Below are 72,089 nucleotides of genomic sequence, written 5' to 3' on the forward strand. Positions count from 1 at the left end.
GAACTTCACGACGATGAACTTCTGCAATACGGTGGCCTGGAGTTCCCTCAGATCAACTACGAGCAATACAACGGACGACCTTACCGCTACTTCTATTCATGTGGTTTTGGACATGTCTTCAGTGACTCGCTGCTCAAGATGGACGTGCACACCAAGGAGCTCAAGGTCTCCACCAATCACACTGGCACAAATCACAAATAATGTCATTTCATTTCAAGGGAACGTTTGTTTGGAGTAAGACCAGCATCGTAATTGCATGAGTGCTACTGTATTTGTTGTTACAAGAAAGTTGGACTGGAATTAGTTGAGTTTTATTTTTGGTGCCTTATTTCCTGTTTAGGTGTGGCGCTATCCCGGCTTGTTCCCGTCCGAGCCTGTCTTTGTTGCTTCGCCCGAAGCGACCGAGGAAGATGACGGAGTTGTTTTGTCAGTCATTATCACACCGCGGGAAGTGAGTTCACATCTGCAGAAATAATATAAACTTAGATTTCCCCCCCCCCCCAAGCTTGATTGTTTAATACCAAGTCTGACTATCTATAACACTAGAATGTTGCCTTGATTTAAGAGTTCCATTCATTCCACGACCGCACTCCTAATCCAAAACGTTCATATCTCAAAGCATCCCTCATTGAAAATAGATGGAAATACGATTGTTGGGCAAACACTGACGTGTTCCGTTTTTTTTTTTCTCAGGACAAAAGTACGTTCCTTCTCGTTCTGGATGCCAAGTCGTTCAGGGAACTGGGCAGAGCCGAGGTGCCCGTCAATATCCCATATGGGACGCACGGTGTCTTCAATCACATGGCCTAAACGTTCCACAAACAACATTGATGAAGAGATGCTTGAATGCTGTTGAAGAGGTCCAGGAAGCAAACTTGTCCTAAAGTGCTCTTAACTAAAACCCAAATGGAAGGATTTGAAGGACAAATCCCTTTTCGGAAATGCATAACCAAATGGCAGCAGAAGACAATAAAATGAAATCAATTTCCATCTCTTTTGTTGAAATCTGAAGTGTTTTCGCATCATCGCGCCACTTGAAACACGACACTTCCAGCGCGTGCACTTAGGAGACATCAAAATGCATCAGAGCAAATTCAATTTCTGTCAAAGTAATGTGATAGAAATGGACGGCGCGAAGAAACGGCTGCAAAACAAATGGATCCGACTGGTCGATAGCCTCCCGAGAGTCTGACAGAGGTCGCGTCACAAATTCGCTGCTGTTGAAATGAGCAAAACAACGTTGACATTCACTTAAACGCCGCCGCCGACATGTCAGAGCTGATGTGGGAACAAGAGCACTTTGATGTCGCAATAACAACAGCAACAAAAACAACCGTAATAAGGAATGTCCAAGGCTGCTGCTTGCGGCCTGGATTGAATATGAAGTAGCCTGTGGCAGTGGCTGTCACTCCATCCATCCATCCATCCTGATTTCAGACTCTGCACCTCACACAGGCATCAACGACTGCTTCTAAATGTTACATGATTTCTGAGAAATTCTGCAACTGGAGTTGCTTTGTCTTATGATTCCTCTTAAAAACGATTTTCCACTCCACGCCATTGTTGTGAGTCACAAAGGCCCCATTCAGCCCGAGACAGAATGCAAATGGTCACATCTCAGAAATCCAATACTAATGTCGTATGTTATTGTCCGTGAACCCCGAAGTGGCTTCGCTTTCCTTCATTAGCGCTCACATTTTCAAATGATCACTTCTACGGTATCCAAGGAAATCTCTATGCCTCATCCACTACGTTGGTGAACCTTGACTGAAAACCTCTTGACAGGGAGGGTGTCTAAATGAATTGATTAATCGACTATTAATCATTTAGCCTCTAAATATTACTGCTACAGTTTGACTTAAAATGGTCCAAATCTGTTGTCAGCTTCGCAACAGTAAACATTCTCGAATGAAAACAGGTTTCAGGTTCAATCAAATTGACACATTTGCAAATATCTGCTTTTACTTTGGAAAGTAATGACCGAACAAATAACTGAATCATTTCTCATATGATATTGACTAATTGTCATTTTCCCCCCACTAAAGAAACAACAATAATTGGTTAATAAAGAGTAATTGGGAAAAAAAAATTATAATACAATTTAAAGCAAACTAAAACTCGATTAATCGATGAAATGATCGATTTCAAAAATATACTCCCATACTAGCAAATGAACACAAAATATATTTTCGGTTTGCAGATTACTAACAATCATTGTGGGATACTGAACAAAATTAAAAAGCCCATTTTCCTCAAATATTCTTTACTAATCTATCAAAATGTGATTGTGAGCACTTCTTTATCAAAATTCTATCTGTGACGCTCTGATCCAAGTTTGGATTGTTTGGCCTCCGTCTGCTCTCACCCGAATGCCATTCCACTTCACGACTGAATCCGCACATGGCCAAGCAGATTTTTCATCTCCATATGCTTTTTATGTGTAACACAGGAAGGTCTGAGCGGCGGCGGCGGCGGCGGCGGCATATTGTTCCAATTCATGTAAGGCCACATCTAATATAGTGGGAATTAACAACAGTTCCCTGCTGCCGACCACGGCTGTGTCTCCTAATAAGCATGCTGCACTAGTCTCCCAAGATACGCATTAATTAGCTCATAATTTCTAATCTAATCAGTCATGCTTAACCTCTCTCTGACAGTCTGCATCTGTGAGCGAGTGAGTGTGTGTGTGTGTGCTTAACGTTCATTTTATTAGTACATTGTGATGTGCGTGACAGGCACATCCAGGAGACCTTTGCCCTGGGTTAACCCCAAGTTTAATTTGACTTTAACAAAGCAAAACCTTATCAAGTGAGACATGCACACGACCTTTAAATTGAGAATGGTCGATTCAATGTGTCCTTGATGAGAATGATGCATGGACTAATAAATGCTAGGCTGTTTTCCTAACCAGCTACTTGTGTCGCTGTGACTTTTGAGCAAATTGGGTCATGTTTATCTAAGGTTGGCAAAATGATTTGGATGATTGGGTTGGAGATTGGATGTTAGTAGCTAATAGCTAGTTTGGACAGTTTGGACCTGAAATTGAGCTCCCTAAAGAATTTCAGAAAATGCTGATAAAGATTTATTATATGGAGGAAATGTGTGGAAATGTCCTGGGAAAAAAATGGAAAATTCAATTAGCTGGCTCGGCACCTGTTTCAGGGGTGGGTGGGCTCCCCCGCGCCCCCTTTTAGCTCCGCCAGTGGCCAGCAAGCGTATACACTCTCACCCTGGACACTGGATAAGCATGCAAGCGTGTCTCTCCTGATTTGAAGCTGACACTCATCTCATCTGACCCACAAGAGGTCTTTACTGTTGTCTCCATCATTATTTGTTTGCAAAGGCATCATGACATGTTCCATATTCAGCATATTAGCCACACTTGTCAGAAGCATCATGAGGAGGATCCTTTGGATGCTGACGCTGATGTGTTCTTTGTTCACACACACATACGTTTGCGCCTGCACACACACACACGCACACACAATCTATCTTCACCGTCTCCAGCATCTGCTGACATGCTGATTAGATGCAATTCTGCGTGTGCTTATTCTTACAATGGGGTGATCCCCCGCCCGCCCCCCACAATAGGATCTATGAGAACGAAGGCATGCATGCAAATGGGTGCGTTAGCACCTCTCTGTGATGTCCATGTAAAGTAAAAGGCTTTATTAACCATACATTTATCAGCCGCAATATTAGCTACACTACCTTATAAGATCCTGGATCAAAAGTCTGCCTTTACAATGAACCCCCCCCCCCTACGGACTAATTTGAATCAGCAACTTTTTGCATGCATGTTTGAAAATCAAAATTGATAAATACATAAAATAAAACTAAATGCAATAATAAAAATATAATTACAAATAAATGAATAAATAAATAAATAAATAAATGAAGAAATAAATAAATAAATAAAACTCAGCTGTAGGAAATAAAGCTTCCTGCTGAAAAAAAACAAAAAAAAAACAGTGTAGCTCCAGTGGAAGTTGCTTAAAGAAAGCCATTTTGTGATGGAATAGAGACTCTATTCAAAAGCGGAGTAGATGATCCGAGCCAACACAGTGCCAGGAGATAGCGTAATGTCGTCATCAGCATGACAGACCCCCAAACTCTCGGGGGAGATGATGACAAGAAGCTCAGTCCACCACGGGCAGGATGAAGAATTCACTATTTGCCCTGACAGTCAGGCATCATTATATGAGTCAGCCGCCCGGCACTTTGTCACTGTCGCTGTCTTTAAATAGAGACTTTTGTTTTCAAGAATCGTAAAAGATTTATGACATTCTTGCCACCGTTTGAGCGATGATGTACAACAAAGTCATTTTGTTTAATGTGAAACCACTTTGAAAAATGGCACATTCCGTGGGCTTGACCATTCTCGGAGAGCAAATGCAGTATAATACCATGCGTTGTGCCGTGGCTTTAATCTCTCTTTCAGTCAAAGGAAACACGGATGCCATTGCCAGGATATTGCTGAAATGAGTGATGTCATTTGGCCGAGCCAACTTGGAATCGGCCGTAACAAATCTCCTCGGATTCACTTTGATTTCTTTCTGTCAATCCAAAATGAATTGAATGTGGAAGAAGTCGAAAGTGAACTATAGTCTTGGTGGACACAGCGATATGCTTCATTGACACTGTCAGAGAGGTATTCACTCAACACTAAGTTTATTATTGGGGTGTAGCATTGCACTGCATCATACTGACAGTTGTTTCACTGCATGAGGGGGGCAAGGATATCGCAGGGTGTCCGCAAACAAAAAAACATTAAAAAGTTCTTTAGTAAACGCTAATAAACATGTTCCCAACAGGGGACTGGGGTAAATGTGGAAAAAAAAAAAATCCCAGATAAATCAGAAAACCCCCAAAAGTCAATTATCTGGCCTGCAACCTGGGGGAGGCAGTGCCCCCATGGCCACCCTTCTAGCTACGGCAGTGGCTCAAACTGAGAACAATTCTTGGGCAAGATTTTACTGCAAGCTAAATTGTGAAAAGATCATCGGAATTGAAATGACAACAGGAACTTCTTTACGTCCCAAATAAACCCCAGCTGACCCAGGTCCCCATGATAAGGACTTGTGGAAATATGGATAGACTGCGTGTGTGTACTTAATAAAGTGTGTAGCATAACAAATGCTATCGTGACGTCATGATGTCATCTCCTCCGGGTGCATTCATTCAAGCCTCCTGCAGGCAAAGGAAGAAACAAGTCTCTCATGCATTCCACATGTTCTCCAATGAGGTCAGCCCCCCTCCTCGCGGCGCCCTCTAGCGCCCGCCCCCCTTTTACGCCCCCTCCAATAAAACGCATGCGATGCCTCCACACGCGCGCAGTCAGTGCTGCGTTCCCTGAGAGACGCACACTTCTTTTGCGGAGCTCGGACTTTTCTTTCCACGCGAGATACTAATTGCGTTGATGACTGACGCACAATTCCACGAGGGAGCAAAATAGTGTTGAGTTAGAATGCTGACAGATGAAGAAGTCTCACTAGTTGGTTGCTGTGAGCGCGCACGGACCTTGACAAGCTGCGTTCATGGATTGACCCAATGACTGCACTTTTTTTTCTTTAATTTTTTTTTCTTCAACAATCGTGGTCATTATAGATCTAAAATTAAAACAGAGGATTATTATGGGATCTTTGGGCCAGTAATTTGGAGTTGAAAGAGGATGCTGTTTCCCCCCTCTTAAAACACGGATTAACCTTTGGAATAATATTTAAAAAAAAAACAGATTTAAAAGACCCCAATTGGAAACAACATCTGCGCTCCAACATGAGGTCCCTCACTGCGTGGATTTGCGTGTGCAGCTTTCTTCTGCTTTTAGGTGAGAGGTGAAATGTGCAGATCCATAATACCATCATTGTGTTCAGTGCGAGATGTACGCTTTTGATCATCTGAGATTTGTCCTGCAATGTGTAAAGGTGAATTCGGAAAAAATAGTTTCAATAATGTCATGTGAGAAAATTGATCATTTTGATATGTGGTCAGCTGCCAATTGTTTCACAAAGATGTGATTTTATTTTGATTGAGGCAAATACTAATTAAATTCAGTGCTATCAACACAAACATAAAAATCGGAGTGATCACGCTCCAACTTCATGTCCCTGTCGTACTGGATATTGTCTCTTTCAATGACAGTTGACTTTTCAAGATCACCACAAGGGGTCGCTCTTGCCCTTCTACCTGTCCCCGCTGCACGCAGGTGTTAGTGGGCCTGGGTCTCGAATCTTGTGTCATGCGGACACACCTGAGTGTCTGCCCCCGTGATCTTATTCCCCGCAAGAGACAGAACAACATTCTGCTGTGATGTGTGCTTGCTTCAGCAAACTTCTAACGAGATGTTGGGAGCAGTTGGTGGTATCAAATAACGTACAGGTCAAACAAGAAACGGTTCCATGCTCTTGCATAACATGACTAATAGGCCTGTGTGGCACAAAAACTCCAATGGCCCATGAAATGTTTTTACAGTCTCGCTTGAGCACGCACAGATGTCTTGTCACAATGCGTTTGATGGATGATCAACCTGTTGCCAGAATAAAATCTCTGAACTTGTCTTCTCATAGATGAAACCACGAGCTCCTGGGACGGCTCCTCGGCTCTGTCCGTGCTCTTGGCCGACGGGCACGCCGGGTCCGACGTGGCCGGAACGCCATCGGAATGGGTGGACTGCATCCAGGCGAGCGACATGTGTAACCAGAACCCACACTGCAGCTCTCGGTACCGCGTGATGCGCCAGTGCCTGGTGGGCAAGGAGAAGGAAGCCATGCTGGACAACAACAGGGAGTGCCAAGCGGCTTTGGAAGTGCTGCTGGTCAGTCCGCTCTTCGAGTGCCGCTGCAAGAGGGGCATGAAGAAGGAGCTGCAGTGTCTTCAGAACTACTGGACCATCCACATGGGACTCACTGAAGGTAGGAGCCATATGGTTTTGCTCAAAATGCAGCAGGATTCTCTGTGTGGATTAAAGCAATATTTCCTAACCTTGATTGAGCCAAAAAATGTCCCAGAGGAGACATAATGAACGTGAAATTTGGATCTGTTGATTGGAACACAAAGGTTCTGTTAGATGAATGGCAACAGGTGGATACACAGATTTACTGGAGCTCACATCGCCGGCACGATTCGATCAACAAAGATACATTATGTGTCGTCGTCTAAATCAATTCATCCATCCATCTTCATTAGTGAGTAGCCCGAGTTGGACTCATTCCCACTTGACTCGTGTTTCTTGTCCATTGTACAATTACGACACACTTTTTTTGTTTCATTGAGCGCACGAGCTAAAACATTTGGAACAGACACGTATCCGATTCCTATTCCATGAATCTGTTCACATCTGATGTGTCACAAAAAAAAATCTAATCGGCTTGGCGTACGAACATAACAAAAGAAGCAACAATTCAGAAGACTTTTTTTTTTTTTTTTCCCGTGAGAAGACTGAAGGCATCAAGAAAACCGGCTGCTATTCGGTTCAGATGCGGAAGGAAGATTTTTTTTCTTTTTTCACTTGTTGATATATAGTAGCTGCCATCTGTTGGGCTGTGTGCCTCCTTCTGTAATGCGGATCGTCCTTGAAATGCTTTTGTTGAGTGGAGCCCATTCTAGTCCCTTTACATACATATCTGCAGTATGTTATGCATTTTTATTTTACATTGGACCGACTGGACAATTTGCCGGTTCAAAACAAGGCAATTGAACGACTTCAAGAATTAAATGCAAACTGTACACGGCAAAAGTTAAATACAACTGAACTGCATACCACACCGTAGGTTGGATGCTAGAAGACTTTTAAAAGCTCGGAAGATGTACACCACCACACCCTGCTGATGCTCTCTACCCTGGTGTCCTCTTAAGGAGATGCTTTGAGCCCCGGGATAAAAAATACATGCTTTTCCTGCTCGCTCCATCCTCTCCAAGGTAATGGAGGCATAATGGGATTACATTAGGAGGTCCTGTTATGGTAGACTTATTGTTTTTCACCTAAAGTGTTCCATATTACCATGTAATTAGGTTACGCTTGTATAGCCCGATGGCCCTTATGCGTCCACTTAGGCGGCACATAAAACAGCACTCTTGTTGTAACTGGATTTTAACACCAAAACACTTTCAGAGGGTGAAAAAGTTCCCTCACTTGGACCGCCGTCAGCAAACGTGTCCTATCGATGAGTCCGAAGGAGGTTTGGCCTTAAGATGACTCGGTTCCCCACTGGTGGAGAGTCAACAGTGGCGGCGTTGCCACGGAAGGAACACCATGCACTCAGCATTTGTGACACGCAGGCTAATGGCGGGCATGTCTTTGAGGATTGTGGACTTTTGCCCGCCGATCCGTGAAGTGATTGCCCCGGCTCGACGGCTCACGGCACCAGCTTCACTTCATCACGCTGATGGCGCGAGAAGGTCCCCGTCGTGAGTTCAAGGCAAAGAGGCAGAAGCTCCCCGGGCATCGACTTGACGATGTCCGCTTTGCTCTGTGGTTTCGTTCTTCCAATATATATATATATTTTTGTTATTTGAATGCAGCACACAAGTCGTCCGGCTGTCTCGGCGTGTCCTTTGCAGAGGTTGCGTTCTATTTCCGAATCTGCTCTTCAGCAGTGGCCTGTTTTTTTGGTGCTGTCGCCCTTAGAGAGGAAGCTTTAGCACAAACCAAGCTCAGTTTTAATTGAATCACCATCCGGCATGCGCTCGATGATGCTTTTATTAACAATCCGTGTACTACAACACTCTTATCTGGACACTTGTTTAAAATATACTCTCACAAAATCACTCGAGGATTTTACAGTGATTGATAAGACTAGGAAAATAAGATGGAAGATTGTTGATGACATTTTTTTCCATTATCATTATTATTATTATTATTATTTCTATCTATTGCAAAGTGGTCAAAAGTCAGCTTGGCTTCAGGTCACCCATGAATGAAACAGAATAGGCAAGAGAAAATAGACGAGAGGACGCTACAAGGGCATAATGTAGCTTCGGTTTCACAAAATGACATTTTTTTGAAGAAAAGATGTAAACATTTCTATCATGAAGCTATGCGCTCTTTAAAACAAAAAGACAGTTGGAACTGAAAGCTTTGAGTGGCAAGTGGCGTTAAAGACAGGATCTAATTCACAGCACGGATGATTTGTTCTCACAGCCTAAAAGATGAGATTTCAAACAAGCAAGTAACCTCATCATGAACATCTTTATTCTCAAGAACAAAGCGACTTTACCATCTAAAGGACCGGAAAACTTGAAAGCATCTTACAGATCAGTTCACAGCTAGACAGATAATGTAAATGACCTTGATAACGTCTGCATCCTCAAAGGCTACAATTTTCCACAGCTCCTTCTGGATTGGAAATGACCTTAAGATAACCTTAAGACTCGATTGGAGCGTGACAGGAGAAAGCGCCACCATCATCATTTCACGTTGTCAAACAAAACTTGCTTTGGCACCTTTGGAGTGGTCTTGCTCATAAAGTCAAGGCTTGACACCTGCAGTGGGATCCATCAATTGGCTTACATAAGCAAAATACACTGAACCATTGTTTGAGCGAATATATTCAGTGCCAGACGCGCGTCGGGAAAGTTTCAAGACTGCAGCGTTTGCTTTGTTCAGTACGTGAGATGATGTGCATCCATTTAAATATCATATTATATTATTATAGCCATTTTTACAGTGATATCATTTTCATTTCAACTCAAGTTGAACAAACATGTTTCCTCAACCTATAAAGGGACACACATAAAAAAAAAAAAGAGCACGACTTCTAATTATCAGCATCTCTTTGTTTCCCCGAACATTGTGACGTGAAATGTTTCCCACGCTCGGCCTTTAAACTGCGATGGTAGCTGTGTGATATACGTTGGCCACGGCTAACTGTAAAAAAGTTGAGCAATCTTTCTAAGATAATAACCTGCACTTATTAAAACAAACGATCAGGCTCTCAAAAAGCCCTAAAGTTGCAAGATGCGCTCATAACGTGCGCTAGTAATAACACGCAACAGCGTACAGTCAGTAAATAAGAAGGCACTTGCAAATACAACGTTTTATAATCGGGACTTGCTAATAAGATGAAAGGACATAATAACTAGCCAATAATGCTAAACACGCTATCCGCTCGTAAATTAGCAAGCGCTGCGCAGTACATTAAAGTATGCTCTCTAAAATGTGCCGGATACTTTTTCATGAGTACTGACTATTCGTACATCAACAGTGAACTTCCTATTTCACAGTTCACCGACATTTTGAAGCTTAAAATAATGACAGGCGTTAGAATGTGTGCATAGACGCAGGAGGTGCTAATGGCAACCTATTAATGTGTTCAAACAGGAAATGGCTGCAAACGTAACACATTGGTACAATAGTCATCAAAAAATAATGAGTGGTTCTTGCTCGGAATGTACCACAGAAGTCATTAAAAAAAAAAAAAAAATGATACATGGACTCAAGCACCTATAGAGTCGGCCATGGTTCTCTTTCATTAGTGCCCGGGGCCTGGTGTGCATGTGGCCTTGCGTCAGTGCAGCAGAATAGAACATTCAAACGATCCCTCGCACACCTCCGACATGCATTATTTCCCCGGCTTAGCCGTGAAAAAGCTTTCATGAGGACCTTTCAGGGAGCTTTAATTAGCTGAGCCAGGTTCCTCTGCAGTGAGAGAGAGAACACGCACACACTAACCACCGCCCACATCCACCAACCCCAATCATCTACATGACAATTTAGCTGGAAATTGTTCAAAAGCAAATTAGCATCCAGGCGCCGGTGACGGAACTTCACAAACAAAAACTAGATGCGAGAGTTTGATTTTCTAATCATTGATGTTATAGTATTTTTTTTTTTTTTGCACTTGTGGACACACAAAAGTCTTGTTGACTTCTCGGTTTTATTTTTTGCTTTTTTCTCAAATGTCAACAGTGCAAAGTCACCCTCCGAGTAGGTCATTACATCACGTTAATATCACAAGTTGCTTATGACGTGCGATATCACGTTCATATCACACGCGGCTGCCGCCAGTTCACCGGGATGCGAAGAGGCGCCGGCAAATATAATGAGGGAGGAGAACCCAAAAGAAAGCAAGGAGAAGGATGAGGAGGGGGGCGGAGAAGGAGGTGCAAGGGGGTACAAAGGTACATAGTATTCCTGGGTGAAACCTTCATTACTATGAGCAATGGTAGCAGTCACCGGCCATTACCTTGGCCATCCACTGTCATAAGCAGAACATTTTTCCAGGCTGCCCCTCATGTCAGGCGGATCAGGAAGGGAAGCAGCCTCTTGCATGCTGAATACGTCCTCCCTCCCACCTGCAGCTCAAGCCCCCCCCCGCCATACACCCCGTGGCCGACACAGCTAGCTACTTCATCATCATAAGAAAGAACCTGCCGATAGCTTTTTGGACACAATCAATACATTCTTTCACAGCGTTTCTCTCTCGTCATGCCAACTTTTCCACTCTCGTTTCTAAATGCGAGGAGCGTAATATAAACTCCCCCCCCCACGTCCGCCTCCCCCCTAAAGGTGAAGTGGCTGGAGGGGGGGAATTGAGTGACAGGCCATCCCGCACTGTGAATGCCGTCATGAAGGGAGTATTTAGACTCAGTGCTCTCACTGCACCGCTAAATGAATGTGCAGTTCGCAAGTCAACTTCCAGAGCCGCAGGCTATCATCACAGCACGGCTCTGTGTGTGTGTGTGTGCGTGTGTGTGTTTTGGCGGCAAGCTGCAGCCACTCACTCAGCATCGTTAATTGAAATTGCCGCTTGTTGTCAGCGGAGGCCCTCCCCTCTCTGCACGGAGGGGTTAAATTATTTTGTAAATACTTTTTTCAGACGCATTAATTATTTGGCTGCTTTACCCGGGGCTAAGCGACGCAGCCATAAAGAAGCACTAATCATGTTTTACATGAAATATTGAAGTGCTTGATAGCAACATTTAAGCCCTTTTGGTTTTTATAACAAGCCAAATTTAGTTTTGCTATAAAATGTAAATTGGGAAACTGATATTTTGAGGCTGCAGCGCCGTTTTTAATGATCTGTTTGACCCGCGGCGGTGCACTGAAAGGATTTCTCCGTTTTGTTTTGTGTCTTAACTTAAGGTTTCAGAAGGAAAACAGTTTTCAATCACCAAGCGCTGGGTATAAATAAAGATGGTGGTATCAGCTAAGTGAGTGTGTAACTATTCGCATTACCATTATACGTCGCCCAAGGAAATGTGAGGGGGGGCGGGGGGGGAGCACATCGCCGCATTCGGATATGTGACTTGAAATATTATCACGGGATAATCCAATATTCTATTTGTCGGGTTTGAAATTGAGTTTAAAATGTCAATATCACTTCAAAAGCAGCGCTGCAAACGGAATTTATGCATTCGGGGGAGGGAAGTGGAATTCAAAGAAAGACGCACGTACGCCACTAGTTTGACTCCATGTTTGCACCTCGCGCTAATGTAATGAAGGTGCCGTATTGCAGCGGCGCTTCTTCAAAAGCAATTTGACGCTGACAGCTCATTTCGCAAGTTTTTGGGAGCTCTGACAGCAAACTTTTTTGTTGTTGTTGTTTTCTCTAAGCGTGCGCCACCAGCAGCGAGTCTTTTTGTATCACACGGGGCGGTTTTCATTATGCTGTAGTTGAACACTAGTGTCATTTTTAAGATTGGCCAATGTTGTGACTCCCCCGCATCCCCCCCCAACATTAGCCTGCAGAAAAACAGAGAATGCAAAATCAATCAAACGAGAGCTGTGAATGACAGTTATTAAAATTGACTTTGCTCGCAGCCATTAGGAGGTTGCCAAGAATGCCAGGGAAAATCAAAAGGACAATCTCCATCACCTCGGGAGTTGAGCTTCATTGATAATGCATGCACGAGGATGAGTGATGTCGCGGTTCCGCACAGGCCTGATGGTCTGTCATGCTCTGCGCTGGCAGAGAAAATGAAGGCAAATGGCGGCTTAATTACAGCAATAAATTGTCGCCCCGCGGCTAAAAACATCATATCACAAAACAGCTGGGAAGACTTCTATTACTTGATGATGATGACGCATGATTGGCTGTGGGTCAAAGAGCAGTGATATTTGAGCACAAGTGACTCATTTTAGCACACGTGGTAGACTTGGTAGAATTTTTGAATCCGTTTCTGAAGGACTGTGTTGGGCTTAATGTGATCAAACCGCATTTTTCTTTTAATAAGAATCCTGTCAGCAAAGATGCTGTCATTAGTCAAAAATTTACATCGTTTTGGGTTACTTGAAAAAGCTTTTCAAGTGAAATAAACATGTGGCTAACGCTTGGAGATGATTGCTAAATTAAGTGAGTAGCATCACTCCAAACTATTTTTTCCCTGCTCTCTGCAGTGTGTGCCCATGCTAAGTGCAAAAAACACTCAACAATGAGACCACTACAATGCAACGGATGAGCAATTGCACTTTGTAAGTCACAAAGGGGAGCAGGGGAAGGTTGTAACTAGCTATTTGCTACATCGCTACATTTAGTAACTTCTTGGATATATTGTACTTGTCAGGGTAGTTGTAATGCAACGTTTTACGTTTCCTTGAGTGATTTAGGAGAAATACTACTAATACATCATTAGTGAGATAAGCTCCACTCACTAGTTAGTGCTTGTGTGATCTATTTGTTTTGGTCTGTCAGCAAGACCTTTCCCATGACTTCAGTGGCGGAGCTAGAAGGGTGGGCAGTAGGAGCACTCCCCCCCCTTCTGAAATATGCATGGACCCCCAAGACACAATATATTAACTTTCCAGTTTTTCCAGGAATGTTTTTTCTGACATTTCCACCTGTACCCCGTAGGGAACCCAATCTTTTTTTCCTCATTTTTTAGAAGAATTAAAAAGTAGTAAGCAATGAAAGTAATAAAAAAAAACATTTTTTTCTTCGCCAAAGCAATGTAACCAAAGGTCCTTTGACTCATTTCACCAATCAAACGGAGTTTGGCAGTTACATGACCCCACACGTAAGTCTCAGCAGCCTCGTAGCAAAGTTTTCAAAGACACTAAATGACTTGACGTATGGAAAAATCCATGTAGTACTTAAGTACAGTTTTACGCGACTCCACCTACCTCTGGTGATGACCTTCAATTTCAGCATGAGCGAGCGTTAGAGACAGAGGCGTAGCCAGGAATTTTTCCAGTAGGGGCGCACGCCCACAGGAAAAAAAATCGAACATCACCCACGCCGTTCGCTGATCGCTAAAACAACATCCGGGTCCGGGAGGCAAACGGTGAATGGATAACATCGCGCACATAGAATAGCGCAAGCACATTCGCGCAAGACCGAAAGAAAAAAACGCCATGAAAATGAAGAATCGAAAAAGCTCGATTTTTTTCAACCGGGGCGCAGGGAGTCCTAACCGGGGCGCCGCCCCGGCTCGGCTACGCCTCTGGTTAGCGATATAAGACATAAGGCCTTTGTTCCAGGTTGTTCAGAGCAGTACAGCGTGTTCTGGATGTAATACAAGAAGCAGATTGCGGCGCGCACACACAGCATCATTTCTGCTTTTATGGAACGTTCAATAGCTGCGTCCATTGCTGAGACTCTTGACATGGAATAATGGTAAACCTTGTTGCCGCGTGAGTGCCGGTTGTGAAACTCCTGAAGAGCTTCTGAAGTAGCACAACTTGAGAATGCAAGTGTAATTAAACACACTGTGGGCTGTCGCCATGTTTTCCACAAGCAGGCTGGCAGGCAGCAAGGCAGAAAGCTTCCAAACACGCTCAGATGTATAATTTGATCAACAGCTACAAACAAAAAAGGCAAAAACAAGAAAAGTGCATAGACTCCAAACTTTGAGGATTAGGGGATTACATTTTCAGTTCCATTTCTTCCCCGCTACACTCACGCGCACACCCGCGTGCACGCTTCGTGTTGGCACACTGTGCTCGGCTGCCACTGGCTCCATGAGAGCTTCTCTATCTTGTTATGATTGTCAATATTGATGGAAAGGGGGCAGAGAGCCTCACATAAAGCAATGACTTTACAGATGTACACATGCCAAAGATTTGTTTTCTTTCCCCTCTGGAAACCCGTTTGAAAAATGTCTTTTAAAGCACGCCAGTCTTTTCATTTGCTTTTCATCAGCCTTTACTAATGGTTGGATTCCAATTTTACAACCCCTTTTTTGTGAAAATAGCAACACGTGGTTGATGCCTTCAATTCTGTTTACTGATTTGTTGATTAGGTATTTTCACAGGAGACACACAAATGCTGAAAAATAAAATTCTAATATGTCGTACCAACTGATTGCTTCTCTGATTGGGCAGGCAGCATAGCTTTTAGTCTCCAAACTCAAAACTACAGAACAGAAAGTTATCAAATTACATTGAGCGAGCTATTTTCAAACTCACTATGTCTGGAAAATGAAAACAAACACAGTTGCAACTAGTTATAATAATCATATTATTACCGTATTTTCCGGACTATAAGGCGCACCGGACTATAAGGCGCACCTTCAATGAATGGCCCATTTTAAAACTTTATCCTTATATAAGGCGCACCGGACTATAAGGCGCACCATTAATGCATCATGTCAGATTTTTAATCCAAATCAAATCATTCTCCATTTTATCTTTTTTATTTCAACTTCAGACGCAACAAATTACGTTATAATCACAAAATAATGATCCATAGTCTTTTTGATTCATGATTCATAGTCTTCAGCGGGCCACTTATGATTGATTTCATGTCACAATGCTTCGGGCCAGTTTAAATTTAGGAATTTGGTCCATATATAAGGCGCACCGGACTATAAGGCGCACTGTCGGCTTTTGAGAACATTTTAGGTTTTTAGGTGCGCCTTATAGTCCGGAAAATACGGTATATTAATAAGTGATTAATCCCTCGATGATTGTTTTGATTAATCGGGGCGACTGGCATAACATGTGACTCAACAAATCGATAATTAAATTTTCTGCGTGTTGCGAAGACCGGTGCTAGCAGTCAGCTAGCTCCTAAGCTAACCAGGGTGCCTCTTGAGTGACAGATAGACAGCAGGTTTGTCCGCAGCTTGGTTTTGTGACAATACGCACGTGGTTCCACATCACCTCAACCATTTGTTGGTTAATTTGCACAGCTTTAATAGTTCTATCAGTATTCCAATGCAAAGCTATTGCTCGCTGGTGGGTGACAGGTACTCACGCACACCGAATGGTTGTGAATGTAAATGCGGGGATTAAGAACCACACATAGGACACAGGAGGCTCTTCGCTGTGCTAATTAGATTCTTTGAATTTATTTTCTAAGCAAAGATGTGCTGCCACTTATGTTGCACACCAACATTAAACCACAAGGTCCAAAAGAAAGTTATATGACCGTGAATTTATATACATATAGTATTCAACAGAAACGTATGTATTTCATGCAATAACCTTTGGTTCAGACTTGCTGAATGTGTGTGGAATCAAAGAGAAATGTCCTTCTATGAAGATTTATAAAGGATTATAAGTGGCTTTAATGAAGTGCTTAAAAGTTTCATTCTGTCCTTTCAGACGGAGATATGGACGACTCATCCCCATATGAACCTGTCGCACCCGGCAGACACCAGGATGCATTCCGCTTGGCCTCCATCTCCTCAGGTAACTGGCCTTGGATGCTCACTAACCCCTGATAGGAATATTTAACATATTTATAGAGTATCCTACGCGTATTTTGTGGTGCAAGGGCTCCCTCTAGTGGTATGCAAACTTATTACTTAATTAAATGTTAATCGCATAATGTTTGAGGGTTAAGGTTTTATTTTTTTCATTAATTCAGCACTGTACGTTTGTTACAGTTACCGAGCTAGTGGTTGCAGCCACGCTTCTAATTGGCTCGTTTTGAATTTACATGCAATTCCTATCGGACGAAAGTGTGGGCTTAAAGGGTTCTGTGAGGTCAGCCGTTTTATTGTTTGCTGCTGTGTCATGTGGGACGTGAGGTAAACAAGAGAGCAAGCCCACATTGTATTGATTCTATTTTCAGTTTGATTTCCTCTTTACTAATTAAACAGCTTGGGCTCAACAGGCGCCATAGAGCTAATGATTTAATTTACCGGTTATTATGGTGGCGGTGCCACTAATCAACGTAGATCTTGCTTTCAGACAAAGCCGCGTGTGTTGCCATTGCTGTTCTATAGGTTGACCGCTGTCTGCCCAGTGCAGGCCCACAAGCTACACACAGTAGCACATCCAGTGGTTCGCTTTCATCCTCCTCTGTCAAAACATCAGCAGACGATGTTCTTTTAGTTTTATGCCCCTGTTGTTTTTCGCCAAAAGCAATCTAGAAACACTAAAGACAGCATATTTTCTCCTTGCTTGTTTCCCGCTTTGTAGGGATGTACCACAAAGGCACGCTTTTTGCATAATCCCCTTAGCTTGGAATCAGCGGTGCATCACTTCTCGCATTGAATGTTTACATGGTAAAATGAAAGATGATTGGAAGAGCTATAGGAATGTGGGCATTGATTATTTGGGAATTAGGGGAATGAAAGGGAAGATACAGAGTCCATCGTCCCTTGAATTTGTGCAATTTGGCGTATAGCCCAAATCTTAATCATTGAATGTTTCAGCGGCTTCAACTTTTTTTTTTTTTTTATCGAGTTCAGTCGATTTGTAAATTATATTCAGTTGTATTTAACTTGAAATATGCAAAATTTGCATTGAATCATGTCAAACTGTTTTCAAGCAATTATTTACTTATATTTTTTATTTGACTTCTATGTGGAGCACATTTTCATTGAGTCCTTATTTAGGTACAGCGGGGATTCATCATTCATTTCGGAATGAAAAATCAAAGTCTACAAAGGTGTCATGTCAACTCCCCTGATGACAATAATCAAAGCAGAAGTTTCAATATGTCAATGGCAGCCAAATGTACGATAATTGCCTGGCGATTTCCAGCCCTGCCAGTTGAAAACAAAGCAAATTCTACAGCGTACTTTGTTGATTAAGATGTAACAGGGGAGTCATTAACCCAGCCATTTTTGATTCCGCTGTTTTCCTTCATTCTCCCCAAGGTGAAATATCGGATTTGCTCACAGGGATGTGTTACGCTGCCAGTTTAGCTCATTATTTATCATTTCTGAGCTCGCACAGTAATTGATTGGGGGCCTGTAAAAAATCCACGGGTAATTATTCCTTCGATATTGTTCTTCAGAATCAGGTTGATAAATGTCGCACTTGTATGCAAAGCCCATACGTGAGGTGTTGATATTTTAACCATCCATCCATTGATTTTGGGTGGTGCTTAACCTTACTAGGGTCACGAGTAAGCTGATACCCACCCGAGCTGATTTGGAGCGAGAGTTGGGGTGCGCCCTGGATGAGTCAGTGGCCAATTATAATGATTTATTTTTTACCTTCTGTAGTTATATCATAAAAGAAAACTAATTTGGAAAAATTGCACGAAATAACCTATAAAACTCTGTTTGCCTCAAATGTGTGTTTTATTTTATTCTGCAAGACTTTTCAAGGCAAGCCTTTTAAAGCGATGCCTCAGGTAGAACTTCAATCTGCTCTACTTAGACCTGTCCTTCTCTTCTATTGTCACCACTTATTTTCACATGCACTCAGACAATGAGGCAAATGAGTCACTCGATGCTGCGGGGTTTGTCTCGCCAACAAGAACACTAGTCGACCTCAATGACTTCATCTGCATTAGCTGCAACATGCCGACGGATGACTTCATCACAAACCCGGAATGATTGCAACTGACCCTTTACTAGATGTGTGGACTGACAAACGCATCCTTGTTGAGACCTTGGCTGTGTTCTGCAATGTGTTTGCTCCCAATCGACGGCACTATATCGCGCTCCATTTACTGTTGCCAACCTCGGAGCCAGCCGAGGAGCCTCGTTTTACATTACAAAAACCTCATGGCAAACAAATAAGAACTGAAGTAGTGATCTTGTCTGGGTGTCATCGTTTATTCGGCTGTGTGAGTATTTTAACAGTATCACAACACTTGCAAACGGTCCAAGAATAGTGAGATTCCCTTTTTGCAGGGGTAAAAGACAAATCATGGAAATTTGTGACAAATAAAATTACAATTTACTAATGCATAGTAATAATTAAAACCAGGGATGGGCAACAGGCAGCTCTCCAATTTGCCCCTAAATGCTTATTCGAATGAATCTGCTTTGACTTAAGAGCAGACATTTGAGATGAGAGTACTGTGTGTTTGCAGCAATTTGGCAGATAGGTTTGCCAAAATTCTTCTACAGCGACTTCGAGTTGTTTATCGCCATTTCTAGTTGAAGTTTACTTTCAAATGAAACATCAAAAACAATTAGAACTTTGTCTTTAAAGTTGTACATTTTAATATCGTGTTAATCGCCACCATGTTCTGCCAACTTTGCATCCATAAACATGGAATAGAATTTGCTATTTGAATATAAAAATGATAACATCATTAAGAAAGGAGCCGCTCATTTTTTTATTGTAATGAACCAATGCGGAAAACCTTGAATCATAAACATAATGAAGTCAGTGGCACAAAAGTTGAAATCAAGTGAGTTTGTTATTAATCTTTGGATTATGATGATAAAAATATCCAATTTGAAAGCAAGACGAACAGCATGATTGTCGTTTTAATTTGATATCCTAGCTGAGGTACAAAGAAGATACCTGCGGCGCCTGTTATGTACATTTAAGTCTGCTTGCAGTGATTTCGAAACATGAAATGTACCACATACAGCGATAACTACAAATTTATTGCTCATGTTCTTTTATAAAATCTATTTTTACACAAACATACAGCGTATAATTGCTCGGCCAAATATGACTTTACTGTTGCACGACTTGTTGGCATAAAACAAAAGTGTTTGCAGAGCTCTCGATTTTTTTTTTTCCAGAGCTGCATTCTTTATCATGTCACTTTCTCATTACACCGAGGAGCCATTGGGGTTAGCCGACTGACAAAAGGATGAGCAAATTGTTGTTTACCGCCTCCAAAACATTGCAAAAATGTCCATGTTGTCGACACATTCTGCCATCGCCGCTCTTTTAGAATTTAAACAAGAAAGCAGCCCTTTCATCTTCATATTCTTTCGACGTAATTGAAGCGACTTGTCTGCTCGGAGACTGCAGGGTGGTTTTCGCTATGCCATGCACACATTAACGCACAGATTATTTGTCGAGTGAAAAACATTTTAGGGCAGCGTTACGGGCATCACAATCAGTTGGAATGAAGTCGTTATATGTTAATTCATCAGTGCCTCATCATTTCAACCACAAGCTGAGTGTGAAGCATTCCCGTTACTTACACTCTATTTGATGTTTGGCTAAGTACATTTAATTGCCAATTACGCCAAGTTGCTATGTTGACATAACGACTTCACAAAATATTCATTAATGAACACAAAATTCTATTCAGTGCCAGTATAGTTCTCTCATCATTTGTTATGTTTTTTTTTTTTCCAACCTAAATAAATGAGTGTTCTTTTTTGAGCACCGTTTGATTTGATGTTGCCGGACACCAGCGTGCGCTAGTTTGCATGCGCGTGACATGTAGCACGGCAACTCCTCCGACTGCCTAATTAATTTTTAAAAAAAAGGAATGTGCATAAGAGCAAGCCTAAAAAAAGAAAATATGACATGTTGCATGCAATTGAGAAGGAGTTGTTCATTTAATTTTTTTGCATTGACCATTGAGATCACCAGCAGTTCATGTTGTTTCATCCCGATTCAAAATCAATTGAGGGTTTATGTAATTCACCAAAACATTTTGTTGGCTCCAGCTGAGGGCTCAATATGAATGAATATTTACAAATCTGTGCATCCGTGTTCAAAGCGTGCTTAGCTTCATTAGGGTCACAGGTGAGTTGGAGCTGGAGTGCATCTTGGACTGGTTGCCAGCCAAGAACCATGGCAACCAGTTGTGTGAGAGATGCAATTAAGCAAGGCCTCATCCAGCTCGCATCCTTTACAAGTGTGTGATCTTGTGCAACACAAATATACCGCAGAATGACAGTTGAATTTATCTTCAGGGAATATAATGAGCGTAATGATAATAATAATAAAAAATAATAATAACACTAACAATAATAACAATGACAATAATAATCATCATCATCATCATCATAATAAACACACATCTGTGAACAATTTGGAGTCTTCAATTAACCGAGCTGAAAAAAGAGGTCGGAACAAATGACTTTTGTCCTAATGACTTTACACTGGTCTCCAGTCAGTTGTGGAATCGATTTTAAGATTCCGCCACTGGTCTATAAATCACTAAATGATTTGGGGCATGAATACATTAAGGAAATGCCAATTGAATATAAACCCAGGAGGGCTCTGCGGATTTGGGTCAATTAGTGCAGCAGAGTTCAAAGTAAACATGGTGAAGCGGCATGTAGCCGTGATGCTGCACGCAAATGTTTCTGGAAAGAAAGAAACAAACTTGTGTGCAGTATGGTGTTCGTCACAGCTTATAGGATAGTCCAAATGAATATACAAGAATGTAATATGTTCTCCTATCTCCGTCCATTTCAAATACCACCTTGGGGTCTCGCACGATTCAAAGCCAGAGCGATCAACCTGACAGGTCTTTCATCAACAGTTTCATAAGCGTTTTGTGCAGCGCCTTGAAAACTGCTGCCATTCAAAACACTAAAAGCACAGCATAGAATTTTACAGCCAAAAGTAAAACATGCACTAAAAGCTTAATGTGTCTCTATTCAGCGACCGGCAGCGGAGCAAGTGTGAGCCAGTGATTGAGAGAAAGAGATGTGACAACTTAATCTCACCATCATTATTTTACAGGCGCGAGTATCACCCCATTGATGACCGCTCCAATGACGGATGCCAAGGAGGTTGGAACAAATTAGGGAGGTGTAGGAAATGTCTTTGACAGCAGTACAATACACAGAAGCATCAATTTTTTAGTCTTTCCTATGGTGGCCAATAAACCGGCGTTATTCTATATATCCAACGTCGTTACCGTCATTAAAGTGTCGTCGAGGAATCAGATTGTATTTACAGTAAACATCTGTTTATTTTCTAGACTGCATCCCGCAGACCCCAAGCAGGGTACCCAAGGGGCTGGTCGCTAATCAATAGCAAAAACAAGCAAAGAAACGATTATTTGCACTCGAATTCACAATGATGTACAACTTAAGAGCTTTCAATGAAGATAGAATGTTTGGGGAATGTTGGAGGAAGCCTGACAGAAAATCAATGCAAGGCTGGGGGGAAAACATGCAAACTCCACACAAGGCCAAAGTTGTGAAATGTCTTGGGTTCAAACTTTATATTAATATTATTTTCAATTTAATATTATATTCATATTAATTTAGTTTTATTATTAATAAAAGTTGAATAATACAACTACCGTAATTTTCGGACTATAAGTCGCACCGGAGTATAAGTCGCACCAGCCATAAAATGCCCAAAAAAGTGAAAAAAAACATATATATGTATATAAGTCGCTCCTGAGTATAAGTCGCCCCCCCACCCAAACTATGAAAAAAAACCGCGACTTATAGTCCGAAAATTACGGTATTAATATTATCTTTAACGTAATATATTAATATTAATTAAATTCAATATTAATAAAACTTTTTCAAACAATCAGAATGTGACTCCATCCCTCCCTCCCTCCCTCCCTCCCTCCCTCCCTCCCTCCAAATAATACTATATCTTGATCTATAAATATAAATACTTCCTGAAATCCTTCTCTCACAGCTAATCAAATTCCGAGCCATGAAAGAGGAAACACACTCGTGCAATTTTCTGTACATATTTCCCTCATTTCTCCTCTGACTGCCATCAAGTCCGCATGCAGACAAAATCAAAAAGATGAAGTACAATGGGAAGGAACATTTGTCTTATTTACAGTCCCACATGTGGAATTGGCAGACAGCGTCTCGCCCCACTGAGTTTAGTTACCACTAAAGATGAATCGTCTACGCTTTGGACTGCAGCTCCGTTGCTTCTTTGATACGTTCATATTATTTTGTGCTTTTGCAATAAAGGCCGTATATAGCTTCGATAAGTTTGGTTGGTTAGCTTGCACCCTGCTGGAATTGCACTGCAGCTGAGGACTACAGATGCATCCCGACGCAAAGTACCAGAGATCCTTCAACGGAAAATAAACAAAGCATAAGAAAAATGGCCCTCTCCACAAACCAGGATTCTGCAGTACCTCCCAAAATAGAGCCTTCATACTCTTACCAACCAAAGATCTATTTTTAGAACCGTAATGGAACCTCCCAATTTTGCCCAATCTGTCATTTTACATTTGATGTTTTCCCACACAGATTCAAATATTGTAAATATACAAGCAAATTCAAATGTCGTTCCTTCCTATTGCCCCTTTAAAATCAATGCATGACTTTGCTGTTGCAGCAGAACCTCACCAGATGTCATTCAGCCATCAGTAAGTGCAATTGTTAATATGCCGCCCAAGAAATTACATTGTGGTCTTTTGACCCAATGCTGAGCTAATGAACTTATTAGGACCAAAGGATAGCTTAGAATGATGACTAGCCAGGTCGCTGCGGGAATTAAGTTGAACATCTTTGAGTGCGAGTCGCTAACCCTGGCCACTAAGCTTCTCATCTCAGCTCAGTGTGCCTCCTATCCAATTAAATACTCACAGCCATCCGCAGCTGTTGGGATGCAAAAAAAAAGAAAAACGGGACAACGGCCGTGTGCGGCATGCTGTTGAGAATGTTGCCATTTTCACATTGTCCTCCTTACAATTACCATGACTTAGGCAAACACGGAGGTCCTTTTAGACATGCGGCAAAGGTGGCTTTCTTGTCATTAGCGCTCTGAGGGTATCTGTGTTAGACTATGCGTGATTGGCTTTGCATATTGTCAAGCTTGTGTTTATTAATAGCCTAGGCTTCATTTTTGTGAGGATTTTGGAATCTCTTCCACAGCCTTTGCTTTTGAACCAATAAAGTTGAACATTTCAAAATTGTCGCGAGGTAAGACGACCATCTTTTAGCGCCAAACTCGTAAAAAAAGACACCAGCTTAATGACGATAATCCCGATAAACTGAATCGCAAAATCCTTCAAGATATGTCCACAAGAGGGCGCAAATTTAAACAGAAGACAACTATTGGAGAAACAGTCGCACTTTTCCAGCTGTTACTGCAGAGCTGGCGTATTTTTCAAGTGGGCTTACACTGATACAAGGTTTTCTTTCTGACGACCCAATTTCACCCCCACACACTAAATTCTGAAACGTCGTCGGAAGATCTCCGCGCTGATAGTTTGGCTTCGCGGCAATCGTTTCCTGCTCTGAGGTCCAGTTCAACTGGTGGACGCTCTTGAACTCTTCCTCCGAGGACACAGGTTTGAATGATTTGCCATCTGAGGCTGAGGCCAGATGATGTTTTGTGCTTAACGTAGACCCCGCTGTGGCGCCGAGCCCTCCGCTAATGACTGATGAGCCCTTTGACACAGCCATGCTTGACATGCTCCTCAGGGTCCGGACTAAAGACTTCCCTAACAAGCTCTTGCACCGTCACCCTGGGCCATATTAAATCCAAACTTTGGCACCTTTCCTAATTACTGAGAACATACGCGTCGCCAAGAGGCTCTTTTTTAACCTGGGATGAACCCCCCCTCCCTCCATCCCTTGAGTAAGTGATGATATATGAAATGCACGTTTCAAATTAGGCTGACGGAATGCCGTGACTTGAGTCTCTTTGGGGGAAAAAAAGCGAGAAAGGTGAAAACGTCCAATTTCAGATACAGAGAACATTTTCTTCATCTCCTTTTGACAACAGTTCACCGTGATCTCGCTTTATTTTCAGCCGTCCTCTTTCGCTGTTCCCGCAGCGATCTGAAATCACATATGAACCGTTCAACATGTCTCACGGCATCTTTACCTTGTCTCCAATTCACTCCCCACGTCTTCTACGTGGGTACTAAAAGGCAAATGAGGGTTAGTTTGGTCCCATTAAGCTGGCATGACGCCCATTAAAAGCCGACTAGGAGTCAAATGGATGGATTACCCCAAAGAGTGGGAAATCACGTTGGATCAACAGTAAGAAAATAATTGTTAGCTTTGTGTTCCCCCCTGCAGTGTGTAATGTGTAATTTAAATTCAAGCCACTGAGTTTTAAACACTAACCAATCCACATGTCTTGACTATTGACGTAAACCGTTCTTTCCAAATAATTATGGGGAAACTTCAAAGAATCACGTTAATGAATATGAATGGATGTTTTGTTCGGAGAACGCTACATTAATTATGACGTCAAATGATAGTCCATAATGCGAAAAATATCCGTCTGTAAAATTTGAAACTGGATTTTGTGGTGGGGGGGGATAATGAGAGCATCCATTAACCAGTGTATCAAGCGGCTGTTCATTTATTCCGAAGGTTTCGCACACTTTCCCGGTAATGTTTGCCACAGCCGTCGGCAAGCTAAGTTAATAGGTATGTGTGGAGTGGAGCGATGAGAGCTGTTGATTTCACCGCTGATGGGCTGGGTTAATTATTAGGAGCAGGAGTCACACATCTTTCCTGAATTAGTCGGAATTAATTGAACTCTCTCCTTGGTGTGTGTGTGTGTGTTTGTGTGTGTGTGCGTGCTTAAGTGGCAATCCTCTCATCACATCCCCTCTATCTGTCATGACCAACAGCCTTCTGCCTGCTGAAAGCTTTTTCCATTTTATATGTCTTTTATCATTAGCTTATCAACAGCCTCCCTCTTGCGTTATAGCAAAACAAACCTTCTTTGAAATGCACTCGGAAAATCAATTAGTAACACAATACTGCACTTTTCCCCTCCCATATGCAATCTTTGCTTCCTTCCCTTTTCCCTCCTGCTGTTCCGAGTGCATCCTGAGTGTGTGTGTGTGTGAGTTTGAGAGTGCGGAGAACTGCCGCACTGCCAGGAAGTGAGTTTGTGTCTTACATTCACCCCAGGACATTTTTTTTTTTTTTTAGATCCAAATTCAAGCTCAACTCCACAGTCAGTGGTCGTCGTGAAAGAAAAACAAGTTCAACTCGGAATAATCTTTGTAGTTCATCCACCTCCTCCTAGTGGACCCCCAGTGGCCAACATTAGAGCCTGCAGATGGTCAGGGGAGATTTAGGGGCGGCCATTCATCAATGTAACTGGACAAGCGCCATGGAAAGCTCTCATCCAGCTGGACCACCGTCCCATGTGAGAGGGCCCTCGGTCGGGCGGGCGGGCGGCCTTCCTCCTTCGGCCTCGGCAATCCTCTCTCAGACACGCTAAATCCTGCCAGAATAGAATTGGTTCACCTTTGGAGAGGACTAGGGAAGGGAACTTGAAAGAACTTTCTTGATCGATGATAATCATCCCTTCCTGCTCAATACTAAGACCTGACGTACAGAATGAGACAACCAAATCTGACTGAAATGGACAATTGCCAAAAATAAACTACAGTTGGCAACCCACAACTGTACACCAGGCGATTGATTAATAAATAAATAAATAAATAGAGAAAAACTGCTACACTAAGAAACATCATTGGTGCCATTGAATTTTTTTATGGGATGTCAGTGGTGTGCTGTGAATTCAGCAATGCCCCATCGCCACCAACTTTTGTACGCCACTGCCTGGAAAAAAAACTGATAAGTCTGGGAAGAAAATGCAGTCCAAAAAAAGAAGGAACCGAATGTTTGTGAGTCTATAACTTGTCATCTCCAGTTTCCCAAATCTTGACTAATCTGATTGATTGACAAAAATGAGCATGTCAATGTCAGAGCAGCCAGTGACGAAGCTCACCTCGAAGGGTGACTCAGAAACAAGCACATACAGTAACATGTGTCTTCTCTCCTGTCCTTATTTATTTATTTTTTTCTCCAAACGACCTCCTCCATTTAACCTTGATACATCGAAATGATAGCTACTTCATGGAAAGAAAGATTTACTATACGTTCTTCTGTCTGTGATGAAATACTTGAACTGCCCTGGTGCATTTTCCCAACAGCGGCGGGCTTAGTTTTTATCCGAGCGGAATCGGAACACACCAAATAATTAATTTCAGGGGTCTTCTTATTTCCTCTCCCACTTGTGTTCCACCTAACCCCATTTGCGGGATTGATATTGTACGATACACCGCTTGAAAACAATGCGTACCATTCCAAAAAAAAACAAATGGTCTTCTTCCTGCTGCAGGCTTTCTGATAGACACAGTGTGAGATTGCTTCTGTTGAATAAGAGATGAATCTCTCTGGGTGTCACTGTGGCGCCGCGCCACGACCTCTGAAATATCATTATCTACAGGGGGAAAGAGGTTAAATCCTCTAATATTGCTTGAATACAAGTGAAGGGGCGACAAAAGGTGTGCCATTTTTTTCCTCCTGCCCCGTGGTAAGAAGCAGCACACCTAATGGCATCGTCTGTTATCCACAAATATCGGGGTTAATTACAGTGCTTGGGTCTGTCATTACGCTTGAAAAACAGAGGCGGGTTTAATCGTTTACCAGTCAAATAGCGGCTAGCACAACAAAGTAGGAGATGTTTGGAGCCTTGTATTTTGGGCACTTTGATTTGACTTGTGACTTTAGTTTTTATCCTGCATTGCAAACGTGGAATTAACGTGTCAGTCAGCAAAAAGCCCTTGATCGTATTTTCAGGAATTACGAAGAAATGAATAAATGATAAAAAATAATATATATTTTACTAAATATAATAATGATAATAAATTTAATAATAAATATACAGGAATAAGGAATAAATAAATGATAAAAAAATCATATATATTTTACTAAATATAATTTAATAAATATAATAATAAATGATTCTGCCTCATGCTAAGACCCTAATCAATTCATTTGTGATTTTTGAGTCAAAGTTCAAATATGTATTTGCTCACTACTGATCTGAAGATGAGCCTATATTTTGAAAATCTCATTTGAAATATAGCATTCATATTTTTTCTCTCAGGGTGTTCTACAGATGAAATCATTATTTCCTTTGCAGCAGATGTACAGCAGTTGTCTCTCCAGTGACTCGCAGAGACAATCTCTGATGTTATTGAGGAATTAACTTCCTGTTGACCACAGCCGCAAGGATCAGCCCTCTGTTTGTTGACTTTGCTGCCAAGCCCCTTGTGATCTATAATGGATCGTAGGTGTTGACCTAGTATCGATGTGTATCTCTTGGTTATTATTGCATTTGTTGCAAATAGCTTTTGTTTGTCCGACCGCGTTTTTTCCGGAGTGGGGGAAAAACTTCATCAAACTGACAATCCCGTCCATCCATTTTCGATATTGCTTGTCCTCATTTGGGTTACGGGTGAGCTGGAGGCTATCCCAGCGCACATCCACAGCCTACAAATGAGATCAGTATCCATATTTGTGTGAGATTTTTTTGAATGTAAAATAAGTTTCTTGGCTTTATCTATGACATCATTGTGTGAAACTGACCCACGTCGCAACGCCAATTAAAATCCTCTCTCTTTGCACCTCCCTCTAGGAATGCTCACAGTGGCCCCGAAGGGTTTCCACTGCGCCGACGCCGAGAGAACGTGCAACCCTTGCCTGGACGCGGCTAAAGCCTGCAACCTGAACGGCACCTGCAAGCGGCACCGCTCCGCCTATATCGCCACCTGCAGCAAGGAGGACCCCAACAAGGGGGAAAGCTGCAACAAGAAGCGCTGCCACAAAGCCCTGCGGCTCTTCCTGGACCGCGTGCCGGCCGAGTTCAGCCACCGCCTGCTCTTCTGCCCCTGCCAGACGGAAGGCTGCGCCGAGCGCCGCCGCCAGACCATCGTGCCCGACTGCTCCTATAAAGACAAGGAGAAACCCAACTGCCTGGAGCTGAGGGCGGTCTGCCGCCAGGACTCTCTCTGCAAGTGAGTGTGGAGGGGTCGGGAAAGGTTCAGCCAATGGGTGATGAGCTCTCGTTATGTGGGGGCATTGCCAGGGCCTTGGGCAACTCTGGTCTCAGCATCCTCTAATTAATGGAGCTGTGAGGCTTCTTGGGTCCACCGGTGCAGTGATCATTTTTGGACTCTTTGGAAAACTCAACTGGGTCCAAAATTACAACAACAAAAAATTCTTAGACACTACTACTATATATTTTTTTCTTATTTTGAACACAGCCTGCATCTTTCAAAGGCAGCCCTTAAAGCTACGCCACTGGCAAGAGCCCCCGTGACGACAGGAAATCATGTATCATTCAAGGGTCGTCTGATACAAAATCCTCTCTTGTCGGTTTCAACTCATTCCAAAACATGCACTATTGAAACTCATGAATGACAATTGGCTGAGGTTCATCCAGCTGCCAATCGGGGGGCTGAGAATGCGAGCAGGATGCGAAGCGAAGGTTTGTGAATTGAAGCATGATTACTTTCATCTACTCGGAGGGTATTTATGTTTAAAATGATCTTTTTGAATATGATGAATCGAATTTGTATGTCCGCACAGCCGTAACTGGCTCGAAGGTCCATGAGGTGAAACTTTTTGGTGTCTTATAAATTAAATTAAATAATTAAATTAAATAAATTCTGGTATAAATTTATACCAGAAAACCTAGCATCCCGTTTGGCTAATTTGGCATTTTTCAATCATAAATGAGAAGACCTTTCGACCTGATAAATAATGGGAAATGGATGGATGTATTGATTTAGCATCATTTCAGCCTTACTGCATGCAAATAATGTGCTTTTGCGGGCCTCATAAAATGATATGGCGGGCCAGAACTGGCCCCCGGGCCTGGAGTTGGACACCGGTGTTTTGGACTCTTATTTAAAAATATATATTCATTTAAAGCTCACTTACAGATTCATTAAAACTTTCAGGAGACTAACTTTTATACCCAGAAAAGCATTTGGCTTTAGGTGACTTGTAAAGTAAAACCCAACAAAATAAAAAATACTTTAAAAAAGTTTTGAATGGAGCTACTGAAATATACTTCACAGCAGTCTAATTTATTTAGATGCAAGCGTATTGTTGCCCCTTGGAGACTCCCAAAAAGCTCATTTTTCTTTACAATCACTTCTACATAAGAGCTGCGGTACGTCTGACTTCATCATCATTATTATTTTATATTGATGACAACGAGCTAAAAGGGACCGGCTCTGCCAGTCACTCCTCGACAGCAATTACCTCCCTCCCGTGGCATCTTGGAAGTTTTTATGATTTTCTGCCTTAACTTTGCCAAGCATACTAATTTCAATTTGAAAGGAAGCCATAGCTCTTTAGTGGTCGGATGAACTCGTAAGGCTAAGTTGTTGAGACGATGCCCAATTAAGCAGAAAAGAAAAACATTAGTGGCTCACTTTGACTCCATGGCGACTGTTGGATCCAGACAGTCGCGTTCAATTCACACCTAGCCAGCCGTGACATGTCTGCTTGCGTTGAGAACAGGCAAAACGCACTTTGTGCTCTTCACCCAATCAACTCGAAGGATCTTCACACTTTCCAATGTGTGTGCATGTGTGTGTGCATGTGTGTCCAGCCAGTTCATTAGTCTAATAGCATAAAAACGAAGGGACATTTGAATAATTTGAAGTATTTAAAAGCTCATTTGAGAGCCTAATGAAGTTCGACGGAGCGCTAGACCCTTGAACGTCCACCGCCAAAAATAAAAGCCAGTCTAAGAAGCATCGGGGGGGACATTAACGGCTAATTTTCCATTTTCCCACTGTGACAGATGATTAGGCAGCTGATACAACCATTAGTGCCACGTCTCGGTGACATTTACATGTTGAATACAGCAAGTTGGAGCAAGAAACAAAAATTCTGAAAAATATGTCCGGAATCAAACTTGGGTAAATTTGTCGATTTTTTTAGACAAGACCTGAGCATCACTGGACGAATGCGGCTTCCTGACACACAAAACAACTGTGTGCCTTTTATTTATATATTAAATTTGTTTGTGACCTCGCAAATACCTGAATTCCACAACAGACTCCTCTATTTTAGCGATAAATGCTTGGTTGTGCTAGCTGCAACTCCAAATTCCCCACAGTCTAATTTCCTGTGCACTTAACTGGATTACATCTCGTACCATACGAGCAAAAATAATCGATGTGTAATTACATTTTGTGGCTCTTTTTAAATGCTCTGTTTACACGCCTTTTTTGGGCTGAAATCAAAGTAATCTCGGGCCTGCACATTGAGCTACACAGCTGAACATGACTGGGCAATTGTGAAAAGAATTTGTGGCAGTCTCGCATACGTGCGCCAGGCAATTGACCCTTGGACACATAAAATTGCTGCAACCAAATGATTTGCTATTAGGGGAAAAAAATTAGCTGCCACAAATACCATTTTATATTGTTCATTGAACCATTCAAAAGAAACTGTTATACGATGAAAACAAAGAAGAAAAGAAGAGAAATAATGGAAAATGAGAGGCGCAATTCATTGACTGCAACAGAGACTCTCCACGCTTCACTTTTTCATCCACGGAAACAGATAAAAAGTATTGATATAAAATGACAAATTTCAAATTGAAGCAAAACTAGTCGTCGACCTTTCGTGATTACTTTCAGCGGCGTGCACATTGCGCGACCTTAGTCTAGCCAACAATTTTTCAGCAATGATGACCAAAAGCCACATTCTTGCCATTAAATCAATCCAAAGCAGCAAATGTCTCTTCTCCAATTTATGATTGTCCTGATAATTGCTTGCGCATGGGCCTCGTGTAATCTGTTTTCAGACCGAGATTATTTCTTTGACCTGACGACAGCCAAGTGTCAGGGGTTCACTTGCGTATTGAGAGAGACGTTATAGAACATAAAAGCTCATTATCTGTTGCCACAAAAGGTCAACAGCTCGATGAGCCCTTAGCCACATATAATTGTTTGGCGCACACACACTAGTTACATGCGGCGGAATGGCAGCGAGTGCTCAGCTATACGATGATTGCCTCCATGTGACATCATCAGAAGACAATTTCTGTATTTGTCCTGGAAAACAACTGATTTCATTTAACTGGGTCGCTGCAGCATTGGCCCTAATCTGTGCTGCGCCCAATATGTTCTACAAGGAAATCAAATTTCAACTCATTTGTCATGCTAATGAAGACAGCATCAAGGCATTACGACTTTATTTGGTGGCTCCATGTGAAGAAACCCCTGCAGAGAAACCTTCTCGAAATTAGACCAACTTTTTTTTTTTAAAGTTAACTCAGAACAATACACATCCAAAAAAATGCCAGGGGGAAAACTTTTTTTTTTTTTTTTTTTTGGCTCTTCCCTCTGGAGATGTGTTGATTAAAGTTAGGGACGATCATTTACCAACAAGCCTGTCTCTCCCCTGAGGACATCCACCTCAAAACAGGATACACAGCTCACCTGCCTGAGCCTCTTTCATTCCAAATGCTTTGAAGCAGAGCAGAAATGTAGTGATGTCACAAAAGGACAAGGAGAAGAATGAGGACGCTCTCTTGAGATCGATCAAACTCCAAACAGAGATGACAAAGGAAACAAGGAAAGGCATCTTGAATTGGGATTGGATTCAATGTGAGTTTTTTTTTAATGAGGAATTCAATCAAAAACAAGGAGCATCATTTTTAATGACAGACGATGGCCCATCTGTGACTTTTTACGATGTTACGCCACGCTTTTAGTTGCTCACAGAGTCTCTCCTATTGCCTCGCATGATGACCTTTAAGTTTTTGTGCAATATTGTTGGCATATTTGTATCTTTTGGTCTGTTTCCAAAAGAACTGAAAACACAAAAGCCAAACTGGCCTAGTTACAACTTGCACAAGTCAAAAGTCATGCAAAAAAAAAAACATAAACCCCGCTCATTCACATCAAAAAGTTCAAACTTGACAATCCTTTTTTTGTTCAAGTCATTTCACTGCATTGTTTCCAGGTGGAGCCCAAAGTCCCTGTAAACAAAATATAAATGAGTGGACTTCAAAACGTATAATATTGGCTAAGGTTGTGGGATAGTTGTGCACAGACATTTCATTTTGTAGCCGGTCTCTGCGGAGGTAATTGTTGATATTCAGGAGAGATCTGGGGACTGGACCACAAGCACACGTTAAATGGAGCAGCACTCATTTCTTCCACTCGGCTATACTTCTGCCGCAGTTTGCTCCGATGTTATTTTGTTCCGTAATCCAACACAAACAAACCAAAACACACAGCGCTCTCCTCTGTTGCTTTTTCAACCTTCAAATAAATGCGCTCCTTTGAGGACGGCCGAGTCCAACGGTGACAGCAGGCTCTATTTGGATGTCCGCGCTTGTCAAACCAAAGAAGCTCCCAATCCATTTTAATGTCGCCTGACGCTCTGAATCCAAACAGTCTATGTGAAGTCTATCGATTGGTCGGTGAATCAATTCGACACTTCTAGCTTTGATTTACTGTATATTCTCCCATTCCCACACTCACTGGTGGGTGTTTGCTCACTGAATGCTTAGCCTGCTGGTTTTCAGTAGGGAATGCTGAGTGACAATCAACAGGTACACAAAAACACACACACACAGTCAGCTTGATGATAAACATCAGGCAGAGTGACCGAGCCAATAGAAACGCCATGCATGTAGTAAATGAAGCTTCAAATTTGCTTCATGAACCACTTTTTCACTCCTCTAGATGGCATTCTCTCCCACACTGACTTAAAATTCTTCATTTAAACCAAAAAGCCACAAAAAACAACAACTGTTTCTCCAGGTGCTCCGACTTCCTCCCAAATTCCAAAAATGTGTGTTAGAATTAATGAAGAGTCTAAATGATCCATACACATGAAAATAAATTGGTGTTCTTTTCATGCACACACAAAAAATTCCAAGAAAATTACATTTCATCTCAACACAACGTTTGATCTGCAGAGTATATTATCGTTTGGTTAGGTGTCAAAACTTGTAAATGAAAAAAAAACACCATTTTTTTCTTGCTCCCTCGACGATCACAAATGAAGTGTGTATACTAGCAGTAGAGAGCTCCGCTTTTGAAAATAAATCCTGTGTCAACCGGTGACCTTTGCCTGATATGGGGAGTTTTTCTGCAATGTTGTGCAGTGATCGGGCTGTTGCTGTTGGCAGCGCGTGAGACATGCTGGCTGCACATGAGACTTGCAAACAAGATGCAAGAGAGGCAAGAGAGAGCGGAAGAACACAGAGGGTGCTTTCCACTAAAGAAAGTGCATTTAATTCCAAGACATGATGTGCTTATGCATGTGTATGTGCTCACTGATCGTCTTAACCGCACTATCAAAAGGAAATATCGATGTAAACAGCAGGCATCATTGATGAGGCATCCCTATTTTCCTTCACATTCACTTCTTCTGGTGATATCTATTATTAATGCAAATAGAACTCATCATCTTAAAGTACAGTGTGGTGTGTGTTTGTGTGGTTTGCAGCAGACCTGACTTATCCTTCTTATCCTTAATTTGCATTTCAGAACTTTGGCTACATTTTTTTTTTTTCCTCAGAATCCTTCGAAAATATATATCTGTGTGAAAGTTTTTTTTAAAAGGCAACATATTACATCATCAAGCACTAAAACAGAACGACTACTTGCTTTATGTTTGAATGCATCAATTGTGGTAAATCAATTTTTAATCAATTCAATCAAACAAATTAGCAGTTTTTTTACTTGATTGACAGCTAGGAGTGTTCATTTTTTCATATTTATTTATCAAAATTAAAGTTTAGGGCTAACTGAGGTTTTATGATGCCGACTTCAATTCAGTTGTTTCAAAAAATCCAAACAAATTGGAGGTTGACCACCATCCTGGAATAAATGTTGTTCTTAATTTGATCTATGAAATATGAAACACTAATTGGGACGAGGGCAACAAAAAAAGTGCCTTGAATGCACAACAAATGTTCATTTAATTACCGGTGATAAAAGCTGTGCAGCGCGCTATTAACTCACTGTCACGTTTTCCAGCACATTTGTTTGCATGGGCAAGGTTTGCTTGCCACGTTTCGACAATATTTTAGGGATAACCTTGAATAAGCCGCCGTGCGCTGCCTGATTTAGCATTCATTCAAACGGCACAACACACAGTATGGGGTTCCAAGTCATTTCGCAGCTGCCCGTAACCAATCAAGTCAACGTGGCCACCAAGTAAGGAGAATTGTGGTAAATGTTTTCAAAAATAAACCATAAAGTCGAACAAAATGGGCACGAAAAAATGTGATGGCTAAGCTTCCTTGTGGTTTCAGAGAACGCCATCTGTCCGCATGGCGCTTTTCGAATCGACTGGGAATCCCAATGAGTGCGGCGTTGCCAGAAATAGCAGATGCGAGCGCGGTCGATAGAAAAATAAATCTACAAGCCACAACGTGTAAAATACCTGGACAAGTTAATTAGATGCAACAAGATCAGAATGAAAAATGTGCCTCTAAACAGACAAAAATGGAAATGATGTGATTGTTTACAATGATGAGAGCTTGTTTTGCTCTAAACTGCTACAGCACTGGTAGCATCCATTTTCCAGTCATCACTCGGGTCATGGGTGAGCTGGAGCCTATCCCAGCTGTCTTTGGAAGCACACAATGGACTGGTCGCTATCGAATGGCAGGTCACAAGCAACCATTCAGACTCCGGGTCACATCTACACACAATTCCAGTCTTCGCTTAAATAACGTTACATGAGTTTGGAATGTGCTAGGAATCTGGAGTAGCATGCAAAGTTCCAACTATTCAATCATTTAAAAAATGTTTGAAGACAATTTGTAATTTTAGTCTTGACTTGACACATGAAGTCAAGTCACAATTTGTCTTTGCGGGCCACATAAAATGATGTGGCGGGCCGTATCTGGCCCCCGGGCCTCGGGTTTAACACCTATGGCCTTGGTGAACTACAGTCAGCCTCAAGGTCACAGTGGAAAGTATAGCGGTGTCTGACTCGTAGAAAAAAAGTGATAATGAGTTATATGAAACCATGTGTGATGGATGTCAGGGATTTATTGTTTTGTTTTTAATCAGAATGGCGCTTCTGCTCCCCACACAAGGTCAGAGTGCTTTGTTTGCCTTTTCCATAATAATTGTTGATGTAATGCGCCATGCATCACAACTCGCGCCATAAATGTTGCCTATTGTTGGCCGCCGATGTGAATCAAAGAGACAAAGAAACACGCAAGGTTGCGGATTTTGCTTTGGCGCGCTCCAATTTCTTGATGGCAAGTTTGCAAATGTACCTACTTGAGGGGCTGAGGAGACCAAGAGGATAAGGGGCTGAGGCTGAAGGATAGAAAGGAGATAAAAGGCAGACGCCATAGAAAGCACCTCCTTTGTTTTTTCATTTGCCTCATCCAAGTGCTATTATGCCATCCCATTAGGCGGCCGCCATTGTCATCGGCGTTGTTATGCCTTGTGGTCGATGATGGCGAGATAGCGCTGACAGCCTGGATATGCTGAAGACCGGCGATAAGGGACGAGAGCGGCAATTTCTCATTTGAACACAAATAATCATCCTTTAGAAGCTATTAGAGGATTTGGGCAGTCTGATAGCTATTTTGTCTCATCCCAAAGGAAATAGTTTCTTCGACTGACACTCATCTGATTGGACTCGCGTTGTTTGTCAGGGCCATCAAGTGATTGGAATAAGAATCCAACGAGAAAGCCATTAGTTTTCTCTTAGTGCCAGATTGGACGGACGTGCGCTCGGTGCCGGTCGGAATGACTGTGTTTAAAGTGTCAGGTTGGCTGGAAGAAGTCTACCGCTGTGGGGGCTCCCCTGACACTTCCCTGGGGGGGGGGGCTGAGTGGCTGAAATGACCAGAAAAAACTCTGAGCTAGACAACCTGTAATTTCAGCAGCGAGTGGCGTTCTGTGGCGCTATAATGGAAATCCCTGGAAACCTTGAAAAGTGCCGCAAGCCGGAACGCCGCTGTGCCAACACTCAGCGCACCTCCGTAACCGTTAAATTACTGTCTTTAAGTCATCATTGTCTTAGAGAATTCTGCTTCCAAAAAGAAACAAAGCGCTTTGACTTATGTTGGCCTTAGCTTACAAAAACACATTATATATATTTAAAAAATATATATACACTACCGTTCAAAAGTTTGGGGTCACAAAATTGTTTGGGTGACCCCAAACTTTTGAACGGTAGTGTAAATATTATTATAATAAAATATTATGAATTAAATATTATAAATTATATCTTATATTTGTATAAGATTATATATAATCTATGAATATAAGTATACATATATATTATAAGATTTTTTACACAGAAGATTATATATAAAATCTATAAATAATTATCTAAATAAATATATACACTACCGTTCAAAAGTTTGGGGTCACCCAAACGATTTTGTGACCCCAAACTTTTGAACGGTAGTGTATATGTTTTATATATACCGTATTTTCCGCACTATAAAGTGCACCTTAAATGAATGGCCCATTTTAAAACTTTGTCCATCTATAAGGCGCACCGGATTATAAGGCGCACCTTCAATGAATGGCCCATTTTAAAACTTTATCCATATATAAGTCCATATATTTGGACACGCCTGCTGTAGTGGCTCAATATTGGTCCTTATATAAGGCGCACCGGAGTATAAGGCGCACGGTCGGCTTTTGAGAAAATTGGAGGTTTTTAGGTGCGCCTTATAGTGCGGAAAATACGGTATATATGCACATTCCAATTTCTTATTGTGCCCCTCCCTTTTACGAGCAATACTTGGGACTCGTTATTTTCCCTCCCCCTTCCTTATCTTTTTTTCTTTTCCATTTAAGAGAATCAGGGTGCTGTTTGGCGACTCATCGGGCTACTTAATTCCGTCTCCCTCTGTTGATGATTTTTGTTGACGTCTCTTGGTCTGGTTGAAACTGTTAAGTGAAATGTGTTGCTCTCTTCTTGTATACGCGCAAAGACAAATTTGATTGCATCCCATTCCAAAACGATTCCGTGTTGCTTTAGATGTGAGATAAGTGGCAGCGTTGGAAGAAACGGGTCCACTTAGTCGGGTCAATGCATCGGGACAACATAATGCAAGTGAAATAAAAGAACGTGCTAGTGCAAGCTCTGAAGGTGATTTGATAGGATGCCAAACAGAGATGCAATGGAAGTTTTTTTTCTTTCTCTCCTTCAATTACATCAGAGGCTGAAGGAAGGACAGACTTTAACCTGGTCACCCCCAATAATCCCCCCTAAACAAATCCGTTTGTACTTTTTTTTTTTTTACTTACAGATTTAAGATAAAGTGCAACACTCACCACAATGGCTCACCTGCTTTAAATACCCCCGCATTATTTCTACCTCCTCACCAATATTCCCTCGGCACAAGAGTGCTCATTATTCATCAAAGCGAGTCCAGCTGCTCGGGAAATGTATAGAAAAGCCACACGGCAATGCATTCGTGATCGAGTAGCGCTCTCGCTCGCGCCGCGTCAAGGTGATGCAGCTGCTACGCATATTTAAAAAGGTGACGGAACATTTGGGCTGGCGTCGCAGTCCATGGTGCATTGTTGAAATCCTCTTTTGTTTCTCGCAAGAGTACAGTAGAATCTCACAAATAGATTTTTCAAACACATCATTTAGTTTATTCATCTCCTTTATTCCCTTTCACTAATGAACTCATCACGTTTGTTAAAAGGCAACGTATCATCAGGGGCTCCACACGGTATCGGTGCACGAGGTGATTATTTTCACATCCGTTTTGAGGCGTTAAGATGATTAAGCACCCCTGGAGAAGACCATCTTGGAGATAAGATTTCCCTTTTGTGAGGTGCGCTTTGTAGATGGTCATGTAAAAGACATCAACAAAAGAGGTTGTTGTTCCCTCAACACACACCAGGTTTAATTTGTCGACACTGGCTGGACAGCAAAAAAAAAAAAAAAAATCCCAAAGTGACGCATAAAGCGTTCAGCTCGGATGGCCGTGCTGGTTAAAGACAGCAGGGTTTTGTAACAATAAAAGTCATTTGTATTTTGGTAATGGAAGTGAACAGCAGGATGTGATGATAATTTTGGAGGAAATACAAGTCAAACGCAGTCAGGATGTTGGTTATATTCAAATTGGTCGTTTTTCAAAACCTTTTAATACAGGAAATATTTTATCCATCCCGCTGAGTCAATCGCAGCTGGTTTTTTATGTGCGTCAGGCACAGATGACCAAAGAACCATTGGCATTCATTCACATCTATGAACAATTTAGCATCCTTTTATAATGTGGAAGGAAGCCAAATAAACTGGAGAAAACACGCACAGGAGTTGGAGTTGTGATTAAAAGTCATGCTTAACCACTAGGCCGCCTCAAACTGTAATTCCTCCTCCCGCCACTAGGTGTCTGCACACTGAGGTTGTACCAGATATCAGGTTCGAGCCAATACTGGCATTATTTTCAAATATCAAGTATTCAAGGAGGCTGACGATACCAGCCATCAATACTTAAGGCAAAAAAAAAAAAAAAAACGATTAGCCTAAGTACTCCTCGGCAGTAGTTGGCGCTATATTACGAAATAGAGGTATCATAATCACGATCTGTCATAGTGAATCATAAAAATGGTATCCCGACTTTGCACTGAAGAGTTCATTTAAGGATTCTGCTATTTGTTTTCAAATCTATAAACGGTCTTGTCCCGCCTTAGCTCTCTGAGCTTCTGTGTTCAGCTGACCAGCTACTTCTAGAGGTTGTAACAATTTCAAGCGGAAGCTCAGAGGGGATCAAGCTTTTTTTTTTTGCTCGCTGGTCCTAAAAACAGAACCACCACCCGGTGTGCATTAGAAAAACCCAATTGTCCATTTTTAAAACCTGCCTTTAAACCTATTTTATTTATTGGCTTTCAACACAGCATGAAACTTGCACCCTTGTTTTAGTCTTATTTGTTTATATTGCTTTTAATTGCCACACAAATGTAAAAGTAGTTTTCTCATTATTAACTCTGATGAGGATATATGCAGAGGGAGATTGGTGTTTTTACGTGGGAGGATTTTAGAACCGCTATTGGACTCTTAGCCTGGCCCTGGACAGAAATCTGTTGAGTCACTACATCACAACGGGTTCCATTTCATATTCTGAGTTCATCGTCATACAATGCAAGCACTGGCGGAAGAAAAAAAATAAAATACACACCTGGGGAGAGTTTGGATGCAAGCTGAACTTAAGCCTCATGATATTTCCAGAAATCTCTCAGGTTGAGTTGATATCACGCACACTGAATTTGTTTTTCAGCTATGAATCAAATTCAAACTGGACTCATCTGAACTTTATTTGCATGCATAAAACCCAAAATGATGTGTTCTGCCGCAGTAGATTTTCATTGAATTAGCAATGCTAAATGTGCCTACAAAATCATTTTTTATCATAATTAATCAGACACCCACTTTAGAAACATTTTCATAATTTTAAAAATCATGCCCGGCATCATATTGCATTTATATTGCTATACCTGTTCCTAATATTCTGGTGTTTTCTCATGTGACTAATTCAGGTAGCCAAAACATTGCAAGCCATAATAAACAACAAACTGTTCAATGAATGAACGCTTTCATCTTATCTTTATGAAGGCAGCATTTTTTATACAGCTCTTGTGTTTCACATCATTATATCGCTCACCATTTTGTGCCCCTCTGCGCGTGTATAATTCATATCGCTTTGTTTGGCTATCATTTTAATTTGGTTCATTAGTTTTAGCTAAATAGTTCAAACTCCAACGACATGGCTTATTTACGGCTGCTTAAAATCCTCCAAGTGGTCAGAAGAAGATGGAGTGGGTGAAATGCAACGCTTTGTGATTCACAGAGTGGGCAGCAGTGATGTGAACAGCACAGACAGAGTAACTTTGCACACGCTCCTCCCAATAAAGCTACTTAAGTGGATTAGCAATGCCGCCCTGGGGGCTTCAGTAGACTTAAAGCTCTTATCGCAAACACACCGTCAAACCAACAAACAAACAAACAGACCACTTTTATCTGGACCCAGGATTGGCGCCCAAAGTGTATTTTGGAAGTGGTCAAAAGAAGCATGACGTTCGCATCCTACATGAATTCATTACAGTTGGGTTTGTTGTGCATAATGTCAAGATAGCAAGAAAAAAACTAATGCTGGTATATACATACAGTATCATCATTCCTACTTTCTATTTTTTCTAATGGTGGTGGCTTCTAAACCAAAAAAATGGACTAGCATGGTCACCTCCCATTATTTGTCAGTGAAAAATGAATTGTTCATCGCGGTGTGTATTTGTCAAACACTAATAACCTTTGAATTTTTGTTTGTCTTGTTAACTGGCAAAATTGATTTGATTACTTCTATTTTCGATGGGAATTTAGACGAGATTATGCCTCTGAAGATATATTGGTGTCTATTTCGTGTCCTTTTGTCACCACTTTGCTTTTTGCATCGGTCCATTTTCTGTTTTGTTTTTTCCTTTTGTACTGTGCAGGTCCAGGCTTGCTGATTTCAATGCAAACTGCCGCAGCATCCCACCCACAGTGAGCACCTGTCCCAACCAAGACAATCACCAAGCCTGCCTGGCCTCCTACACAAGGCTCATTGGTCAGTCCCGCCGTGATGGACCGAGAGCGTGTCTGAACGAGAGAAAAGAAACGACCCGCGAGGAGATCTCACAATGTTTTTCACAAATGTCAGCAGCACTGAGAGATTACAGGAGATGGTTTGTGGTCTAGAGAGGAAGAAACGCTGCTGCGGTGCGCTCGTCTTGCTTTTTGGTTTTTTTTCATCCTGCGGAGCAGGCGGAGGAGGAGACTGTCAGCTTTTCCCCGGCGGCTACCATATCTCCCCCAGCGGCCTGGCCATCAGTTTACTACGAGAAGTAATTAGGGAGGCACAGAGAGAGTGTTTACTTAATTAAAAGACTTGATGACCATCTGTTTGCTCATATTAAATGTTGCTCCAACAACGTGCACAAGCTAATGCATACATATTTTGATAACGGCACCTTGGCGATGACGTCCGGCGGCTTGTCGAAGATTATACGCGGTGCAAAATTGGAATTTTTTTTTTGCACACAAGTTGCACGGGTGCATAGATTGCGCACGGCGAGGAGATAAGTCACGCTGCTCACACAAAGTGGATGACATGGCTGACTCCTGCTGACAGACCTTTCAAAAGCAAAGTGTTTCGCCGTAGCGCTGTTGTCGTCCAGCGGCGCGCAATTCCCGAAGCGCGGAAAATATTCCGAAGCATTATGACCTCTTTACATCGGAAATGAAGTATTACAAGCGCCCATAAAAACTCAAACAGGACAATGCAATTGCAGTGTTTTCTATTAACATTTGCAATAAACGTCGGACATTATTGTCCATGAGGGCCGTCGATGTTCACCCTAATGTGCGGATGCGTTTGTGTGTGCTTCCGAAGGAACGGACATGACACCCAACTATGTGGACAGCAGCTTCAGTCAGTGGACCATCTCGCCCTGGTGCACTTGCAAAGGCAGCGGAAACCAGGAAGAGGAGTGCACCAACTTCCTGCACAGCTTCACTGACAACACTTGCCTGAGTGAGTCACGGTCCTCACATGTTTTGGAATCGAAGCCTAACCCTTGGAATTAAGAGTTAAGACTTCAGATTGATTAAAATAATTATGCAGGGGATCTAGAATTCCAATTTGTGACACCAGTCCTGGAACATCTCTGTGGAGTTTGCATGTTGTCCCAGTGCCTGCGTAGGTTTTCTCCAAGTACTGCAGTTTCACCCCATTTTTCAAAAGTGTCCCCAATTTAAATGCTGGTAGCAGGCCCGATTTGTCATCGGTGCTACTCGGGAGCCACACACTTCCTTATGTACTCCCAGAACTTTAGAACTGTGAGGCAGATGTTCCACATCATGCGGCCCAATCATTGTAAAGAAAAAAAAAGATTGCTGCGTTTATTTAGTCGAGTACAATATGCGTCTGAGGACTAGTCGGTGGTTGTCAGAGACTGCTATTGGAGAAATTCAGAAGAGCTAAGTGAAAAAAACGGCAAGGATTAATGTAATGTCAAGTTGTAATAAAATTTGTCAGCTCGACACATTCATTCAACTTCAACGGACATCTCTTTGCCAGCTGATTAAGTTGGAATTAGTGAATTAAGTTTGTCAGAAAGAAGTCATTTCTTTTCTCCGCTCATCCTTCCTTGGGGCCACATCTGCCCAGACCTTAACACAAAAGAAAGCATTTGCATGTCATTTTTACTGGCAATCTCAGGCTTATCGCTTACGGCAGAAAAGTGTCATCGAAATCCGGCACAGAATTAAAATAAGACATATCTTCTGTACATCTCACGCTCGAGACGACAGCGGCTGCAGCTCAACAAGGTGGCTCGCTCAAACATCCTCCCTTCGCTTTCAGTCACAAGTAGAAAATCCTCCCTTGATACGGCGGCGCTCGGCGTAGTCGCTGCGACACGACACCTTCAACATGTTCCGCCGTGTGGATAAATGCTTTCAGACCATTTCAATAGATTGCAGGGGTTCCCATTTAGCTGAATGTGCAGGATGAGGGATGAGGCTCGGAGCTGAGGAGGCGTTTTGAAAAATAACCCTTAAAATGCAGCAACCCCCAACGTCAAGCAGAACGAGCGATAAACTTGAGGAGAGAGTACACAATGCTGCGTTTGCTATTGCAACCACACTCCAAGAATGGAGTACATACAAATGTACTGTTGAAACTGGAGACAAGCAATGGAGGTGGCGGCTAAACGTTACAGACTGTAGTTATCCAGAATCCAAATGTACTATAATTGGCTACCATTTAGAGGTAATTATAAGTGTGCTACTGTTCACGTGCAAAGGGGCCGGGGCATAAACCCACTCGGTTTTCATAAAGTTCCATCTACTTTCTACTTTCTTACTTTAAGGCAGGGGTGTCAAACTCCTTTTTTTTTTTCGGGACGCATTGTAGTCATAGTTTCTTTCAGAGGGCCATTATGACTGTCAACCCAAATAAATGTATGAGCACCTCATTATATCCAGTAAAAGCTACAAAACAAACTGACAAATCACTCGTTTTCAAATCAAATGAGTAAAAACTGGTCAAATATTTAAAAACAAAAAAGGGATGATTAAAAGTGAAGACAATTTGCAATTCTAGTAATGACACATGAATTTGATGCACAATTTGTCTTCGCGGGCCACATAAAATGATGCGGTGGGCCGTATCTGGCCCCCCGGCCTTGAGTTTGACACCTGTGCTTTAAGGTGACAAAAAGCTCTGGGAACAAAAAAGTGGACAAATGTTCATTTTCAAAATGGCAGTGTTTGCATTTCTCAGTCAGTTACAATCCTGAAATCGTATCTCCAATTCAACAAGGCAGACAGACAAATGGTACAAGCCAGATTGATTCTATCTAAGAATCACGTTAGCAATTTAGTTGCATGTTCTAATGGACATTTATGAGCCCGAGAAGCGCTGATAGCATCCGATTCTGTCGTTACAGTGTCAAGCGGCAGTTTTCCCACGCTGTTCACTCAATGTGAAGGAAGGAAGGAGCGATTTTCAGTCGATGTTCAAAAACACATGGAAATAGCTACGTTTATTATTAAACAGCAAATTCTTTACAGCGTGGGGTTTTCATGCAGGGTGAAGCCCGTTAAAAAATGATCCGAGTTTTCTCGCATCCTACGCCTGTTGCACAGATGTGGCCGATTTATTTCTCTGTAACGTTGAGTAGCCACGATCACAAAAAAAAAAGGAAAATCTACTCTGACAATAGAATCTCAGTCCCCGTCCTCTCCTCCATCCAAAATCCCCGCACAGTCTCGCGTAGGTGTAAACACCAAGAACTCGAAATGTTTGCGTCCAGCGGGATTCGACCGTTTTGCCTTTTGTTCTGCGGCGTTTTGAATGCGATGAGTGTTCTAAAATCTTTTCAAAGTCATCTGACCTTAAAACGGAGGTGTTTGCCAAGCAATTATATACCGTCTCTCCGCAAAGCGACACAAGCGTGACGTTTTAAACGGCTGAGAAGCGAAAAGGTACGCCGGCGTGATTTCGCCACGTGTCGGAAAAGCTGAGTGAACGGGGGTTTATCACATTTTTGCAGAGGCTCGCACATGTGCTCAGGCACAACAAATGCACTGAAGGCGAAGGAAGAAGCGCCTCATATGTATTCACGGGCTAATGCTGCCCCGTTAGAACCGACTGATTGGCTTGTTTTAAAAAGATTCCATTTCTCCGCGCACGCATTGATCGCCAAACAAATTGGGGTTCATCATCTCCGAGCGTGGGCGCAATTGTGTCCGCCATTGACGCTTCCTTATTGAGCGGAGGACACGAAGCAAAGATTTGATGAGCGTGTCTATTGAATCCTTGAGGATTTTCTTTGCAGAAAGTTAAACTGACTACATGAGCACTTACATAAGGAGGCCGCATCTTTGATGATTGAACACGGGCCAGCCAGCCAGCCAGCCAGCCAGCCAGCCAGCCAGCCAGCCAGCGCCGCTTTTCTGCCTCCCCGACGACGGGTTTTAAAAGACAAATCTCAGATTGGTTTTGATTAGTTTGGCATACGTCTCTTAATCCCACTGACGTATCAAAACGTTTTGGCTCGCCGTCGTCTTCGTCGCTACCCCGTCAGCACGCTTGCCAAAATCAAGCGGGCGACCGAGCTGTTGGCTCACGTTAACCGTTTTCTTGCGTTTGTTTTACAGGAAACGCCATCCAGGCCTTCGGGTACGGTCTGGATTACATGGTGAGCAAGAACACGTCTGTCCCCGACCCCTCAGCCACGGTGAAGACTGGGACGGATCGGTTGGTGGCAATCACAGAGCCTCACTTTGTGACCATTGTTAAGGTAATGAAAGTACCAAAGCTTGGAGCTACCAATCTGGAGCATTTTGGACGAGCTAATACGTTTGTCGCAATTAGATGACAAAAAGGTTTGAACGTATTACGTCATCAGCATGATCTGCAAGTATGTTTCATCATATTTGAAAGTAAGTTCAAATATACTAAATACTCAAATCTTAGCATTAGTATCAACTGCACATGCACAAATAAAAATAAAAAATGTTTTTTCTAGTATTTGGCCTACATTATATTAATATGTTCTCAACTGATGTATTAAAATATTGTTTTTTCATAGTTTTTTTGTCTACCTTGCATTTTTTCCATTTGGCATTGGTTTCCGTAATACCATCAGGTATTCACGTGCAGATGTCAATACCCCGTGGCATTGTGGGAAAAAATGCTGATTGGAAAAATGCATTGCTGACATAATAATAAAAGTATCAAAATGACGATTAAAAAATATTTACCCGTCAAAAATGTTTGGCAGTTCCGTACGACAGCACGACCATTTTTTGAGCATCACATTTACATGCAGTCTGTATTGTGCAGAGTTTATCTTTGGGTGAAATAAAGGTTTGTCAAGTAGTCTTTGCATACATTTGTCGAAATAGGCCTATTACTTGAAGAACCACAAAATCACCCCTCAACTCGGCAACCATGAAAGGAGGATTTTGCGGCGGTAAAGCCGAGCGCGCCGCGCCGTCCAAATTCACATGGAATTCAATCTTTATGCCTCTTAAAGCAATTGGCACATCAGATCCCAACATTTCACGATAAGACAGTTTGTGCTACACCCCGGCTGATGACATCTGTTGAAATCATTTCTTTCTCCCGCACAGACTCAAACGGTAAAAGAAAAGTGAAGGTGGGGGTTTTAATCTGGATTAGAGATTCTCAAATGCTGGCCCAGGGCCTCTTTCCCCACTGAATACCGTCTCCTCGGAACACGGCAGTCAAGTCGAGTGGAACTGGGTTCGACGTGTGCTGCTGCGATGAAAAAAGAAAAAAAAAGCGCACAAATGTTTGTCTTTTAATAGAACGATGCACCAGTTTCCATTCAAATAAAGTGTGACAGAAATGACAGGAGCGTTCTGCCAAAAACTCCCCCTCTGTCTCTCTGGTAGAGGGAAGAAATATGTCATGCTGTGCGTTTGGCTAGGTGCCCCCCCCACCTCCCCTACTTTAAGACTAATGATGTTTTCTCACCTTTTCAGGAAACCCGTTTACAAATCTTGTCTAAATTAGACTTAGCCGTGCTGCTGACTGTGATGTTCATTTTATTTTGGTGCGGTTGCAAGAGTCAATCCGGTTGTGAATACCATTTCGCACGCCGAATGAATGGCCATTAAGATGATCTATTTTGAGTCTTTTGGAGGGCCTTCACAGTCATTGAACGCCCCCGCATATTTGCGAAGACATTTGAACCTGAACTACGGCTGTAATGAGACAAAAATAATAATGAGCTGCAATGGTGAAAAATGTGTGCGGATGGGTGCATTTGGGGGTGGCGTCGTTTTCTCCCGAGGATTTGTGTCGACATGACAGTATTGATGCACCGATCTGCGCCTGTCTAACAGCGGCGCAGCGTTTAATTTAATGTAAAAATGGTAATTAGGAAACAATAAGACATGTGATTACTCAAGCGGGAAGTCTATAATTAGTGAGGGAGCTACGTGGACATTTTGGTCGGCCCCGCATTCTTCGCCGGGCAATTAAAACTTGTCAGACTAGGATGACAGATAAATTGGGAGAACCTCGTTTGGCTCCTGTCGGCAGAGAATGGTAAAGGACTTCCGAGCGAGCGAGCGAGCGCATGGCGACGGACGCGTGCACGCTTGAATGAATCGGCATCGGTTGTTTTGGGATTTTCGATGCAGGCATGCGTGGATGCTTTGTTGGGTTGATGTACGCTACCGTGCAAAAGACAGAGGCCGCCATTAGATATGTTGTTTTGGTCATCCTAATAAAACTTGAATGGCATTCAGTAGAACGCAGACAGGAAGTGTCAGATGCTCATTGTGAGCAGCCTCGTTGTCATGGTGACACATTCCTGAAACTTGACCGACAGCTTATATTTAGGCATTTCTCACATTGTCTTTCCAAATTATTTACATTACATACAAATACATAAATATACATATTTATGTTTTCAATATATGGGCACATTTTCTTTAATGCGCGACAAAGACAAAACAACAGTGTCAGCTTGAGAATTGTTCCCGGTACTGCATGAGCAGATGCATCGCTGGAGGTCAACTATAGATCAATACCCGAACATGTGTATGCATGCATGTATGGCTGGAGGAGCAAATTCATGTATGGACTGATGCATGATTCAATGTATGAGCATGTCAAATAATAAGCTATGATATGAGGTGCGGTCAGTGAGGAGTGCAGAAAGTGTGTGCGACTCAGCCCACTCGGGTCAGTCATAGTGAGCTCTCAACAGCTCATTTAGATGCATAATTATTCCGCACATCACTTCCACTTGTGACTGTGGGCTTTATCCTGTGCCCAGTGAGTAAACATGTGGGCGGAAAGCTCGGCCCTTTGGAAGTCTCAGGGGGGGAGTGGTAATGCGCTCATTTCACCAGGTTTTCTGGAGAGGCAACTAGTTAAAGGAGGCGATATTAAAAACTAAAGAGTTTTTGAAATTAAAGTGGGGTTGAATAAGTTAATGAATTTCATGTTGACATTAGAATGTAGTAGAATATAACAGCTGGGGGAAAAAAAGGCTAATTTTGCTCAGTTGGTAGGCTTCATTTCTTGTTATATTCTGTATATTTCATTTTTTAAATAAATAAGCAAGCAAGCAAGCAAGCATTTTTTCTGGACCTATCTTGTAACACTGATTTGAGATAAAACCACCGCACAGGAGGAAAAACAACCAATTGGACAGAAGACGATTGCCGAGATTTCCTATTTTGTGGCTGGCATTTCAACAGGGGTGTGTAGACTTTTTCAGCTCAATTGAATTCAATCAATCTTGGACAGATGCAAAAAAAACTATCGCAATGCTAACATTGTGATCAATAACATCTACTTGTACAAACCTGCTCAGTGACAAGACGTACACGCTTTTGTCAACATTCTATGGGCCGGGCTTAAAGCTGGAGAGCTGCGGCCGTGTGCATGTTGGCACGAGGGCTCGAGTAAACAAGTTTGGACATTGTGTGCTCGGTCACGGTGTGTAAATGTGGCGGTGTGTTTACGCCTTCTCAAAGGCTTCTGTGCATGTGTGGCTTTTGGCCGCAGCCACAGATCTGGACTCATGTCAACAGGCTGGTGCCACACATCGCTGCCCCTGCTAATTAATTGGCTTTTAGTTGCAGATGTGTCTGCTGCATTGTCAAAGCTAGCCATGGCGTTTTTTTTATTTTTTATCCTCTTCATTTTTTTTTGGCAGCGTTTTGTTAAGCATTTACATTCATGCGACAGGCTGTCTATCTTTTGTAGGACAGAAAAATGCCTTTCACCTGTAATGATGATTCAACACCATTTTCTTATTATTAATATTCTTCTTAAAAGTCATTCCATTAAAAACGCCTCGCGGGGAGATAACGTCCTCTCGACGTACGGGAAAATGGCATCAAGTGCGATTTCTGCAAAGGTTACATCGGGGGAGATTAGGGGACTGCCGAGTGCAAAATGTTTCATGTTCCTTATGATGTGTTTCCGTATTGCTGCGAAGCACCGCAAACGACGCCCCCTGCAAATTGAGCGTGACTGTTTGAACTTGAAGGCAAACTGTTTTGCTCTTCTGCTACGAGGAGCCAAGAAAATTAGAAAAGTTCTCCAAATGCCAACGATTGTTCTCGAAGAATAAAAACATAATAATAAGGCTATTGTTGTGTGTAGCAATAACATTGCAACTCTGGAGGCCATTTCAATATTTGGTCTGATGTCGTCCCATTGCTTTGCTATAATGCGACCAGCGTGGCACATTTCTCTCATTTTGTACACGATGCAAAAAATGTTATTTTTTTTCGCGTCAAACCACATCTGACGAGTTGCTTTTTAACTATGTCGTTCTGACCTCTTCCCGCGGTAATGTATGCCTAATGAAATATTGAAGCCAATCCCCCAGGCGATGCTAGCTTCACTAGCTTTGCCTTGCAGTGTGTGTTTCTTGTAAATAAACTCCGCAATGATAGCTTAAAAAAAAAAAAAAAACACACAACAACAACAACAAAAAAAACGGGTTGGCTCGACCTGAAAGAGGCCACACACAAAGCGGCGCCGGCTACAAATAAACACGCATCAACACATTTTGCTCCAGTGAAGATTTCCCATTCGTGCCAAAGTGAATCCTCCCATGCGTTGAAGATCGGGCACTTTCTGACTCATCATTTTCCCTTCTTGTGCTCGGACAGCAGCCCGGCACCGCGTCACCTCCCGCCCCGAATCAAATGCCACGACGTGAGACCGAGCGCATGAGTCACGTCTAACCTTTACACGTCTAACTCTCTGCATCTCTCCCTCAGTATCCCGAACCGAGAGACGACGGGCCCGACGAACCTCAGGGCCTGCCAAGGGATGAGTGCGCCTGCGTGCGTGCCAACGTCTGGGCTCTGCTTCCCGGCCTGGCTTTGGCGCTGCTCCGGGCTCAACATGCCTTATAGAAGTGCCAGGAGGGGGAAAAGAGGTCACCCTCCCACAAGCTGATCCCCAAAAGCAGAAGGTGTTATTTCTCGGACTGATATTAAGGCGGCGGCATTCGCTGGACATTCGACATGAAAAAACAACAACTTTGAACAAAAGAATTTAAAAAAAAATAAAAATAATAATTTAAAAATGGAATGTTGAAGTTGAAATGCTTGACTTTCATTTGGTGTCATCCTACCATGGACCACATGGACGGCTTTACAAAAGGACCCTGCGAGCAGGAGGGCCATCTCCCTCTCGGTAAAGGAGGGAGCCGTGATGATCAGACTGACAAAGAGAAAACGATCACCGAGAAGGTTTGGAACGAAATCTCGGCCATCGGCCCGGTTTTTAATCGTCTTTGGGTCAGTGACTTGAGGGGGGGCCCGGGGATGATGATTACAGCGTGTTCATTGTAAACTGTAATCTGTAAAACCTACTCAGTGTTCTAATTGTTCGTATAGTATTTGTGATCATAAAAACAAACAAACAAAAAAAAGACATCATTTTGAGTGCCCCAGTGCTGCTTGACGGGTGACTTGACAAACGTTGTTAATGGTTCTTTGCTCGTTTGAGATCTTGCTGTTAACCACCATGGCAGTACATTGCACATATGAATATCTGTCTCTATGTATTTAATGAAAAGAAAAAAAAACAGGAAAATGAACACCTTGCTTTCTTTATCTCAGCCAAAATGGTATCTGCAGTACCGTCAAACTATGATGACCGTGTGTTGACTTTGAAATGGATTTGTTACTAATGTAAAAGCCTTCATTATCTGCGTTTTAATGTGTCGAAAAAAGGAATGATGACAAAGAATGTATACAGGAATGAGATTAAATGAACTATGTCTGCTTAGAAAGCCCGATGTGTGAGTGATTTGACGTGTTCGTCGAGACAATCAACACCCTGGGTGGTGTGGCTGTGGGTATAAAAAGTCTACACACCCCTGATCAATGGCAGGCTTTTGTGATATTTATAAGAAAAAAAAAAGCCCAAATAAATTAAAATAAATAATTGTACAGCAACGGATTGTAGAGAAAATTTTACATTTTGAAATTCAGGCCAACAATTTCAACCTTTGTGTCATTCCAAAAATATCTCCCGAACACATGAAAAGGTTATGAAAGGGTGTGCACATATTTGCAACTACATTTCACTTGCTTATTTTTATTTATTTATCACTGATTAAAACATTTGCCATTTTTCCTATATTACAAAAGCCTGGCATTTGGACAGGGGTGTGTAGACTTTTTCAAATCCACCATACATGCCTGGAGGAAGAAGTCATCAATTACAATGAGAAGGCAAGACAAAAAAAAAAATCTTGCATTGAAGAATGAAGGAAAGCTATTTTTCACTGTCCAGTTAAATCTGATGTTTGTGCTGAATTTTATTGATAAGAGTCGTAAGGTATTTTGCAGTAAAGCTTTTTTTTTTTTCTCTCTCTCCGCTCAGTTTGATGGACTGTTTATCTGTATGCTAAAGTTGCCAAGTGTAGTTGCTACTGAGCTTAGCTGCATATAAAGATTGGATATTAGAAAAAGGCTTGTCTGTTTTTTCTCATGTAAACCTTTAATGTTTTTTTTGTTTTATTTTGTTGACAGCCAAAGTACACAGACCTACAGAACTCAAAATTGTGTCAAAGCCAAAATGTAGTAACATACGGTTCTTTCCTCGTGTGCGCGGTTCCTCTTGTTCTGGGTGTGAATCTTGTTCAACCATACCGTATATTTTTGACAATTTGATATTTTTTTCTTTCAAAAAATATAGAACGACAACAATTCGGGAATGTAATGACATTTTTGCCGCAATTCAGTGGACATTGTGCTGCTCAGTATGTGTACATATTGGCCACAAGGGGGAAGCGCAATTCAGCCACAGATATAGAAGCCGGACTCGGCTCGTCGGTATTTACTGTAGCTATTGCGATTGTCTAGGTTAGTGATAGTTAAGATTTTCATACAAATACAGAACATCAGAACAGGACTAGATAAAACCAAAGGATCCGAAAATCTTGTATTTTGCGCGAATTGCAAATACATTAAGGGCATTTGTTTTCCCGACAAACTGTCACTGTATCTCCAGTACTGCCAAAGAACTATAACAAATGATTATTTGCATTTTTCACACAAAGTTCTCCTGATAATGGTCTGGAAAGGAACATACTTGCAGACGGAGAATTAAAACGCATCGGAGGAAACAACTGCTCTTTCAAGCCATGTAATGGCTCCGTTTCCCCCCCGTGAGTCTTGTTGTGGCCGCTCTCATCTCACGACAGCGACTAATGATGCCGCTCGCTCGTCCAACGGCCACGCTTCCTCACGAGGATCGAATGCTGGCTTGTGGGCTGGCAATGCGATGCGCATCTGTTTGCAAGGCGCTTTCAACTTCATCATTTGATGGCGGCTTAAGAAGAATTTGGTTTTTGAAGTCAACACAGTGCAAGTTGCGTAGGGAGGGAAGTTACACGGGCCACGCAAACACCAGACTGCGGCACCTGATTGCGATTTGAACACTGGCCAACTGTTAAATAGTGGTATTTTATAAACATTAGGACTGAACTGCTGTCATAAAGTATGCACTGGTTGGGAAGGAATCACAAACGCATCGCAAGGAACACGGTCAGAGCGCTGTCGCTTTGTGCAAAATGGAGTTAACAAGTAAATATTAGTAAACAGAGCTTCCACTGGAGCACGGTGAAGTAAATCTCTTGCCAAAGCAAACATTCTGCGAAATGTAAACGACCTCGTAAATTGTCCTGGGGCCGAATACCTCCCATGGAAGAGCGACAAATGTTCTTTTTGCTCGCCTGGATTCCATCAGAGCGAACACTGGCAGCTAAAAGCAATACATCATGTTTCTCCAAACTGAATATCCGATTATTCCGTATAGGCGGACTTAGTCAAATGTGTTTGCTCTGCGGTGGAAATAGGTTATAAATAATTGTGAGGAGAATGCCATTACTGACTGCAGCACACATACACAGTGGTCAGTTCCAGTGGGAAATGAAAAGACGCTCTAATCCGGCCAAGTTTACTGCTTCGGGTCTCAGGCACTCATTAGAGGGCTTATCTAAATATGAATAAAAAGAAAAACACTGAATAATGCTGTGTTGTTGTTACATTGTTAAACACACACACACACTATTTCATTTTTATTTTATGTGGTCAGTCATGTGTGTCAATATTGATTTTTATTTTATATTATTCACTTTTTAGTTATGACTCGTATGATCCTGATCTCTGATGAGAAATTGTGCCAGAAAAGTTTTTTTTTTTTTTTAAACTCATGAAACACATGTTGCTTTCCACCACTGACCATAAATCTGAATGTTGGCCTTTCCAAAAACAAATACATAAACAAACAAAACAAATACATCTGTTTGGCATACCTAAACAGGCAATTAAAATAGCAGCTGAATTAAGGGTCCCGACCCTGCACAAAACAAATTAATCAAATATTCATGGCGGCCCTTTCCTCGACCTAAGTTTGCGGTGAAAAACACTGCGGATCAGCACTTCCTTAATGTGGCTCAAGAGAGTTCTTATGCAGGACTTGCGCTACAAGCAGCACCATTTAGACACATTTCCGACATTTGAAGAGTGCAGCGGTGAGGTGGGTGGCTTGAAAAGAGAAATAAAGTGCTTTTAAAGCAGGAACAAGTGCTGTGCGGCGGCTGCTGCTTGTGCTAGTTAGATGCACAACCAAAGTGATCGGGATGTGCGTCTGCACCATTTAAGCTCCCCAGATAGAAATGCGGAGGACACACGGCCGTCCGATTTTGTGGAGAAGACAAACTTTGAAGCACTTGGAGGCGCTCCTTTTGTGGCTGTGTCCAAGCGTCGCTTCCTGTGTTCAAAGTCGTGTGCATGTGGATGTGATTGAGAAAAGGAAGCTTGAAAAGGAGAATTTGCAGGAAAAGCAGTTTTCATTTACGGTAATACATTCCAAAGTACCCCCGCAAAATCCACAATGTTGAAATACACAATTTAAAAATCTCTCGATTTGTTTGAATAGCATTCACCGTTTTTTGTGAAGGTCTATCACACTGAAAACTACATCTATAATGAGAGAGCAAGATCAATAACTCAAAAATATTGTACAGTAGCGATCTCTCAACGGGTTCCAGTAAACAAAAACAAAAATTTTCCACACCAGCAAACCTATCTCACAATATCATCAATAATCCTGCCTAATTATGAATTCAACCTATAAGCATCACTTTCTGTAGGAATAAAAAGCAGGATGACATTGAATATTTTTGTCTAACAAAAACTACGACTGGGCTAAATTTACCGACTTATATATGATGAGAGCGAGAAAGAGAGACCAGCTTGTTTCTCCCATGCCGAGGCAGATAGCAGAAGAAATCTGGGGGAGGGGTGATCATTTGGGCCATGGGAATGAGAAGAAGCGTCAGGTAGCTGTAGCTTCACAACTGATTAATGAGTCAGTGGGATGATGTCGCTTATCAACATTCTGCACATGTTGGTGAGAGATGGTTTAGGCTCGGAATTCTGCAATCACACGCGACTTTCATCGCTATCCCATCATTGCGTTGTTGTTTTTTTTTCTCAAAATGCCACGGCAACTGGATGCACACTGACGCAATTGGACCCCCAACTCAAAAATGGGAAACATTTGGCGGATCTGCTAGCTTAAAAGTTCTGGGCACGCGCGGCGGCTTTTGTTTGTGAGATTAGCACAGGAAATGATGTAAACATTCGTAATGAGATGTTAATGTGGAAAGTTGTCGTGGATTTAAAAAGTACAGCACGCTGACAACTGGAAAACATCCTGGCTAGAATATTTGGTGATGGACACGGAGGCGCTTAAAAATATATCCCATTCCCAGTTGACACGGCTGAATGTTTGATAGCAACGCAGATTGATCCAGTTTGATATGCAGTGCGGATTTGTTCCTTTCATAAATATGTATCCCACGCTTCAGTGACTCTCTAAGCCGTCGTGACAGGAGACAAAAGAACAATCATCATCTTTAGCGTCATTAATTGCAACTTCTGCACGCAAATTTACAAAATACGTATCTTCGGCAAATGACACGCCGGAGGAAGCTACGACCGCAGGGAGCCATTTTGGGCTTTCCGACAACATTGTAATAAACTACACAGGAACAAAAGTCATTAACAGGACGTCTTACATAAAATTGTCTTTTGAAATTGTTTGTATCCAAATTGTTGGGTCTCCGGAGTGCCGGCCCGCCAAACAAGTGTGAAATTAAACAACCGAGTCAATCTTTCCTTGTCTGCTGGTTTCTGAACACACGAGATTCCTGAGTTTTGGTGGGCGGTTACGATATCAATTTCGTTTCCATAATTACAGTCACCACACAGATTCTTCACCCGGGACCTGAATAGGTCAACCGGGTGAGGATTTGGAGCCACTTTCGAGCCGAGGTCGAAGTCCGGCTGTTTGACTGAACTGTCCGAAACGAAACCGTGCAGAACTAGCAAACAAAAAACACGCACTTCCACCACATATGTGGTTAGCTCAAAACAACAAGGTAAGCAAAGCTGCAAAAAATAACCTGCAGGTCACTTTTGCTGCTTGCAAAAAATGAATTTTCAGTGTTCAGCATAAAAATCCATTCCTTTAACCTCTGTCACAAACATTTACCAATTTAACTACTTTTACTTAAAATAAAAAAATAACTTGATGACAGTAGGGGAGCCTGGAAGGAAATGAATTTAACCTTTGAAAAAGTGCAAATGTGGTTTATTGGCTTTCCAGGGTAATTAGCTCAATTAAGACCGTAAAGGATTTTGTGATTCTTTTAGAAAGAAGCCCTTTTGGTCAAAAGAGCAAAAGTGGTGGTCAGTGGGGGGAGAAAATAATGCAAACGTTGATGTCTCATTCATGCAAAGTAAGCTTTGTCTGTACACACGCTAAAGCGAAACATGTGATGAATGCAAATGATACATTCACTGGAATTACATTTTTATATGAACAATTCAGTTTTATATAATATCAGTTCAGTTGTCCTCGTCACTCCCGAGGAACATTTGAATCAAAATCTGATAAATGTCTATGGTTGGAGGACATTTGCCACATAAAAGAAAAATAGCATAATATAAGATGGGAGTGGGCTCTTCAACAGAGAGATACCCAGATTGCAGGTTAAATCTCTGACATTGAATCATTTGAATTTTTAAGAACGCTTTCTTTTTTTTTTAGTAACATTACTTTGGAGAGAATAGCAATCCTTCAGATATCTAAAGTGGTCTGATGCGCCTATCGAAGAAACAGTTCACATGAGTTTTGCTTCAACTTTTTCCTATTCTTCTGTTTGGATGGCAAAACAAAGATGCTGCCTCTCCTGTCGAGAAATCTCCTTTTCCAATTGAGTCCGGAGAAGTTGCTTTGACCTTTCAAACAATGAATAAGATTGAGGATCCCTTAAAGCAGTGTGAGGCAATGCAAGCATATTTATCAAACGTGGGATTCAGTTACTATCATCACATCAAGATGAATTGCGTATTATCTCATGGATGACAAGTCCGTATGTCAAGTAAAGCAACAAACCACCCTACAGAAGCTCGTGTTGATTATTTTGTCGATCAAATGGGAAGCAATCTTTTTTCCCTCTACACCCTCTATGCTATAAGATGCATCTTGAAAGGATGCTGCAATGTTGATGCATAAATGATTGTACTTAGCACACATGCTAAGTCGCAGATGCTAGTCAAAATTACCCTAACCCACTACAACACAAAGTAAATGATGCAAATTTGCAGCTTGTGGTCCACTTTGAAATTAGATTTGAGTAGAGACTTCTTGCCACTTGGGGTTTCCATGGCAATAAAAAAAAATGTTCCTTTGAAATAAGTGCAGCATCACAATTGTGAATCAGAGGGAAAATGAATACATACTGTTGCTCTCAATAATGCCCCTCCCTTATTCACTCAACATGTTGCAGAGCTGACATGCTGTTAGACTAAATTGGAGAGCCACAGTGAAAGACAGGAGCACTGTAATTGGAAATGGAGAAAAAAATGGGGTGGGGGGGGCGGTGTGTATTTTTTTAAGCAACACTTTCACTTGCCTTGCGAGCAGAGAGGACAGCAAGACCACTTGAGATGTAATTCCTTGCTCCATCGAGGCAAGCCTGGATGGACATTTCAAGTGTCGGGAAAAAAAAGTGAAGGTGCAAAAAAAAAAAGCGACAGGGAGGAAGAAACGAGGGAACGGAGGGAGGAGGGCAGCAGAAGAGAGCGCAGGACTCACGCCAGCGAAATTGCGAAACAATCCGATATGGATTGTCGGCGCGACTCTGACTGCGCTCACATGTGGGGTGGTTATTGATGGAGCCATCATATCCAGTATGAACATCTGTAATGAAATTCTACTCTTCTTATTGGATTTGCCAATGGGATCTCAGTCTGGTCTTTATTGCACCGAGTATGCAGACACGCACGCAACATGCGATTCTATGTCGCCGTCACTGACCCTCGGCGAGTTTAAAGCAATTCAAAGCAAGACTGAACGGCAAACACGAGACAAAAGGCCACAAGTGCAACAGCAGACAGCATGCGACGGAAAATAAAGAAGCCAGTGTGTTAATGAAACAGAATTACCAATGTGTATCATCCAACACAAATATATGAATAATTGATTGGAAATGTAGGATGGGAACTGAATATTTCATTCGACTTGGGTTCGTGAACAGCCTTCGTGGACACTGGAGGAGTTTGCATCCAAATATCCAAAAAGAAGAGGGTGAAAAGCAGGGGAGGGAGAACACCGAGACGGAGTAGAAAATTCATATGACAGCTTGGGTTATCTTGAATGCTAATGCAGACTAGTCTGTATGCTGGCTGAAGTGACACAAAGGGATTTTTTTCTTTATTTTTTATTGATAAATGGAGCAGAACTATGCCGGAATGTTAAAGAATCCTTATTCCTGCAACCTGTGGTGATTTCAAATGGTGTGTTGTTGTTTTTTTGTTTTTATTTTATTTTTGCAAGAGCTCTTTGAAACAGGGCAAAGTTGCAATATTTGAATTTAGAAAGGCTGACCCAATAGGACGCCTGCTTCAAATAAAACACAGCAATACAGAAAGGACTGTGAATCCGATTTTTGAAGAAGTTACTATTCAATAGCGATTCAGTTTCAGTCCAGGATTACAAGCCAACATCTCAACACTTGCAGTTTTATGCCAGAGTCGTTGATGGCGTTGCGGTTCACTGGTTTGACTTTTGAAGAGTCAGCGGTACGGAAAATTGATGGATGTTTGCATTATTCTTTGCGTAAGATCCTTTTTTAGCAAGTATCACCCAAAAAGTCAGTCTGGTGTGAAGTTTACAATCCAATATTGTCAGAACATATCTCTGCGTAGAATGAGCGAATCCGCCAATATAAGAACATAGCGTAGCGTCCTGTACTTTTTGCGCTCTATTCTGACTGTCTGCTGTATGCACACTTGCTCCATTTTTGCTCCTCTTATTTATTATGTTATTTGTTTATTTATTATTTATTCATCACTCTTATTTATTCATTGTTTGTGCCTTCTTGTTTTTATTTTTTCGTGTTGTTTACTTGTATGTAGTATATTGTGTACTATGTCTTGTCACCGTGGGATAGTGGGAACGTCATTTCTATTTCTTTGTGTGTCTTGGCATGTGAAGAAATTGACAATAAAGCAGACTTTGACTTTTGAAAACACAACATATTGTCAGGGAAGAATCTAAAAGGTCACCCTTGGTAAATATACACAATATATTGGCAAATCTATTTCTGGCACACAAAAGATTCAAGGCAAAGTATGTGCATGGTATATTTCGGTCGGTATCAGTGAAAAACAAATACGCCTAAAAATTCTAACATTCAATATGTGCTGAGCTTTTCAAGGTTCACAATTCATCACAATTCAATGCCAACGAGGCTTCTCTCTGGTTCCACTCACGATGCAACAACTTGCAGCCCCCCCTCCAAGCCAATTAGAAAATTGCCCCTGTATATGAAATATTGTTTAATGCGGTGCTATATCAATTACTCTAAAACGGAGGTTTTTGCTGTTCAAGCACATCTGCTGCAACTATGCGCCTGCTCTTATTTATTCCCCGCAGTTAAGAGTCCTATCAGGGCCAAGTAAAAAAATTTATGAATTATTTGTATGTCCGAGATTCCCCTGAGAACAAACCCGAGATGACGGATAAGCAAATCAAATATTATTGATAGAAATGCATCACGATGATGAAGATTATATTGATATGAATTAGTGGCTATTAAGTTATGATCTCCAAATGCAGATGTAGCATTTCAGTCCATCCTATCGTGACTAGAATTAAGTTTGAAAGTAATGTGCTGTATTGCGTAAGGATAAGACTTTTGAGGTTGGAAAAACATGGGAAATTAATTTTGAAAAAAAATGCTTGAATTATGTGCTTCTAATGGTGGCTTCAATTGTTTGACTTGACTGCCAGAACCATGCAGGATGCGTGGGTTCGGTTCCCTGAGCGTGAAAGGTTGCCTGTCTTTCTAAGTGCCCTGTGATTGACTAGAAACCTGTCTGAGGTGACTTCAGGTCGGCCGGGATATGCTCCAGCTCCACGAACAGGATAAGCGCTCTCGAAAATGGATTGATGGATACCCTGACCTGTATCAGTTTAAAATTCGAGTCAAACGAAGCGGAAGGTGAAACAAAATGAATTCCGGGATGGTCGTGTTTTATTTTTAAACACGTCTTGTTGAGACTGCTCATTTAAGTTTTGAAAAAAAAAGATATCCAAAGAGGCGGTATGGTGGGAAAACATTTTGGTTCGTCTCAGGTGAGAGGCTCCGGGTTGGAATTTAAATTAAAGGGGACATCAAGTTAAAAAAAAAAAAATCACAATAATATGTTATGTGCCAATGAAGGAAGAAAAGTCACAGGGATAAAAATGATATTATTTATGATGTAATAAAATCAAAGGCAAACTGCACCCCACTTTAAATGGTCAATAGTCTTAAATGGACAATAAGTGCCTTATTCAAGATTCAAGAGTTTTTATTCGCCATGTTTGAGCGTGCCAAACAAGGAATTTGACTTTGGTAAATCACAGCCTCTGTTCAACATTTAGGTGACTAACAACACTCAGGACATGTGAAAAATGGCAAATATTCTCAAACATCCCCTGATCTTAAACTCCCAATTATTGCCCAATACGTTGCCAGAGATAAACGTCCAATAAATAAAAACGGTTTAGTGCAATATGAGGCAGTAACTGTCAGTGTCTTTTTGTGTGTAGCCACACACAGGATGGGTGGATGGATGGATGGATGGGGTGTGTGTTTAGCTTTCAGCCCAGGGCTGTTGGACTATCCCATTCTTGTGTACACTGCACAAGCACTGGGGCATGAAAGGAGGAGGAAGGGGAGCCGGCCGGGGGCTGCTCCAGAGACGAGGAGCCGAACGTTGACAGAGATGACGGCAGTGCAGAAGAAAAACAACCCAGTTGGAGTGAGATCCAGGTTTGGATTTGCAATGAGCTTGTTAGCAGGAGAACTACACGGTGCAACCAACAAGGCCCAACCCCACAGGACCACCACCAGCGCCCTCCAGCACTTGCGGACTGAACAAATCCAATGTTGGCTCCAAACATCTCCTCTTAAAAGCACTCGTGGAGATGGGGGGGAAAATAGGAAGAGAGAGTGGGAGAAGCTATAAAAGATGCGGGAGACACAGAGGACAGGTGGAGCTGTGGATACTGACACATAATGAGAATTGGGAAAACTGAGGAAAAGGAAAATGAAAGGGGGGAGGGAGGGAGGGAGGGAGGGAGGGAAATGTCTTTGCGGCTGTGATTAGATTCCTTCATGTGTGTGTGTGTGCGTGCGATTATAAAGAGAAAAGACCGTAAGGAAAAAGACCTAAATAAATAAATAAACATACCTGCCTGCAAATTATTGGATTTTTTTATTTTTTTTATTTCACTAAATCTGTCTCCAGTGCACCTTTTCTTCTTCTCTAACTGCTATGTCTTGCACACTCACTGGTTACAACATTAGCTAACAAGCTAATCAGAATCATGATGAGCTCCATCTTCATCCTTGGGGGGGAAACAACCATTTTAATAAAGGTGTATTGGAACCAGTGATGTCATAGGGGGGAGGGGTCGTACGTTAAAGCCGAGCCAATATGGTACGAAATTATTGCTTGGATTTTTTTGTAGACCTAAAAATGGTCAGCCTCGATCTGGTGAAGGTTGGACATGCAATATAATAAGCCAGTCACTGGAGTTAGTCACTAACAAGTTCTAAAGATGTAATCAAATAATTACAAGATATTCCGTGAATGAAAAACAAATTAATAAATAAAATTGCTCACTGAAAAATGTCCTTGTCATAGTTGTACAAGTTCTGAAGTGAACATGAGGTCAGGTTATAAATCCTTCAAGCAACCCAGGTGTGATCACTTTTTTGCAACGTGACTCCCTTCATGAGTAAAAACCAACAGAACCAAATCAAGCTGAAGCGGGGGCCTTTTGGGTTAGATCTGTCAAAAGTGAAAATTGAGCGTATCTACAATTTAAAAAAAAAAATCTGATTTCATATCCTCCTGTGTCGTAGCCGTCAGAATAATTCAACGCTGGACGGGCCCGTGCGGTAGTTTAGTACTCTCGCCATGTTGAACGTTAATAGTACAAAATGAACTCATAAAATGGATTCGGCCTCACTTTTAGATTTGATTTTCATCATATGGAGTGAGTGCCCTCCGGCAAGACCACTTGGTGCAAGTACTAATAGTGAATACTGGAACATTTTCATTTATTATTTAGAAATTTAGCAGGGGAATCAAATGAAAAGATGAGTGTTCGCACTAAATAAATATACTCTCTTTTCTTATGTCAAGCAGACTAAACAGTTGTCTAAAACAAGCAGGCTGACTAGTTTTTCTATCACTCTCCATTTGCTATTAAACCTTTTTGCAAAATCCTTCATTGGTTTTGCTTTCTTTTGTAAGCCAGTCTTGCGTCTTTAAAAAGGCGCATATGAATAAAGTGTACAATTAGGGCCTGAGTATGTGCTACGAAATTAAATTCATGAGTTTCTTTGTCAGTTTTATTCTGCGGCCAAATAAATTGCCTCTGAAACTCTTTTCTTTGCAGGCATTTTTTTTGTTTTCAGTGCAGACTGTCCTTGATATGAGATGAAGTTTTGTTCCTATGGCTAAATTCATGAATATAAAATATTTGTATGAAAACACCTCAGCATAAAACAATCATAATAATAAAAAATAATTTGTCAAAAAAGAAAAAAATACATACGTACATATACAGGAAATTGACGACGTTCCGTCATATGATGTTTCTGGATCGGATCATTTAAAAAATAAAAAAATAAAAGAAATCCTTAAGATCCTTAAAAAACAAAAAATAAATAAAAATGAAAAAAGCTGTAGGGTCAGCTCACTTCACGTTAGAGTAAAGGCACACGGGATGTCACCAAGTGATGCATTTATCATAAATGATCTTCTTTCACAGCATAACGATGAGTGCATGTTATCAAAAAGACATCAGCGGAAATCTCCATGAGATGGAAAGGAAACAGAGCTGGACTGGGAGTAGTAGAGTGAAGATGTCGTGGAAAAGAAGAGCGGCGCCCGCTCGTTGATGCTTACAGCTAATGGAGGAAGGCAAGAAGTTCATAATGGACAAGCATGACACTGTCGATTGCTTCTCCAGAAGGCCAAACGCTTCCTTTGAACAGGAGTTTTTTTTTTTTTTTTTTTACATGAGTATTTGCTTTTAAAGCCCCGACCAGAGGGTTGGATTAAGATTTCATTTTATAAAGTTCAAGCAGCAAATAACCTAAAAGCCTTCAAACACCCACATTGATTGGATTGTCGATTTAAATGATTAGTTTTAAAAGGCAACGCATGCTATACTGTAGATCCAGGCAGAATTCACAAAAGAGAAACACTTTTTAGATGGAGTATATATTCAGATGCGTTTCTATTGGCTGTCTTCCCTTTCATCTTTAGATAACTGATAGAATACATGAAGTGGCTCGAGACAGCGAAAAATATTCAAACGTGGGAAGGTACGGCGACTGGTGGGGTAAGGAAATCCCCCAAATCCCAAAGTAGTGTATTCAAATGACAGCGACATGCTCTGCGTGACAGAGCTTTAAATTCCATCTAATATTCATTCTCACTAACTGTCTTCTCTCATTTTTCAACCCATATCCGATTGCCGCATGCAAGTACAGCGGAAGGCTTCTTTTACAATAGAAGTTAGAAGAAGTTCAAGTATTCTCTTTGTCATATTAGGTAGCATGCACAATATGAGTTATCGAATTGTGACATCCTTTGGAAGATTCATATTTGAGTAACGATATGTCCTGGGTGGATTGAATCCAATGGTGAAAAATTTAACATTCATCAAAATTCCAAAAACAAAACTTATATGCACTGCCTGTCACATGACCCACTTTTTGCCTCTGAATATTTTTTTGTGCCATGCCCACGAGTGCTTTCTGTCTCCTCGAAAATGCACGTTGTACTTGGTTGAACGTATAGTAACGCACATAAAATGACCTTGAGAAAAAGGGGAAAAAGCGAAACAAAAGTAAATCAATAAATCGCCATGATACAAACTGAAGTTAAACTTAGTTTTCGCAAGAGGACATTAGCAACATGCTACATTTGCGCTGCTAAAGTTACTGTTTGGAAAAATGAAAGGTGCAGTAATCATGTTCGGTGTAATTAAAGAACCTAAATATTAAACACTACCCGAAATAAATGACTTGAGTTGTTATTATTCTAAAGTAGTGATTTGAATGATTACATACTTTTGCATTCTATTTTTTGCTACTCAACCCACCTCTGGTTTTTACATATCTTTCTAAAAAATTGCACTAATTTGCGAAATGAAATTGCAACAGCGCTTAGCTTGAATTGACAGAATTGTTATTATTGCAGTGGTGTTAAATCACCCTTGTGATATTCTATGATATTGCGTTGAGGTGCACAACAGGTGCAAAATACAACAAAGGCTTCATGATGATGTACAAAAACTTTCGTATTATTATCTTTGCAAAGGGACGATTTGAACAGTCCTTGTTGCAGCTGTGTGGTCATTTATAGAGTGAATATAATTTCTGGTCTGAGTCCAAAGCAAAACTTGAACCAAAAGAAGAACTCTTGTAATTTGCTCTGTAGACATTAAATGTGGAAGAAAAAAACACTTTCGTTCAAGTCGACATCAAGAAACATGAACCTTTAACAGCGCCCAGAGTGATCAGGACGGATGTTCCAGGGGCTTGGAGCATAAAAGCCCAAGAAGCCGAACCCCCAGGGGGACGGGGTGGGGGGGGGGTTCCAGACTTGCAAAAGAGCCTCCATGACTTGCACCTCTTCAATTCCGCACACTCACTCACTCACGACTGGCAGCATTCAGATGTTGGACATTAACTCGGACCAGACCCAGGTTCTGTTCGGCTAAACGGGCAGCAGAAACAAATCAGCGCCGTCATCTGCTTATTCCTGAACTAGGAAGAAATGATGTTATTTTATTGAACTTTTATCTGTTTATGGGATAACCTCATTAGGGTGTAATGCATTTTACCAGACGTGCCTCCTTCATCAGCGGGCCCAGCAGGTCAATAAGCAGTGAGGCTGCAAAGGAGGAAACCAAAGGAGTGCTTGTCTGTGTTTTGGAGCCTCCCTCCGATAAATCTATCATAACGTTCTTTTAGCCGATTTGGGATTTGCAGCAGCACCGTGCGTTGTCATTATGGGTTTAATCGGCAGAACGTACAGTAGCATATTTCCTTAGGTAGTGTTCTGGTGCAATTATGCTCTCAAGTGCAGTGATTACCGGGCATTCATTTGAGAGATAGGACTTTGATTTGTATGTTACACAAGCTGGTTCTCATGACAGAGAATGAGAAAAAGAGACTTGCTGTACGGCAATTGAATTGAACCTACTTCTCACGAGTTAGTTTTTTTTCCCAAACAAAGATGAGAGGAATAAATAAATATATTTGGCTTATGTTTGGAGTTGTATGACTGTGAGAGAGACCATGCTCAGATGTATTTATTTGTTTTAATGGGACGTCAATTATGGCTTCCGTTGGCTATGAGACCATGCTGGTGAATATCTTGTTTGTCTTATTAATGATAATGCTTTTCTTCTGTCAAAAGAATAAAGACAATAAGTTTGCACTCGCCGCGTGACGGTAACCACATTCTGATTCATATTTTGTTTGTTCTATTCATGATAATTGTTGAACACATTTCAATGGGTTAGTTTGTCTGACGCCTTGTTGTTTTAATGACGATGTTTGGTTCATGTTTATAGAAATGCCTACACAGCGCTCCATTGTGCCACACTTTTCTTCTTCCCCACTTTCCTTTTTCTATGATGTGACGCTATTTACGGAGCTCGTGCTCGATGTCTATTGTTGGGGTTAAAAAAATAAATAAATAAAATCGAGATGAGGCATTTAAGCGGGCAACACACTTGGCAGGCAGTTAATTGCGGGGGCAACAATTTGAGGCCATAAATGTGCTATTTGACAAATGTTCACGCCTGGTTTATGATTCACAAACAGAACTCGGACCGTACTAGGTTAAATGACTCCTAACGGAACCTTTGACCTCGGTATCATAATCGAGTACGCCTCACACTCAGAAAATTGACTGGAACATCGGTCTGAACGTGGCCATAACATTGACGTGACATTACGTCTGCAAAATGACCTTTCAATACATGACAAAATGACTGACAGCTAAATATGATTCCTATCGTGTCGAGTAGACTTCCAATTCATCCCGCCCGAAATCACAAGTGCCTCGTCAAAGTGTATCTGCTGATAAGGCGCAGTGTTTGGGTCCCCCCCCCAACAAGGAAAGGACAATTTAAAACAAGCAATGCACCTCCAAAGAAGCTGACCAACAGACATAAGAAAGTAATTACTGTTATCAAGCGGCCGGTGAGTGAGACAAGTCGCACTTGTGCACACTTCCAACTTCTCAGACTCTGAGCCAAAGTGTGTTTGTTTGTGTCCACGCTTGTTTTCTTCCTAGTGCCGCAATCAAATAACACGCAATTATCTGGTCACAGCCAGCTAGCTCATTTTGGTAATAACATCTACAACGAATAATTAATATAGAATTGAGCGAGAGACTAAATTAATACTGGGGGCGGGGGGGGGTGTTTTTTTTTTTAATTGTTTTGTTGGGAGTTGGTCCTAATCACACCTGGATATTTGATGGTTGAAACGAAAACACAAAACAAAAAGCAAAGCGACTGTGATGAAGTGATTTTGATGAAAGTAATATTTTCGCCACAGTTTGAAATCCTTTTTTCTCCCACCGGGGTTATTATCTATTGTAGATACCCATCCACAGATAATGACAGCCTCGCCACTGAGCTAGGAAATTAACAGGGACCGTTCTATGCCGAGAGCACAATGGACCCAGTGCCCCCAGTGTCAGTCCAAAGCCAATTCAAACCAAGGGGAGGGGCGGGGGACGCTGTTGTTAATACTTTCCTTCAGTTTATGAGGAATAACATAATTTCATTCCATGTGTGATATAATCTATATGTGCAAGAAGAAGACATTTTATTGTGGGGGTGGGGGGGGGGGGTGCATAGGATGACGTTGGGGAATAAATGCTGGTAATGGGAATGTCAACAGTGCCCCCTTGTGAAGCCCACGTGCAAGGCATCTGCATTGAGCTTGTTGAGGTACTTTGGAATATTATTGTGTAATTGCATAAAGCCCATTGGACTTGTTCACGCTGCATGTGGACAAGTGGAGAGAGGACGGGCAAAGCAAATGGGGTCATGTGGAAAGAACGAGGTTATCTCATGAGCATGTTTGGTGAAGGAATGGAAAAAAAAAAAAAAAAACGGGGGAAAATAGCAACTTGATTAAAGTGCAATCACAAGCCGATGCTGGATTTTTTTTTTTTTGCATTAGTGCAGCTGAGGCAAGAGTTTTAATTATCTGAGCGGGTATTAACACATTTGTTTAGCCTGTTGCCATAGTGCTCACACAGGCTTAATTATATCATCATCATTTTTCACCAACCTGGCCTCCTCGGAACGTAATAACTTCTGGATTATGGACCTCATCATTATTCAAACTGGGGCACTTGTTGAAAACATCTCTATCCGTTAGCAAGTATAGCAAAGTACACAAGTCATTTGGAGCGAAAACTAATAAGATCATCGTTCCCTACTTGTGTAACTCTGAGGCAGAGAGGAGATGTTTGCGTTGTATTCCATCCATGCTACTTCACTAGCGCCGCACTTGATAGCTCGGTTACACCCCATATAATCCCGATTAACAGATGCTTAAGACTCCTCAAAGCAGTTAACTGTTGTTAGCCTCTGATGTGCCAACCACATGGCGAGATGAATGGCTTCATTTGTGAAATTTACGCACGCAGGCAGAGACAGACAAACACCTGGAGGACAAGGCGGTGAGATCAGGGTGACTTTGGCGCCTTTCAATCTACGCCTTCCCCACATCAAAAATTTAAATCATCCGCTCACCATTTCCCCTATTAACTGCGAGACTTTAATAGGATTATAAGGAAAATCCAGTCTGAAAGGTAAAGCAAGGGGGAAACAGTAGCTGGGAGCGGCAATCAAAGATGTCTTGGAGGGTCAAGATGTGCATTGATGATCTGGTGTGTGCATTAAGCGAAAGCAGGTCTAATCCTCTTAGGGCGCGGAAGACAATGCCGCCGCCGCCGCCGCCGCGTTGACGAACGGGAGCCTCATCAAACTGCGGCTTAGAGGAGTGAGAGTGTTGAATCAATACTACAGTTCAGTGGCCTAGTGGTAGAGTGTCTGCCCTGAGACTGGAAGGTTGTTGGTTCAAACCCCGGCCGGGTCATACCAAAGACTATAAAAATGGGACCCATTGCCTCCCTGCTTGGCACTCAGAATTAAGGGTTGGAATCGGGGGGGTTAGATCACCAAATGATTCCCGGGCGAGACTCCGCTGCTGCTCACTGCTCCCTTCAGGGATGGGTTAAATGCAGAGACAAATTTCACCACACCCAGATGTGTGTGAGACAATCATTGGGTCTTTACTTCTTTGCCGAATGTTTGTGTTGCTATCAGTCTCAGGGTCTCATCAACACGAGTGTCTTTTTTTTTTTTTTTAGAATAGAATAGATCTTTATTGTCATTGTCACACATATACAAGGACATTTAAATTTGTTCTTGTCGTGAGGTGTACGCAAGATCGACGACTCCATTGTGGTCATGCGAGCTGCTCGACAGGCGCTTAGTGTGTGCCCTGACCACTTGCTGCCAGGCTTATTTATATGCTGCGGGTGAGAGGTAACATGGTGAGAGCAAATTGGCTTTGCACACACACAGACAGACAGACAGACAGACAGACCGATATCGCCGCTTTGATGTGAGAGCATCTGTGTTGCCTGTCAGAGGAGCCAAAAATCGGACTCAAATCAGAATACTGATAGTAGAATATTGACCGGGAAAAAAACAGAACTCGATTTGATCCTAATTATCTTGGACGGACGGATTCACCCGCATTTCTGCCAAAGTCTGCCTTTTGTCAAAGTGTGCCTTTTGTTTCTCTTTTTGTTTTTGAATGCTCAAATGTCAACATGACATAACTGTCCTTTTCAAATTTCATTTTAAATAACGCGTGTCCGCACTTAGATTAGGACAGAATAAATATTTCGATATTATACATTTATTTATTCATTTATTTATAATATTGATTTGACATAAATGTGACTTATTGGCAGCGCTGCAAGCAGATGCCTCAGATGGTGCTTGTGATTCAATTCCGAACCGTGTACAATTTAGCTGTCTCAATGATTACAGTGTCGTATTTGGACTAATTTCCTTCGTGTCTCGAAAGCGTGCATGCAATACAGATTGTTTCGATCACCGTTTGATTGTTGTTTGGTTTAAGTAGCTTGGGCTATGCAAAAAACAAAAAAGGACCCAACTGATTTCTGTTCGGTTTGCCGTACATGTTGGCAAAAAAAACAATTCAATTTGGATGCAAATCCAAATAAATGAGTAATGAGCATTTTTTTTTGCTGGAACAGCTGCACTTTCAATTAATCCGTCCACTCATCCTCATTAGGACCGTGGGTGAACTGGAACCTATCCCAGGTGACAGAAGCGGGAAAACACCCCGGACTCGTAGCCAGCCAACTGCAACCACACAAACTGTAGCGTTTTATGTCTTTTACCTTAAAGACCAGTTGAGGAAGGACATATGTGTTAAACATATCATGGGAGTAACTTGCTGTGGAAACCCCTGACAAAACAAAGTTACTTCTCCTAATCAAATCTTAAAAATGGCATGAATGAATGGTAATAGAAATTGTTAATAATATCTGCAGTTTTTAAAAGTGAAGACAATTTGCAATTTTCATATTGTCACATGAAGTCGATCAACCATTTGTGGGCCGCATGAAATGATGCGACGGGCCGTATCTGGCCCCCGGGCCTTGAGTTTAACACCTATGCAATATCGGTTACTTTTGACCAAGCAGCTTTTAAGAGTGTAAAATATGGTTCAATAAAAGTTGGGGAACATTGCTCCACTGAGGTTGTCACGTGGAAGTGCCTGCTGTCCGTACAGGTCAACAAGCAGGTGAATGAATGTCTCTCTTACTAGATCTGCTATGAGCCATGGGTTCTCATGCCCCTCCCGCTCCAGCAGAACAGAAGGTCTCCGTTGCGTACAACTTCCTGACTCATGTCTCTCCTCAGCAACGAGGTTGAGGCAGCCAAATGTTTCCTCTGAGTGAGTGACGGACACACAATTCAAGTCCGAACACAAGCTCGACCTCTGCACGCTGAAAGCGTTCCCGGTGCCACTTCCTTGACCTTTTCCCGCTCCCAATGACCCTCCTTGTCTGCCTTCTGCTTCCTTCCCAGCAAACCATAATGCATTCATCTCGCTCGATCTTGCGCCGGTATTATCTGAGTGGGCCCAAAGCCGGACCCAGGGGAACATGCAGATACTCGGCGTTGACAGAATACCACGAGAAAAAGGAGCGCTTGGGATTAGTGAAGGCCACTGAGCTTGTTAGCGCAGCTAAATCACACGAACGCTTACATACTTTTCACAGCAGCTACGGAAGAGTGAATATAGGCCAAAATATATGGCTTGGGTGATGGAGGGCCGTCAAACGGCACTACAAATGCTATTAGAGAGATGGAGGAAGCACCGGGGAGTAGTTGCAAGTAATTAAACCGCTGCATGGATGTCACCGCTACCTGTTTACGACTCTAAAGAGCAGTGCCACCCAGGCTGCTGGCCTTTCACTTATTACTGTCGATTAACAGAGAGAAATTCTCCCACATAGTCCCTGCAGTTTTATTTAGAGAAACAGACGCTCTCATGAAAATATTGTTTTTGTTTTTTTTCCATCTTTATAGTTGTCACATTTAAGTTGATTTTAGTATGAGAGGAGCAAAAGGTCAATTTGGTTTTATTTTACGATCCGTTCGGTTTGCAGTACAGCTGCTTCGTCGCCAATTGCGTGCGTCTGTATTGATTCGGGTCGGTTCCTCGGGCCAGCCGGGTCAACGAAATTATGCGACATTATGCATGATCCTATTACTCGATGAGGAATTGATCTTCCCCCAAACATTTTTTGTCTGTGAGTAATGGGGACCAAAACAAGTATGGTCCAAGAAGAACAAGCATGTTCTGGGTGAGTAATTTTGATCTAAAAGTCAATATATTTGTGCGGTGCATTCCCAGCTTTGAGGAGGTTTCCACACAGAACATTTCCAAACTAATCCTACAGCAATTCAGAACTCATTTCAAAACTCCAAACCCAATTGCAAAGCTTTTTTAATTGCTTTCTTCTTATTGCAATCTCTCAATTATGAGTTAGACTTTCAGAGCGAGGAGAAATAATGATGCATTCACATGACATCACAACATGCAATTACAGCCTAGTACATTTAAATATCTGCCTACAAGACCTGAAAAAGACAAACACACACACGCGCGCACACACACATACACACACACTATACGTGCAGTCATGGCAACAGTTCATTCCACGATAGGCAATCACAAACTGCCATGTAATTAAATATGCAATTATTGCAATGCAGCTTGGAAATAAAGAATGACTGGTAAAGTCTAGAGACCACATAAAAGAAACTAATGTGAAAAAATGTTTTAGTACAATACATTTGGATGAGTCATGCACTGGGGAAGCTCCATTAAAACAAAAGCGGCATTTTAGTGAAGTGACTGACTACTTCTAAAAACCTTTTTTCAAGATGAACCTGCCAACAAAAGGATGTTTTTTTACTTTGGGGAGGCGCGGAGTTTAATTGTAGTATCGGTACTTGGTATCTGTATTAATGAACGCTCAAGAATTAAAAACTCAGTGGTATCTGTCTTAAGAAAAAGTAGTATCAAAATGAAATCCATGCACATACTGTTCTAAACAAAAACATCACAATGGAGGATAACTTTAGTTTAAATTCATCTCAACGGGATATGATAGTGTTTCATTTAAATTAATTTAGGCCACCGTCTACTGCTGCGACAATAGGACATTGGGAACAGCGTTCAGGATGATGTATTGCATATCAAATTGAATATGAGCATTGTGTATGTACGCACTTGAATTTATAAACGCAGCATTTATGATACGCCTTGAGTCTCAGAAGCCCCATGCAGGAATTTTAAATCATATGGTCAATGTGTGTATAGTCACGCATTCGAAGAACTGTCACCGAGTCCCAAGCTGCAAATTAATAAGGCTCAACACGACCCGGAATAATAGGGCTGTGCGTGAAATTGGCAGAGTCCAATGTTAGAGGCAGGTCTGCAACAATCCCCCCCCTCACAAAATGTACCAAGGCGGCAGAACCCCAAAAAAAAGAA

General features: G+C 41.8%; 2 protein-coding genes across 2 annotated transcripts in view; both read left to right on the forward strand.

The window, feature by feature from the left end:
• bco2l (beta-carotene 15, 15-dioxygenase 2, like) overlaps window positions 1-990 on the forward strand; it is a 7,673-nt gene extending 6,683 nt beyond the window's left edge. The window contains exons 10-12 of the mRNA XM_037259990.1: window positions 1-165; window positions 341-451; window positions 694-990. The exon at window positions 1-165 is cut by the window's left edge and continues 18 nt beyond it. Of these exons, the coding sequence (XP_037115885.1) occupies window positions 1-165; window positions 341-451; window positions 694-810 (393 nt within the window). The 3' untranslated portion in view covers window positions 811-990. The remainder of the gene's footprint in view (window positions 166-340; window positions 452-693) is intronic.
• Window positions 991-5,334: 4,344 nt separating this feature from the next.
• LOC119127822 (GDNF family receptor alpha-2-like) lies at window positions 5,335-51,228 on the forward strand. The gene is made up of 8 exons (XM_037259991.1): window positions 5,335-5,827; window positions 6,567-6,911; window positions 16,484-16,570; window positions 28,388-28,766; window positions 41,226-41,338; window positions 42,164-42,304; window positions 45,436-45,578; window positions 50,059-51,228. The coding sequence occupies exons 1-8, from the start codon at window positions 5,776-5,778 to the stop codon at window positions 50,194-50,196; spliced, it is 1,398 nt and encodes a 465-aa protein (XP_037115886.1). The 5' UTR covers window positions 5,335-5,775; the 3' UTR covers window positions 50,197-51,228.
• The last annotated feature ends 20,861 nt before the right edge of the window (window positions 51,229-72,089 follow it).

Source organism: Syngnathus acus, chromosome 9, assembly GCF_901709675.1.
Source record: "Syngnathus acus chromosome 9, fSynAcu1.2, whole genome shotgun sequence".
NCBI lineage: Eukaryota > Metazoa > Chordata > Actinopteri > Syngnathiformes > Syngnathidae > Syngnathus > Syngnathus acus.

What these genes read in the sequence shown, in the direction of transcription:
- LOC119127822 (XM_037259991.1), top strand. Translation starts at nt 5,776, where the DNA reads ATGAGGTCCCTCACTGCGTGGATTTGCGTGTGCAGCTTTCTTCTGCTT. An exon ending in CAGCTTTCTTCTGCTTTTAG is followed by an intron (nt 5,828 to 6,566) that starts GTGAGAGGTGAA and finishes GTCTTCTCATAG; the next exon opens with ATGAAACCACGAGCTCCTGG. An exon ending in CGCCAGGACTCTCTCTGCAA is followed by an intron (nt 28,767 to 41,225) that starts GTGAGTGTGGAG and finishes TGTACTGTGCAG; the next exon opens with GTCCAGGCTTGCTGATTTCA.